The sequence below is a fragment of the Nicotiana tabacum genome, chromosome 15 (genome assembly GCF_000715075.1).
Source record: "Nicotiana tabacum cultivar K326 chromosome 15, ASM71507v2, whole genome shotgun sequence".
Taxonomy (NCBI): Eukaryota; Viridiplantae; Streptophyta; class Magnoliopsida; order Solanales; family Solanaceae; genus Nicotiana; species Nicotiana tabacum.
The window spans coordinates 61,122,646-61,194,734 of NC_134094.1; the positions used below are offsets into that span (position 1 = coordinate 61,122,646).

The window sequence follows — 72,089 nt, forward strand, 5'->3', positions numbered from 1 at the left end:
CCAATCGAAGACTGGGCGAATGATTGGGATGGTCCTGATGACCCTCCCCTGAATGCCGAACTACTAAAAACCACCAAAGTTGCCTGCGGACCGGGCCTTGCTTCTACTCTAACTCTCTATTCTATTCTTCAATTTGCGGGTCTCTGTGGCTTGAGAAAATGCCACCATCTTACCATAGTTCATATCGGAATTTAAGGCAGCTGTAGAGGCCTCATTTATAACTAAGGGGCTAAGGCCCTGTACAAACCGGCGCACTCTAGCTTCCATAGTGGGCAACATGTGAATAGCATACTTGGACAGGCGCGCAATCTCCATATGGTACTCCCACACATTCATACTACCCTGCTTCAGGCTTTCAAACTCAGCGGCACGAGCTGCCTTAGTTTCGGCAGGCAAGAAATGATCCATAAAGGCATCTGTGAACTCACCCCACCTTGCCGGAGGGATTCCCTCCTCAAGGGATTCCTCCCACAACTAAAACCAAGAATAGGCCACCCCTTTCAGGCGGTAAGAGGCCAACTCTACTCCCTCTGTCTTTGTAGCATGCATAACCGGAGAGATTTATGCATCTCATCAATGAATTCCTGGGGGTCCTCCTCGGGATCAGTACCCGTAAACACTGGAGGATCTAACTAAAGAAACTTGTTCACCCTGGAACTAGCAGATTCTCCTGGATGACTGGAAGAAGTAGGCCCAACACTCGATCTCTGGTCCTGAGAAGCCTCTAACTGTGTCAACATTTGTATGGCTCCCCTAATATCAATATCAGACACACCAGAATCAGAAGCTGGAGCTGGAGGTGGAACTGGAATATCAGTTGGAGGAACCGTTGCACCTTTTGTAGGGGTAGGGACATGTGCGGCCTGATCAGTTGTAGTAGAGTCAGGCAGTGTAGTAGCTGGAGGAATATTCTCACTCCTCGGGTGCTCACCCACATCATCAATTATAGGATTAACTGTCACTCCTGGGTAACATTAGCTCTTTGGCTAGTTCTTGCCTTCTTCTTAGGTGCCATATACTGAAAATTAGAGCAACGCAGGAGTTAAAGGAGGAACAATCTTACAACCAGCTTTATCGCACGATCAAGAACATGAAAGAAGGGTATTATTCCTAAATGCCCAAGTAGCATCCTAATTATAGATGTGGTCGACAACACACCGATAATAAGGACTCTACTAGACATGGCTCCGAAACATCCTAGGACACTTTAAAATCTTAGGCTCTGATACCAAGTTTGTCACGCCCCAAAACCGTGGAGCGCGACCGGCGCTCAACCGAGTGAACCCGACCGAGCAAGCCTGTTAGATTTCTTCTACCCAAACTCATTCATGAATAAAGAAAATACATGTTTTCCTTAATTAAACAATAAAGTGGTCGTGTCTGTAGTTACCAATTTCTTACCATAAGTTTCACCATTTTTAAAGTCACAAATGGACAAGTAATACAACCACAACATAGCATAGTTTGTCTTTCCCAGTACCTATACACAACCCACACTATGTCTATGGAGCCTCTATAGATAAATAAGAGTACAATGATAATGCCGGCAACAAGGCCCTGCTATACCTCAACCATTATACATTAAGATCAAAAGATACATGACCCCGGGATGAAGTGGGGCTCACCAAGTTAGCTGGAAAGAAGGTGTACTGCTATCACTGATCAATTTCTCTTGCTGTGGAACCACCTTCATCCATTTAAAGATGCAGCACCCCCAGCAAAAGGGACGTTAGTACCGTCGAATAGTACTAGTATGAAAACTAAACACCAATTTAAGAATTTAGAAATACAAGATAGTTATGATGAACCAGTGTGGCAATAGAATAATATAGATAACTGTCTCAACCATAGCAAGCTTATTAAAAGCTATCAACAACATTTATAAGATTTAAGATGAGATCCTATATAACCATCTTCACACAAAGCGGCCCCGCCGCCTCACCCGATGTATGCAGGTGGAGGTGTACGTACAATACCACAACTCTAATCAAGCGGCCCTGCCGCCTCACCTTAATGTATGCGGGTGGATGTATAACCACAGTACTAAGAACCTACACAAAGAGGCTATGCCGCCTCACCCCAATGTATGCAGGTGGAAATGCATCAACGATACCAATACCAACACAAAGCGGCTATGCTGCCTCACCCCAATGTATGCGGGTGGTGGTGCCACAATAATACCAAAACCATACACAAAGCGGTCGTACCGCCTAACCCCAATGTAAGCGGGTGGAGGTGCAGTCCCACAATATCATAATCCCTACACAAAGCGGTCATGCCGCCTCACCCCAATATAAATACGGGTGGAGGTGTATCACAATCACAATCTCTATACCATAATCCCCACACAAAGAGGTCATGCCGCCTCACCCCAATGTATGTGGGTGGAGGTGTATCACAATCACAATCTCTACACAACTTGGCATAATACCTTTCACATAAATCACGACTAGAAATTATAACATGTGGATACGTAATCCATAGTTTGGGACACATCCTCAATTTATAATGCAATATGATAAGAGAATTTGAAATAGAATTGAACATATGTATTCATCACAAAACTTATCAGAATACTTGATTTATAATCAACATCTCGGAACTTACAAGGATAATGAGAATTCCAACTCTTAAAGAAGAGTTTAGCCAACATACCTCAATTGAGCCTCCTTAAACTCTATAACATTCCGAAATTCTTAGCAACTTCAATCTATTTTAGAAATATAACAAATTGAACCACAATTAGGAAGATGATCATGTTTCTAGCTCATTTGAGCATTTTATCAAACACAAGGTGTGCATAAGGTTTCAAGGTCCCTTTTATGGAGGATTCCATCATCCCACAACCCAATCTTTACCATGCTTAGTTCAACAATCTTCCTACACCCCTTGATATCACATGCATGCAAAATAATCAACTCTCATGCCCAAACATTATCTTGCTAATACCCATGTTCAGATGATTTCGAAATTAGGGTTTAGGGTGTAGAATCTTACCTCTAGGATGAAGACCTACTGAGATTGCCTTTTTAATCTTCCAAAACTTAAGCAAGAATTGAAGAACAAATATTGGAGAACACCTTCTCACTCTAGGGAACCCTCTCTCACTTTAAAATGTCAGATAATAGCTCAAAAATGACCCAAAGAATGTATTTAACGAAATAGGGTCGGGTTTTAAAAACCCAAAAATGGAGCTCCGGAACAAGGTATGTGATCGCATAACCGATATGCAGACCGCATATCGGTCGCATAGTTGGTTACAAAATAGCCAAAAGAACTGTCTGTGTATGCGGTCACTATGCGGTCCGCATAACAGTTATGCGGTCACATAATGCACCGCATAACTGTTATGCGGTCGCATAGTCGACCGCATAATTGCTTCCAATTGGCCCAATTAACTGCCTCACTCTGCGGCCATTATGCGGTCCGCAGAGTGATTCTGCGGTCTCATAATGGACCACAGAAATGCACTTTTCAGCCACAGAAATGCACTTTTCAAACACGTAAAGCTAGTCCAACACCATGAAACATTATTTTCTTTGCAAAATTTACCAGGCTTACCACTTAAGTACTTCAAAATTTTCCGGGGTGTTACAAAAACACAACCCACAATATGTCTATAGAGCCTCTAAATAAACTTGAGAATAATATGGAAATGCCGGTGACCAGGCCCTAGCTATACCTCAAAAAGATACTCAAATGTCGATACAAACATAAGGCCCCGATATAGAATAGGGCTCACCGAATCAGCTAAGAAGAGGGTACACCCATCAAGAACTTGAGCCACCTGCTGCGGAGCCACCTGCATCCATTAAAGATGCAGTATCCCCGACAAAAGGGACTTTAGTACATATGGAATACTACTAGTATGTAAAGCCAAATACCCTCACGTGGAATGGAATACCAACATAAAGGAAAGGAAACAAGGAAGCAGCGAGAAGATCAACAACGATTTAATGCCAAGTCAAAACATAATCAATTTTCCAATGCTCATCTACATTTTTAGTTGGGAGATCTTTAGCTACCGATCACCACCATGCACGTGGCATAGAGTCTGATCACTACTCAATCGGCTAAGCCTTCTCACCACGATGAATATGGATCGACATGGTAACGCAAATCAAATATAATGATAGGAATGACATACCACCATGTTCATGGCTTGGAGTTTGATCACCACTCGATCGACTAATCGTCTCACCCCAATGTATGCGGGTTTACATGGAAACACAATACCACCGTGTGTGTGACATAGTGTCCGATCACCGCTCGATCGGCCAAGCCGTCTCCACAGAATGTCATATGGGCGACATGGGAATAGAACTGAAGCTAGCAATAATCTCATCCCAATTAAGGGGAATAATCTCATCATAGTACTATGGAATTTGTCTCTCAATCATCTCCTACACCGGCACGTGTAGTTTTGGGTGTGGGCCTTTACAACCCACACTTCCTCGGTACCATAACGATACTCCCAAACACTTTTGTATATAAAGGAAATATAAATATATTTATACATATATTCATCTGATAGCCTTTCATATCATCTTTCAGTTCATTGGCACTCTTGGTCATACATGTAAATCTTTGTTCCTGCTATGATAGCCGCATCACGTATTTCACACTTTCATTCCTTTACTTCCAAGGATCATTATCATAAATATCAATATGTAGAACATTCGAGAAATCATAGCTTTAAATTCATGAATAATGAGTGCCTTAAACACATTGAATTTCTTCCGAAAGGGGATCATAATGATTGACAATCGAAACATGAGTTGAAATCATAAATAATTAATACATCATTTATCCTTGGAATACTTTTCCCAAAAGGGGAGCATGATATCTATAGTTTCCACTCATGAGTATATAAGAGCTCAAACCACAATAGAAATACTTACAAAGGAGAGCATGGTGATTTACAATTGAAACACGGATTCAAATCATAAGCATTAGTTACAGCCGTATTTGAACATTCTTCCCATGAAGGGGGATCATAATATGATAGGGGAAATTTGAATATGATTCGAGTACATAAGTATTTAGGTAAATCGACCATCGGAAGCAATCCGGAACAATAGCAATAGGAGTTTGAACAAACCATATTTGGAACTTACGAAGAACTCATGGATTCCGATTCTAGAAAAGAAGTTTAACCGACATACCTTGATTCAGCTCTTTAATGATAATAAAACCTCCCAGTACTCGTACAATTTCAATCTACATCAGCATAATACAATTGGATAAAATATTAGTAAATATTTCCAGGTTTTAGGTTATTTAGGCATTTTATCAAATACCTAGAGTGTATAGCATTCTACTACCTCTAGTAATGGCATTTCTTCATTCAACAATCCCTCCTTCCCATAAACAAGAGATACTACCACATCCTTTGTCTACTAACTGCCTTCTTTAGTATCATTATAATCATCAATGAACTCACATCCACCAAATCTTACTAATTAACTCATTAGAAAATCTCTACAACACCCAATTATTTAGGTAAGCACTTATGTCTTCCAATCACCATCCCATAAGTGCTAATACCTATTTTTGCTCATATATTCACTAACAATCCATGCATGTAGGAGTAAGCCTCTTGAAGAAATACAGGGTAAGACTACGTACGATAGACCCTTGTGGTCCGGCCCTTTCCTGGACCCCGCGTATAGCAGGAGCTTTAGTGCACTGGGCTGTCCTATATTCACTAACAATCCAAGCATGTAGGATTAAGGGTGAAGAATTACCTCTTGTAGTCCAAATCTTGAAAGACAACTTTTGGGGTGTTTTTGAGATTTTGAAAAATTCCTATGGAATCCAAGACAAAGCCCTATTGTATCTAGTGATTGAGAAGTGAAATCATCATAAAAACATACTTAAAACTCACCTTAAGTGTGTATTGGAAGCCTTGGTTGGATGGGTGATGGAGAGAAAAGCCGTAGCCTTGAAATTCATTTATTTTTCTCTCTCTCCGCTAATGTATTTATATATTACAGAGGACCTCGCGGGGGGCGCGCATCACGCGCACAACATGTGCTATCACAGTTCACGCAAAATTTCCTAGTGCAAGTTGAGCGTGCGTTACAGACTAAATGCGATGGTCTAGTCCTTGCCAACTCAATTTTCCTTCTGTGCGCGTTAGCGCCTAAACGCGTTGTTTTTGCAATTTCAACCAACTTTTCAAACTTTATGTTTTTACTTCCTTTTGCGATTTTGACATTCCCAACCACCTCAACTTGAATTATACATACATTATCATATTTCGATCACCTCTATCCCATTGTGTGGGTCCGCACAAATTTTGAGATTGACTCTATTACCCTCTAAAACATACATAAATAGCCCGAGTCAACTATGCAAATTTATAGGGCTTTATAGTTAATGGGCAACTATTGTGGTTGGAAGTTATTGCTATGAGTATCTGAGTTATGCGGTAAATTATGTGATTACATCTTGGGTTATGGTTATGGCTTGATACATCTTGTTTATACTTATACAGTATGTGGATGCAAGATTTGGGTCATTTAATGGATTTCAGATATTGGATATTAGATTCTAAGGTCTATTGGCTAAGATTGAAGTAAGGATCTTCAGTTAGGTTGTGTTTCCAGGCTTATATGGATTGGTGCAATGTGGGATCACCCACGGGTATGTGTATGGGGAGGTTATACGGTGATTTGATTGCTTTGGAACAACTTTTGGCTTGTTCGAGGACGAACGTATGGGGGAGAATGTAACGACCCGACCGGTGATTTTGAGCATTTGCATTTTGTTTGGTGTTTTAAAGTAATGGGTAGCTTCATACAATGCATTATGACTTGCGTGTATGGTCGTTTTTGGTCTTCGAGTTATTCGGAATTGATTTGGAAGAATGATTCTTAAATAGGAAGCTTTAAGTTGGAAGAGTTGACCAAGTTTGACTTTTGTGTATTTGGCCTCAGAGTGGAGTATGGATGGTTCTGTTAGGTCCGGATGGTGATTTTGGACTTTGACGTATGCCCGGATTTGCATTTGGATGTGTCAAAAAGGCTTTGGCGCTAATTGGCGAAAAATGGTACTTTGAAAGTTTGGAAAGTTCATAGGTTCGACCGGGAGTTGGCTTTCATGATATTAGGTTCGGATTGTTGTTCCGGGAGTTGGAATAGGTTTGTTATGTAATTTGGAACTTGTGTGCAAAATTTGAGATCATTCCGAGTTGATTTGATGAGGTTCAGCACGCGTTTTGGAAGTTAAAAGTTCAAAAGTTCATTAAGCTTGATTTGATGTGTGATTCATGGTTTTGATGTTATTATGTGTGATTTGAGGCCTCGAGTAGGTAAGTTGTATGTTTTGGGACTTGTTGGCATGTTCGGTCGTGGTCCTGAGGGGCTCGGGCGAGTTTCAAATTGGTTTCGGATCATTTTGGGCTATGTTGGCTTTGCTGAAGGTTCTGGTTCTGGTGTGTCCGCATCTGCAGAGAGATGGCGACAGATGCGAGCCTACAGATCCAGGTTTAATTATCGAAGAAGCGAAAAGGGAACGAGTTTGGGATCTTCGCAGATGCAGGAATATGGACGCATCTGCTGTTGCGCAGAAGCGATGGTTTGGGGCGCAGAAGCGAGATGGAGCACAGAAGCGGATTCCCGTGCACCTGTGATTGCGTAGAAGCAAAGAATGTCCGCAGGTGCGAGAAGTCGGCTATTTAGTAGTTTCCGCATAAGCAAAATTTGTGTGGCAGAAACGACGTCGTAGAAGCGGCTGGAGGTTCGCAGATGCGGAATGCCTAGGCAGATTGTATATATTTCGAGGGTTTGTTCATTTTATCACATTTTGAGTTGGGGAGCTCAGATTTGAGAGATTTTGGAGAGGATTTTAACTACTGGGATTAGGGTAAGTATTTTCTACTCGGATTTGATTATATTACATGATTCAATCTTCGATTTTGGCATTTGATTGATGATTAAAAGAGGAATTGGGGGGTTTTGTCTAAATTTTTCCAAAGTGAATATTTGAGATTTGAACATCGATTTGGAGTCGGATTTGAGTGAAAATAGTATGGTTGGACTCGTAATTGAATGATTTGTCAGAATTTGTGAGTTTTATAGGCTTCCAAGATGCGGGCTTGGGTTGACGTTTTGGTTGATTTCGAGAATTTGATTAAAGATTCGACCTTTATCACTTGGGTTAGTTTCCTTTGACATTATTTGATATTTTTGAGTTGCTTTTGGCTAGTTTTGAGCAATTCGGAGGTCGATTCACACGGGATGGAATTTCTAGAGTATTGTTTGGCTTGCTCGGTATTGGATTTGGCTTGCTCGAGGTAATAACATATCTAAACTTGGATTTGAGAGTAATTATATACCTGAGAACTGTGCTATTTGAGATGGGTTGGGATGACGAGCGTGTGTGCGTGCACCGAGGTATTCATGATTCGAGTAGTTCGTAGGCTATGATGTGCCTTGTGTTTCTATCATGCTTCTTGATATGTTCGATCAGGTTGCACGACGCAACAATTATATTGATATTGAGGTGACGTGTACGCCAAGCCCCACGTTGGGCAAAGCATTACTGATTTTGAGGCTACGCGTGCACCAGGCCATATTGGCTTATGATTAGCATTTAGGCAGGATCCCCCCCCCCCCCCGAAGTCTGACATGCCAGCAGTGGGCGCAGGCACAGTGCTTGGCACAGTGCTTTATATACATTATTTAGTGATGGGCATTTATGTCAGGCACACATACAGTGCTCAGCATTGATGTGTGTGATGGTGAGGGCCTTGGGCCAGGCATTGTGAGTGTGCTAAGTGTAGTTATTCTTAACGGTTTTACTATGATGATATTGATGATTTGACATGTATATTGACATGTTGGCATAGAGATGTATATTCCTCATACTAGACGGTAATATGATATTTGGTGATTTGACATGTATATTTGACATATAGGCATAGAGATGTATATAGATGTATATTCCTCATGCTTAACGACATATGATAATTGATGACTAGACATGTATATTGATATGTAGGCATAGAGATATACTTTCCTCATGCTAATTGGTAAGCGTAAATTCTTATTTGATGTTGTAGATTGGAAAAAAGAAGTTTTTTTGACAAACTCCTGTTTAGTTGATTTCGGTGGTAAGATTTGGACTTTGGCTATCATACTTGAAAAGTATGTCTATTTTTCCGTAATTGTGAACGAGCTGAGCATATATCTCTTGAGTTAATTACCTTTACTATTCTCATTATATTATTACGAGTTGTTATTGGCTAATGATGTGGGACTCCGACTATTTTTCGAGCTCGAAATTGCTTTCAACCTGAGGTTAGATTTGTTACTTATTGAGTACATGGGGTTGGTTGCACTCATACTACACTTCTTCACCTTGCGTGCAGATCTTGGAGCTGATGTTGTTGTGTATGATGGGTGCTGGCATTGAATATGTACCTGTTTTATGGATATAGTTTCCACTTGTCCTCGGTAGCTTTAGATTTTATAAATCTGTATATGTATATTTCGAACATATGATGTATTTATTTCGTATTAGCTTTGTAAAATCCAAGTCTTAGAAGCTCATGATTTGTATTACCAGTCCTTGGGTTATTGTATAGAGTTTCAGTTATTTCATTTATTGATACCTTATTATTTCAATATAGTTGTATTGATTGTTACCTGGCTTGTCTAGCGGGTTGGATTAGGTGCCATCATGACTGGTTGGATTTTGGGTCGTGATAGTAAGTATCTTGACTAACCTCAGTGAAGTAGTTATAAGGTTTTTAAAGTCAAAAGATACTCACTTTGCATAACCTGTGCAGCTCAATAACATGCGTAATACATAGAAGTATCCAAGAGACAGTCATAGAATCACGGATATCAATAAAGAGGTACACAACTAGGGTAAAGGTTATAAACAAGCTTTGCCAATTAAACAGATCAAGCAAATACCGCTTGCACCAACTCAGCACACAAAAGATACAAGCAACATGTAGTGTATGCTCAAACACTCATACATGAATGTAGAATGTCTGTATATAACAAGGATCCACTTCTATATCAATTTCTATATACCATGTTTAGGAACCTTTACATGAGTCCAACATATCAATGTATGATGATAACTCTCTTTTTTCATTAATCCGACACTCTCCAAGTGTCCAACAACTTATTAGCAAGTCTCATGCATATGTAAAATGCATCAACTAGCATATGTAAATGATATGCGTGGATAAAACATGTAAATACATGAATATGCACATAGAATCACTTGAATGGCCAAGCCTCCACCTTTATGCTCAATAACTGATCACATTGGATTCTCTCAACTGGCATGTATAGATGATATGCATGTATAAAGCATGTAAAAATGCATGAATATGCACAAACGGTCACTTGAATGGCCAATCTTCCAACTTAATGCTCAATAACTCATCACACAAGATCCCACATCACAATCAACCAGAAACTCGTCTGTCACGACCCAAAATCCAAATAGTCGTGATTACACTGAACCCAACCCGCTAGGTAAGCCAATTAGCAACAATAATCCAATTCATTGAGATTTACTGAGAAAATGTAATGATAATATAGCTGAACTTCTATACAAAGAATTCCCAAGGACTGGTAGTATAAATCATGAGCTTCTAAGATTTAGAGTTTTCAAGCTGGAATAAAATAAATACAATATTTATTTGAAATATACATGAACAGATTAATAATTCTAAAGCTACCAAGAACAAGAGGCAGCTATGATCGAAACGCAGGTACATCTTCAATGCTAGCTCCCGCCATACACAGCAATATCAGCATCCAATTCTGCACACAAGGTGCAGAAGTGTAATATGAGTATAACCTACCCCATATACTCAATAAGTAACAAATCTAACCTTAGGTTGAAAGTAGTGACGAGCTGGGACAAAGGTCAGAGTCCAACATCAATAGCCAACAACAACTCATAACAATATAATAAAAGTGGCACAAGAAATAACTCATAGATAAAATGCTCAGCTCATTCACAGTTCCGGAAAATAGGCATGCTTTTCAAGTATAACAGTGAAAACCCAAATCTTTTACTGAAATCACCAAAATGTGAGTAAATATGAAAAATTGTGATTTTCCCAAAAACTTTCAACAACAGGTAAGATGTTTCATTATCAAATGGCATGAGGAAAGTACATCTTTATGCCTACATGTCAATATGTATGTGAATTCATGAATGACGCAATACCATACAGCATGAGGAAAATGCATCTCTATACCTGTATATCAAGTGTGCATATCGAATGCAATGCAACACATTGATAAAACCATATGCATACTCTCAGAGTATCAATTCACTCAGTCCTCCCCGCCACACAATCCCCCCAATCACTCAGTCCTCGCAGTCACTCAGTCCTCCCAATCACTCGGCACTCGCTCTCGGCACTCGCACGCGGCACTCGGCACTCGGCACTCGGCTATCGCACTCAGTAGGTACATGCGCTCAATGTGGGTGTGCAGACTCCGGAGGGGCAGATCCTGCCCAAGCGCGAATATAAGCCAATCATGGCATAAATCAATAAAGCCTGTTGCGGTGTGCAGCCCATCCCATAAACATCCTCACAATCACGCCCTCGACCTCAATCAGTCATCAATCTCTCGGCCTCACAAATCTCATGTCGATCGACCCAAACAATAATAATATGATGTAAGACAAATGATAACAGAGACTGAGATATGATATGCAATGAATGAGTATGACTGAGTATGTAATTGCAATTTAAGCAAATAACTCAACAACAAAAATGACCTCGGTGGGTCCCAACAGGATAAGCATATAGCCTAAACATGATTTCTAACATGGATCACAGCTCAATTACAATAGCAAGTAGAAATATCATGGATAATGACAAGATTAGGTAACTACACGGTACCACAGAAATAACAGAATCATAATTCACATGGTGCACACCCACACACAGTCACCTAGCATGTGCATTATTTCAACACCAAACATATAAGACGTATATTCGGGGTTCATACCCTCAGCACCAAGTTTAGAAGCGTTACTTACCTCGAACAAGCCAAATCCAATACCGAGCAAGCCACACAATACTCTAGAAATGCCATCCCGCAGGCATCAACCTCCGAACGGCTCGAAACTAGCCAAACGCAACGCAAGAACATCAACTAATGCCTAAGAAAATAATTCCAAATGATAAAAATCGAATCTTTAATCAAAAGACCAAAGTCAACCAAAACGTCAAACCCGAGCCCGCACCTCAGAACCCGACAAAACTCACAAAATCCGACAACCCATTCAGTTACGAGTCCAACCATACTAGTTTCACTCAAATCCGACTCCGAATCGATGTTCAAAACTCAAAAATCACTTTATAAAATTTTAGACAAAAACCCCCAATTTCTCTTTTCCAATCATCAAACAAAACCCAAAAACGAGGATAGATTCATAAAATATAATCAAAACCGAGTAGAGAACACTTACCCCAATCCATATTGTGAAAATCTCTTCAAAAATCGTCTCAATCTGAGCTCCATAGCTCTAAATATGCAAAAATGGCTGAAACCTCCAAAATAGAGTACTTTCTAATCACTAGACGAATCAATGAATCGCAATCGCGGACATAACATCGCGATCACAAAGAAGAAAAATGCACTGCCCAGAATTACCCTAAGCGATTGCGGAACAACCTTCGCTATCGCAAAGAACAAACAACACTGCCTCCAACAATACGCTACGCGATCGCGAAAATACCCGTGCGAATGCGAAGCACACAGGCGACCAAGCTTCAGGATGCATCCCATCTTACGCGAACGCGTTGAAGAAATTCCAGATCCCAGTTTCTCATCTCTGCTCTACGCAATCGCGGTGCCCATCATATGAACGCGAACAGTAATACACACAGCCCTACGCGAATGCAACCATCCAATCGCGACCGCGATGAAGAAAAAGCCCCAGCTCCAGATTTCCTCTACGTGATCGCATGCCCATTTTCGCGATCGCGAAGGACAATTGATGCACCAGAAAACCAGCAGCAACCAGCAATGAAAACATGAAGAAAATTTTTCTGAAATCAATCCAAAACACGCCTGATCCCCTCGGGATCCCGTCCGAACATACCAACAAGTCCCATAGCCTAACACCGACCTATTCGAGGCTGAAAATCACGCATAACAACATCGAAATGACGAATCATACCTCAAATCAAACTTAATAAACTTTTGAACTTTCAACATCTAAAACTCGTGTCGAACCGTATCGAATCAACTCGGAATGAACTCAATTTTTGCACACAAGTCCCAAATGACATAATGACATAACGAAGATATTCCAATTCCTAGAACCACGATCCGAATCTGATATCCTCAAAGTCAACTCTCGGTCAAACTTATGAACATTTCAAACCTTCAAATTTCCAACTTTCGCCAATTAGTGCAGAAACCTTCTAAAAATATCCAAATGCAAATTCTGGCATACGCTCAAGTCCAAAATCATCATACGGCCCTAACAAAACCATCAAAACTCTGATCCGGGGTCAAATATACAAAAGTCAAGCTTGGTCAACTCTTCCAACTTTAAAGCTTCAATCATGAAATTCATTCTTCCAAATCAATTCTGAATAACCTGAAAACCAAAACCGACGATTCACACAAGTCATAATACATTTTACGATGTTGCTCAAGACTTCAAATAGCTGAACGGAATGCAAATGCTCAAAACGATCAGGCGGGTCATTACATTCTCCCCCACTTAAACATACGTTCGTCCTCGAATGTGCCAAGGGTCATTCCAAAGCCATCAAATTGCCGTGTAACCTTACAATGCACATACCCAGGGGTGATTCCACGTCACCCCAATCCATGTAATCCTAACAACACATCATTGAAAATGATTTTTCTCAACAAAAAAAAAAGAAAAAAACCCAAAAAAAATCCTTCTTGGTTCGTTTTGGATATAGGGTCTCCACTCCCTAGTTGATTTTATTTTAGACATAGGGTCTTCACTCCTTAGTTTATTTTTCCAACATAGGGTCTACACTCCCTAGTTGATTTTTATTTTAGACGTAAGGTCTCCACTCCCTAGTTGATTTTTATTTTAGACATAGGTTCTCCACTCCCTAGTCTTCTTTTCCAACATAGGGTCTCCATTCCCTACTTGATTTTTATTTTAGACATAGGGTCTCCACTCCTTAGTCTTCTTTTCCAACATAGGGTCTCCACTCCCTAGTTGATTTTATTTTTAGACATAGGGTCTCCACTCCCTAGTCTCCTTTCCAACATAGGGTATCCACTCCCTAGTTGATTTGATCTTAAATGCAGGGTACACCACTCCCTGATATCTTTGCCAATATAGGGTATACCATTCCCTGGCCACATTTTCCCAACATAAGGTACACCAATCCTTAGTTGAGATATCCTTTTGACAATAAAGGAACACCATTCAAAAAAAAAAAGAAATCATCATGATCTTTTCGAGGTACACCATTCCCGACTTTATATTGTTATTAATAAAGAAGTAGTTTAGAGTTTTGTTACAAATAACTCATGAAATTTTCCTAGTGAATATTGGGACAGAAAAATTTCGTTCGTTTGTTTGTTTTGGTGTCTGAGCAGGTTTTACCTCGGAGTCACAGGGTTGGAGATGATCAAAAGAAGGAGTCAATCCAGAATAAAGAAAAGAAAAGAAAAAATAAGTGAATCCAAAATGCAGAAACAGATGAAAGATGTGAACTACTCAAGACATGGCTGAAGTCACGAGCACTGCATTCCCCGTTTTTATCTGAAGAAGCCATAGAAGAATGAACTAGCACCTGCAGCTAGCAAGCATCAAGGTTCAAATCAAAAGTCTGCATGAAGAACCATTCAAGACTCAAGATCAAGCTTCAGAAAACCTATAGATAGGAATCTTGTAACTCATAGCTGATAGGGTTGTTTAGTTCCTTTAAGTTTTGATTTTGATATAATAACACGACCACGGACCGGAGCCTCGACGGAACCTCACTCGACTACTCAACCCATCACTCCATCACTCTCCTTAAACTACACGCGACCTGATTCCCTTATGACCCGGGATATGTAGGCTGTCCAAAACCAGGACTCGGTTGCACCCTTTCCTTTGTTTATTTTCCCTTTTGAATAAAGATTTGGTCAAAAATTAGTCACACGGTTCAATTTGTCTTTGCCTGAAAACTCTTCATGTTCCCAAGCAAAGAGGGGCAGCTGTGATCACCTAATTTTTTACCATACTTGTGATTTTTCAACACTTTTTAGTATGTAAATAATTTTAAATTTAATCTACATATTTTAACATTTATTTCATTTTTAGTAGGTTTTATTTAAGAAAATTAAAAATCACTAAAAAAAATTATATGTTCTTGATTTTTAAAAATATTTAGCTAATATTTTTATTTTACACTCTTAAAAGAAAATAAAAAATATTAATTAAAGCAAAAGTCAATGAGTCATTACCATGTGGCAAGAGTCTTCCTTATCCTTTATAACAAACTCACATGCTCTCCCTCAAAACTCACATGCCACCAATTAATCTCTATACCTACACCTATATATCTTCCACTCACTCACACAATTTAGGGACCCACACGAGAAAAAGAAGAATGGAAAACACAGAGGTGAGGGAGGACCGAAAAATAGATCTGGACAAAAATGAAAAGAGCCCCTTTCTCTTGGTGAAAATTTAGCTGAAGGCAGCCATAGCTCCCTGCCCATTCTCCTCCATTAGAAGCTCTCGTTTTCACCTCCAAAACACCACCTAAACATCACCACAAACACCTTGAAAATCCAGTTGAAACGCAGCTCTAAAATACCCCCAAAAATGCAGCAAAATCGCCCTTCCTCTTCAGCCACCAAACAGCTAAAAATCAGTGCTTAAACGCAGCTAAAATCCACCCAGAAACAGCCCCAAAAACGCTGTCAAAACCAGCCCCCTTTTCGTCCCAAACGACCCCAAAACAGTTGCCGAATCAGCCCCAAAAAAGCTCCAAATTCAGCTGAAAAATAGCTCGAAAACAGCCGTCTTTCCTCACAAAACAACAATATTTTTTATCGGGTTCGAGTCGAATTTTCCGATGAGCTTTACCCGGCGAGTTTTGAGGTTCCCGCGGGGTGGCCTTCAGATCCGGTTGTCATTCAATTTGTTCTGGCCAAAATTCTAATTCTGGGTTTGCCTCATTAATACAAAGGTTCATCTCCCTTTTCGAATTTGTTCTTCTCGCTAATGTTCTGGATCATGTTTGTATTGATTTAATTTGTGTGATATGGATGACTTTTGTTTCTTAGTTTTCTGTGTTTGAACAGTACGCTTTTGAGTACGTTTCCTCTTAGTTCATTCCTTTAATTTTCTTAGCAAATCATATGGTTAATCTCATTAATAATCCAATTTTTCTTATCTATTTTGAGTAGTTTCCTTAGTAAGCAATTTGTCTTGTGAAGTGATGATATGGGAACTTTAAGTTACAAGAATTTTCTTCAATGAAATAATGGGCTCTCCAGTTCATTTTGCCTTGGTTTTGAATTTAATCCTTTATCTTAGTGACTAATTTGTAAAGCTAGAAATTAAGAGTTAGAATGAATGTTAGCTTGGTTGAAGCTTATCACCGTAATTGGGCCTTGATTGTTATTGCCTCGTAAAAGCAATGGGCCAAACGTAATTTCTACTAATAGGCCCAAAATGTGGAATGATTTCAAGATAGAATGTTAGTAATTTATTTAGTCGTAGATATCTTTAATAGTTTAGCAATACAATTGATCTTGTTAGTAATTCACAAAATCTTTAAAGTTATTATCGTAATTATGTACACGTTCGCGTGACATAATTATAATTCCCGAAATAAATCAAGGTATGCGTTCGCGCGATTTTGGTCCGACAATCTTAATAATAATAAAGTATTATTAATTATGTACACGTACGCGTGACATGATTCTGGACACACCAAACAAAAGAGTACACGTACGCGTGACTCGTTTTCAAGATAACTCCATAATCACGAATAATCAAACAATTAAAAGCGGTAAAAAAGGATAAAACGCACATAGGTTCTAAAATACGTAATTAAACAAATTAATTAAGCCAGGTATGATTGTAAAGTGACCGTGCTAAAATCACAAAATCCGGGAGTGCCTTACACCTTCTCCCGGGTTAACAAAATTTCTTACCCAGTCTTCTATGTTCGCGGACCATAAATAGAGTCAATTTCCTCGATTTGGGATTTAAAATAAACCGGTGACTTGGGACACCATAAATTATCCCAAGTGGCAGCTCTGAAATTAAATAAAAAATCTCATTTCGATTAATGTCACTTTAATTGGAAAAACCCCTTATCCCCTCGGAAAAAAGGAGGTGTGACAATCATAACTGAAGATCATTACTTTAACCTTAGTCCGTAAGCCTTAGAACCTAATTTCCAACATCCAAAATTCCTTACAAGACCCGAATCTCGCATCTACACACTGTATGAGTCCGAACAGGATGTATCAAACCATAACCATAACCCAAGATGCAATCACATGATATACCACACAACTCGCTTACTCGTATCAATAATTCCCGATCACAGTAACTGCTTAAAACAAACCTGATACCGGTAGTAAACCTAATATCAAATAAAACCTCGTTCAAAATATTTGTACACTGTCGATGATGAAAGAAACATGCAAAAACTCATAACCACTCATCATATCAACAAGCCATGGAGCTCCCCCTCCTTCGATAAGAACTATAGCCAATTTCTAAGTCGATCAATGACACTATCCTTCCAAATGTACCACAACCAAATCCGATAGCACCCATTCTAGGTCCTACGACCACATCTCATCAAATACAACCACTTTACTAACATGCCACACCGATACAACCTCAAGCCATAAGCCGTGCAATCCGTGCACCATTACGCAACAATTCAAATGCACCTAAAAATGGAAAATGACACCAAGTACACAAGTGCATGACCAATACCATGGAGAAGCAAATAACACAATACACCACAACCCAAAAAGGACCATAACCAAGGCATAGTCAACCATTCCACACCCCAATCACCAGATCGCTTGAATTTCGCTATAAGGCCCAAATAAAACCGCACCATGTGTGCATATAACCAACGAATCACAACCCCTCGTAGCTTGGAAGAGTAACACATAGAACATATCAGATACGAATAAAATCAATTCTAACTGAATGGCACATCCCTCAATAATAGCAGTACAGAGTAAACAAATCTGATCCTATGCAGAACACACATCCTCCTCGGGCCTACCAATGGGCCCCCAAACCAACTTCGGTCATCCCCAAATGGATAAATAGCCCTCCAAAAGTCCAAAATTATCTAACAATAATATGTACCGCTATCTAGCTAACTTTGGCCACATCTTCACAGTTCGCAACCACGAAACAATCTGCTTCTGGGAACTCCTAGTCTCCAATCCATAGAATACACGAATCACCATATCCGATCCCAACTCCACCGCCCGAATGTCTAACACATCTCTCATACACGATCATTCCACGAGGAACACTTATATACTTCTTCTATTCCAAATAGCAAAATATGAACATCAACAGTCGATCAACCAGGCGAGTATCGCAATACCAATGAAGCATCCGTAAGTCAAAACACAGTGCCCCTTCTGAAATGCGCACCCTCTCAGGCATTACCAAGTAGTGATATCATCCATCTAGTCATCTGAAATTGTCCATGTTGCCTAATAATTCATGACCTCCCCTTCAAAACTAAACTGTGGCCTTGCACATGCAATTCTCAATCCCACACAACACACCGCATCTATCATGCCATCATATGAAAAGCATGCGAATCTCATAATCAACTCTGAGTCACCAGCAGTATACATACCCAATCAGTCAGAAACTTTCCATTTGATTCCATCCAGGAGAAAATCACAATACGCAACATGCTCCGCATGCCGGTAGGAAATATCCATCTCAAATCATGGTAGAAACCATTGAGAACTCTTCAAAACCCATTTTCACATAATCAAGCTATCAGAACAGAATCTCTCTAACTCAAACAAGCCATAAGTACCCAAAGAATCGATCATATCCATTACTGTGCTGATCTAACCTACTACCAAGCTGTCCTATTTTCTCCGAGTTCCTTCTGAATTACCCTCAACTTGACACTTCTCCTTGCAAGAACACCACAATCCTTACCCAAAGCTCACTACAATAGATCCTAGATTAAAACCACACCGCCCTAAGGCTCATAAGCCACTGTATTCCCTCTTAAGCACCCCAAAAGTACCATAACCGAAACTCTCACTCTAAAGAGACCTTCTGTGAATCTAAAGGTGTTTACTTCTCGATATAATCCAATGTAAATCTCAGATTCTAGCCATATACAAATCCAAAAAATTCTCAATTACTACATATAAATCTTGAATCCATTAGAACCTTCTCGAGAGTCATCCACTATGCTCAAATCTCAATTGCACCGACCAAACGGGCCGAACGACCTGTTCTCTATTAGCACAACAACACCCAAAGAAGTAACCCTGCCTTAACATAACTGAGCAATTCCTACTCCATGCGCACTACATCCTTCACGAATAATAACTCAATCATTCCATGATTCTCATATGCCCATAAAGTATAATACACCATGCATCCAAAAAATTCCTTGCTTAAGCCATCCTCAAAACCAGCCATTGCAAGTCATAACCGATCCAGAAGTATGCCTCAGACCGAAACCAATACAACATGTAACCATGCAATCAAATCATCGATAGAAGACTCCCCCACTTCGATCAAAGTCATAGATCAAAACACTCGATAACTCACAATGCCCATACTCTATTACTGCCATAATATCGTAGTGAGATTTAACTAAATCCTTCGTAAGCTCTTAAAGCACAAACCATATAGTACCTCAAATCATCTGCTAAGTTCTCATTCATCCTCGTGACAGTCAGGTCAACTTTCTCAACCAATCCAAACTCAAATCGCAATACCTATAACCCACTGGTAGTAAAGAAACCCTCCTCATAACATCATAAGGATCAGACATCCGTAGATTACCCCGTAGGTTATAACCCACCTACTTAGCCTCAAACTGACATCTCTCTATACCCTTTCACAGCCACAACTACTACGCTATCACTTAATCTTCCTGAGTCAGAAATCATCAATAAGACATGAGAATCTAATTCGTCCCACAATTAAACAACATGAAAGATCCTTGAACACACTCATAACTCGAGACTACACGTCATATCAAGATAGAAATCAAGCACCCAATAGTCCTTTTTTACATCTCAAGCAAACTCTTCTCGCCATATTCAAACCATCTGAACACAACCCACAGTCACATCATACTTATTATTTAGTCATCCAACCACTCATCGGGCCACAAATTTGTGGGATACCACTGGATATAGAAGTCCAAAAGCACATGCTTACACAACTGAAACTACCGAGCCTAAGTTGTGGTCCAAACCCAGCCTCAAGTCCTTCAGACTGACCCATCACCAAAACACAAAAAACATATCTCGCACCTCATACATGGAACTCCACAAGCCGTCGATGTAGAGCTAATACCGAGAGCTCACATGCGCATACGAGTGAGTGGAAGGAATTCAAATAGATAGGCTTCAAGCTAAATCAATACCGCATGATAAGGAAAGAAAGATGGGAAGTTTATCCTAAAAGCCCTATAGCCTCTCGCAGATAGGTATGGTCGTAATCATACCGATTATCAAGACTCTACTAGAAACTTGCTCATGACTTGTAGAACCTATGAACCTAGAGCTCTGATACCAACTTGTCACGACCCAAAATTCAACTAGTCATAATGGCACCCAACCCAGACCGCTAGGTAAGCCAATTAGCAATAATAATCCAATTCATTAGGATTTGCTGACAAATTGTAATGATAATATAGTTGAACTTCTATACAAAGAATTCCCAAGGACTGGTAGTACAAATCAAGAGTTTCTAAGATTTAGAGTTTTCAATCTGTAATGAAATAAATACATCATCTGTTTGAAATATACATGAACAAATTAATAATTCTAAAGCTACCAAGAAGAAGATGCAGCTATGACAGAATACAGGTATATCTTCAATGCTAGCTCCTGCCATACACAACAACATCAGCATCCAAATCTGCACGCAAGGTGCAGAAGTGTAGTATGAGTACAACCGACCCCATGTACTCAATAAGTAACAAACCTAACCTTATGTTGAAAAAAGTGACTGTTACACCCCATATTTTTTGTACGTGAAAGTGCGCCATAAATAAATTGATAAAAGCTCGAAAATGAGATGTTACATCCCATATTTTTTGTACGTTAAAGTTTCATCGTAAGTTAATCGACGTAAGCTCGGAAATGAGATTATTTTAGGATTATAAGTATTATGCTATTTCAAACAAGGGATAAGTAAATTCATGAAGGTGAGAGGGAAAGAAAATCGATGAAAATGAGTTTTGTTGAAATTTGAAAATTTGGGATAAAATACGGTCCGAGCTATAATACCCGATATTTATGGACTAGTGCCATACAAGGTACCACATGACCATAATAGTAAGGTATACAAAGTGTGTTAAAGATGAGTAGTATTTTAAGTAATTTGAGATAATTCTTAATTATGTGGATAATTGGGTAATTATTGGATTAGTGGGGAATTAACTAGTTAATTAAGAAAATGAGTGGATAAGTTTAAGAATCCCCAACGTGGCAGCAACATATGATCATTTAAGTGACTCTTAAGTCAGATTGAAAGGTTGCAAAATTGGAGGAATTATTGGTGGCCAAGTCATACATAAGTGGGGCCCACAACCCACAAAATTATAAGAGATCTTCCTGAGTTAGTATGTGAGATGTTGATGTCTCTATAACGTGAGAGATGAAGGCTTCAGCAAATTAAAACAAAAAGTTTGCATCTTAATAATGTAATGTTCTTGAAACAAAATTCAAAACAAGATCTCTTAGCATCTTAGCAACGTGAGGTATTGAAATTTTAAGGGAGTACGGTGCAATCTTTCTCAAGAATATCATACGGATTCTTCCCTACTCCGATCTTGCCGATTACATGTTGTCGTAATTGACGTGTATTAGAGGAATTGTCAAGAGAACCGGCTCAGGTATGTTAAGGCTAATCCCTTCCTTCATTTTGGCATGATCTCATAATTACATGTGTTTGATAACGAGGCATAAAGAGAAGTTCATACTCCCGAATTTATATACATTATCCTAGTCTCATAAATTATAGTATTCTCCTTATCGGGACTTCATATTCAATTACATATTGTCTTCTACCAGTCAAGAGAGCAGAGAGCCTATATATATAGTATTACAAAGCCTGATCATATGATAAGTTATATACCGAGCCTGCTATGGCCGAGCGCCTATGAGCGAACCCAGCATGGCCGAGATACACAACCTAGTATGGCCGAGCGCCTATGTGCGAGCCTACTACGGCAGATCAGTTATATATACCGAGCCTTATAAGGCCGGACAGCTATTTTACTTACTATATTGAGAGAGTTGAGTCAGTATCAGCAGGTGAGCATATCTTCAGATTATCTTTGACTCGCAGTTACTTTCAGTTATTATATTATCAATTCAGTTTCAGCTTTCAGTATATTGCCTTACATACTCGGTACATTATTTCGTACAGACGTCCCTTTTCAGGGGGCGTTGCATTTCATGCGTGCAGGTTCAGACAGACAGACGGGTAGGCCTCCTCATTAGGTGTTGCCCGAATTCAGCTTGATCGGTAAGCTCCATGCCCTTCGAAGTTACCGGGTCTAGAGCTTTATGTACATCTTGTGTATATATGTATATATGATATGAGTAGGTCAGGGCCTTGTTCCGATCACAGTATATCCATCAGTAGACGCTTGTAGACATATCCTGTCAGTTAGTGCAGTATTTTGGGCTTGTGGGCCTTTTATGTATATTTTGTTGGTTTACCATCTATAGTAGTTATAACGGACTTGTCGGCCTAGCATGATATTTATATTTATTCAGCATTCACAATTGTCTTGCAATGTGGCCCATGGCGAAAGTATGACATTATATGTTTAGAGTCCCTTAGTCGCAAGTTGGTACGCAAGGAAAGGTGAGGCACCGGGTGCCGGTCTCGCCCCCAGGTTCGGGATGTGACAAAAAGTGGTATCAGAGCAGTTCTGTCCTAGGGAGTCTACAAGCCATGTCTAGTAGAGTCTTGTTTATGGTGTTTTGTGCACAACACTTATAAGCAGGAGGCTACAGGGCATTTAGGACTGTCACTCTTTCTTCTTACTCTAGATCGTGTAGTAGAGCTCAGTTGTAAGAACTCAATTTCCTAAACTCTATCTTATTCGTAATACAACGATACCTACATCCAGAATGTCACGCCCCAACCTCAGGGAGCGCGACCGGTGCTCAACCGAGTGAACTCGGTCGAGCAAGCCTATTAAACCTTTCCTACCCGACTCATTCATAACCCAAATAGGAATCGTATCACCATTTGTAAAACCGGGGAGAGATCAGTTATATAAATATATAAACGTTGCTAGTTCATTTTCCTTATATACATTATGTCATAGTTGAGTTTCCAAAATACAACTCAATCCAACATACATACATGACCCACATAAACGTCTACGGAGCCTCTAAGAGTACAAAAGAGCAATATGACAATGCCGGCAACAAGGCCCGACTATACCTCAAAATATGAAAACTTATACAAATGAAGGACAAAATACCCTTGGGAAAAATTGGGCTCACCAAGACTGTTGTGAGGAGGAAAAGAGAGCACCACTATCTGCGATCGGCACTATCTGCGATGGAACCACCTACATCCATTCAAAGATGTAGCGCCCCCGGCAAAAAGGACGTTAGTACTGTCGAATAGTACTAGTATGTAAGGCAAACACCAATCTTAGTAGAATGAACAGTGAAACAAAGAGAAGGCAGTCATAATAATCAATAGGAAATTCATAGAAATACAAAGAAAATACCAAGTAAGGGTCACATAGTTTCCAATTCATTCTTTCCATCTTATTAGATTAATAATCTTTAGTGCCAAAGCGACAACTCACAATGCCACCATGTTTTTACACAGAGTCCGGTCTCGGCCCGACCGGCTAAGCCATCTCAAGTGAGACATATCCATATCCACAATGTAATTCAATAATTCCAATACAAATGCCACCATGTGTACAGCATGGCGTCCGATCTCGGCCCGATCGGCTAAGCCATCTCACTTGAGACATAACCTCTTTCAACTGTCCACTCAATTCACATTTCTTTCCCATCTTCATTACATGGCACAAACAGCCTCATTTATTAAGTAGTTCTTGGCACTTGGGAACATTTTACAATTCAAGTCTTTCCATTTTTATTTGTTCAAATAACATCATCATTCATTTCAATAAGTACCATCACATAAAGCATTTCACACATAAGGGAAAGAGCTTGGAAAATCATAATTACGTTCTCAAATAGAATGATGACATGGTAACCATCTAAAATGATTAGAGAACATGAATCTTTCAATCCAACACAATAAGGCAAACAATTCTAGTATGATCAAGTTGGAACTTACACCAATTATTCGGACACCAGGAGTTCGATTCTAAGAAGAAAAGAGTTAGACATACATACCTCAATTGCGATTCTTTACACTCTACAATTATCCGGAACCCTTAGCAACCTTAATCTATTTTAGCAATATACAACTTGAACCCAAAATTAGGAAAACGTTCATAGTTCTAGTTCACTTTTTATCTTCCTCACACTCTTTATCACATGCATGCAAGATGAACAACCTTCATACCCATGGACCATCTTATTAATACCCCATTATAGATATGTTTGAAATTAAGAGCTGGGGTGATGAAGTCTTACCTTTTTGGATGAAGAATTTGGTGCTCTACTTGAATATTTCCAAGCTTTGAGTGATGGTTGAAGATTAATTGATGGGAATTAGGCCCTCCCTCTAGAACCCTCTTTCTCTCACACTAGAAATATCAGAAATGAGCTTCAAAGTAGGCTAAATGGGTGTTTTAACGGAATGGGGGTCAGGTTTTAAATTAAGAAAAATGGTGCCCCGACACAGGTCTGCGGTCGCATATGCGACCGCATAATGGTTATGCGGTCCGCAAAGTGACCGCAGAAATGGCCCTCAGGGGCCTAAACTTTCGGCTCAGGTATGCGACCAGTATGCGGTCCACATACTTATTATGTGGTCGCATAATGCACCGTAGAACTCCCTCCGCAGAAACCCAAGAGGAATTATGTGACCGATATGCGGTTCACATATCGATTATGCGGTCGCATAATCGATTGCAAAACTGACCTCAAGTTTGCCAAACTTACGGCTTCACTCTCCAGCCATTATGCGGTCCGCAAAGTGATTATTTTCCACTCAGTCCGTAGGGTACTGTTCAATCCAAAAAGTTAGAACTGCGGCTCGCAAGCTCACCGTGAAGAATTTCTACTATAATAACACAGGAACCTATGTTGGCACCACGAAACCCCGAGTTTTGGTTAAAATTTTTGCGGGTCCTTACATAGAAAGACGGTTGGTAGGAGAGATAGTTGTGGAAGAATTGAGTCAGAGGAACTCGATTTTGTATCATGCTTATGATGAGTAAATGTAAAGTTTTCAGCCGAACATGTGTGTAAGCTTTTTGATAAGGAGCCTTAAGGTAAGAATATCCACTCTTATGGTAAAAAAAAAAAGCAATGAGAGATTTAGAAGATAGGTACAAGTTTGAACAAGTAAAAGAAGCAAGATGAAGAAGGGTACAGGGCGCCCAGTTAATGAAGATTATCAGTATTTACAATTCAAGCAGAGAAATATAAGCATTTTGAGTTAACTTCAATTGTAACAGAGGTATGTATAATTGGCCACACCCATCTCAATTATGCCCTATGGGGGCTAACAGGTGTAGTTTAAGAAAAGGATGGGACATCAGGATCCGGCTGGAATTAGAGTAATCCAAAATGGTGAATGGATTGTTTGTGTTAGTTGACATTTCCGAAAGATATTACAAATGTGCTAATAGATCTCCTTGTGAGACACCCAGATGGTGCACTCTAGAATATTACAATTAGATGTGAATACTAGCATGATCAAAAAAATTCAGAAGATAGGCACTGAAAGCCTGGAAGGGATAAATATTACCTTGGTGTGGCTCCCGTCCCAAGTAGAGCGAGAACGTTGAGCAAACCGAAGAGCCGATGAATGAAGCAAGGGGAGCTAAAAGCAAAAGAATGTCTTGTTGAAGTTTTTACAAGAAAGGGATAGGCAAAAATATTAGCAGGGAAATGATAAGAGAGATAAAGAAGCATTATGAGTAAGATGTGATACATGGATGACAACGGTAGATCAAAATGATGACGGTATTACAAGGTCCATAGTCAGGTGAAGGAAGAGACGAGAGGAAGTGATCTTATAACAACAGTCTCACAACAACGTTGTATGCACTCCATAAGAAAGTGGCACCTACCGCGGCTAATGGACGGGAAGTAAAAATTAGAAGTGATATTCAATATTATATGAGTTGTATGGAATTCAAATATGTATAGGCACTAAGATAAGTTAAGTATGCATGCAACAAGTGGCAGAACAACTAGGAAAAGCAATTGCTTGCATTTAAAGAAAGTTGAGAAGGAACGAAAAGAATTATTCGATTAATGATCCAGAGTTAGTTACGTTATGAACACACTTAAGAGTTTGGAGTATTATCCATGCAGCATATATGTTGACATTCATACAGTCGTAGAAGACTCCGGTATAAGTTAAAAGAACGAATTGAGCCTAGGGCATAGACAAAGGATTGAATTGTTAGAAGATTGTATCATGGATATTCCATAGCGCCCATGAAAGGATAAAGTAATAACTAATACCATGAGCCGTAGATCGTAAGATAGCTTAAGCCTACATGAAGGTTGATCAGAAGGAAGAGGAAACTAAAGAGTTTAATCAACTAAGTAAATCAGGAGTCTGATTATTGGACCCAGAGAATTATAAAAATCATGATTGAGAACATAGAGGAATCAATCTTAATATTAGAGGTGCAAGAGAGATAGCACAATAACCATATTCTATAACGGCCCTACGATAAAGCCAATTAGAAAAGTACCAACCTCATAAGAAGTCAGTATGAAGCTCCTACTGGATTGCGTATGCACCAGAGGTGCAAGTATTATAATAGAGTTTCAAGTTGTGGATGTAAATCATACCTATGTGGAAGTGGGGTTATGAAAGAGATAGAAGATACGATGGGAGATTTTAAGGTAAGCAAGGTATAGAGGAACAACGTACGAGATACTCAGGTGCAGAAGGTTGTGAATAATCCATACTTCAGATAGAGGTCTAGAAGCGTTGGGATTCGGTATCCCGAAATGATAGCTGTGTCATTAGTGGCATATCTTCCAGCCTATGGTTTCTAGGCACCGAGAAATCTATTCAAGAGAGTAAAAAGGAGTTGGAGATGTTACGATGTCACGCTTGATGTTCCAGAATAACACAAGGAAATCTATGGTGCAAGAAAGTTGAAGGAAGGCTGCGAGTAGTATAAATGGATATGTATGGGTCGCAAGCTAAAGTATGATAGAGCGACGAGGTTTTAGGAAGACAAGAGTAAGGACAAAAAAGGGTGAGTGAGAAGGTAACGAGAAACGGATGAGTCCTCGGGATTAAGCCCATGAAAACAAGATAGTTGATGGCTTCTCTAAGTTATAGAAAGCTCGGTATAGCTTGAATGAACTCAAAGGAATCTAAGACTAGTAGCATTTGGAAGAGATGGAATGATGCCCTGATAGTAGAATAAATGTGTAATTATGATAGATAAAGGATGACGGTTGAGCCTTCGATTGAGTAATGATTTGAAGAGGATTTCATGGATTGTACGGAATTAAAATACCCACGTAAGGTGAATCATATTGAGATGCTATAAAATACGATTATTGAAGTATAGTATCGCCCCTAAGTGGATCAGGAAAATCACTTCAAATATTCCTCGATGCAACATAAGCCCTAGTGGCAATGTATTACGTAAGAAGTTTCAAGTTATCAGTGGTATATTGTAGATCAATATTGAGGCGAATCATAATGGATGGACAAAAGTCACAAAGTATGAGCTGAGATTAGGTCATCATTCTTAAGATGAACAGTAATAAGGAAGCAATAAAGGACTTAGCTTTATGCATATAGGATAAGCAATGAGAGTAACCTGGAGTTTGGTCGTAGACCTCAGTAACAATAAATCAAAGTAAGAGTTATGGTATAGTATGGCCTATTTAGATGTAGTAAAGCTAATGACGCCCAAAGGGACAGCTTGACATAATTTTGTATATGTTCACAAAGTGAGGCCTAGAGATTGGCTAAGAGCTGTAGGAAAGTCGTGGTATGACAAAGAGGACTAAAGGAGGGAATGCCTTGGCCTTTGGATTTATTCAAAGAACAATTGCCTAAATGGCAAGGAGAATATTAAAGTATTCGCAAGAGCTATGGGTTATGAGAATGATAAGTACATCAGTCAACATTCGAGGACGAATGTTCCAAAGGGGGGAATAATGTTACACCCCATATTTTTTGTACTTGAAAGTACGCCATAAATATATTGATGAAAGCTCCAAAATGAGATGATACATCCCGTATTTGTTTGTACGTTAAAGCTTCATCGTAAGTTAATCGACGTAAGCTCGGGAATGAGATTATTTTGGGATTATAAGTATTATGTTATTTCAAACAAGGGATAAGTAAATTCGTGAAGGTGAGAGGGTAAGCAAATCGAAAAAAATAATTTTCATTGAAATTTGACAATTTGGGATAAAATACGGTCCGAGCTATAACACCCGGCATTTATGGACTAGTACCATACAAGGTACCACATGACCATAATAGTAAGGTATACAAATTGTGTTAAAAGTGAGTAGTATGTTAAAGTAATTTGAGATAATTCTTAATTATGTGAATAATATGGTAATTATTGGATTAGTGGAGAATTAACTAGTTAATTAAGAAAATGAGTGGATAAGCTTAAGAAGCCCCAACGTGGCAGCAACATATGATCATTTAAGTGACTCTTAAGTCAGATTGAAAGGTGGCAAAATTGGAGGAATTATTGGTGGACAAGTCATGCATAAGTGGGGCCCACAACCCACAAAATTATAAGAGATTGGGAGTTCCCAGAAGCGGATTATTTCGTGGTTGCGAATTGTGAAGATGTGGGAAAAGTTAGCTAGATGGTGGTACATGTTATCATTAGATCATTGTGGACTTTTGGAGGGCTATTTATCTATTTGGGTATGATCGGAGTTGGTTTGGGGGCCCATTGGTAGGCCCAAGGAGGATGTGTATTCTACACCGGGTCAGATTTGTTTACTCCGTACTGCTATTATTGAGGGATGTGCCATTCAGTTAGAATTGATTTTATTCTTACCTGATATGTTCTATGTGTTACTCTTCCATGCTACGAGGGGTTGTGATTCGTTGGTTATATGCACACATGGTGCGGTTCTGTTTTGGCCTTATAGCAAAATTCGAGCGAGATGTTGATTGGGGTGTGGAATGGTTGATTGCGCCTTGGTTATAGTCTTTTCCGAATTGTGATGTATTTTTTTATTTTCTTCTCCATGGTATTGGTCATGCACTTATGTACTTGGTGTCGAATTACTTATGGTTGTTGAATTTGAGCATTGGGGCTCGAGGTATGTCATTCGGATCGGTGTTTGGATGGGTCACGTATTGCAGCTGGGTTATGGTGGGATATGATCCTTTGTGATAGATTCATGTGTTTTGGTTCTACCATGTGTGATGGGGTTTTAGCATTGCGTTATGGTGGTACTTACTGAGCCTGCGGAATGTTTCTCTCATTTGAGTCATTTTCCATTTTTAGGTGCATTTGAATTGTTGCGTAATGGTGCACGGATTGCACGGCTTTTGGCTTGAGGTTGTATCGGTGTGGCATGTCAGTGGAGTGGCTGTATTTTATGAGATGAGGTTGTTGGACCTAGAATAGGTGCTATCAGATTTGGTTGCGGTACATTTGGAAGGATAGTGTCACTGATCGACTTAGAAATTGGCTATAGTTCTTGTCGAAGGAGGGGGAGCTCCATGACTGATCTTCCTAAGTTAGTAAGTGAGATGTTGATGTCTCTATAACGTGAGAGATGAAGGATTCAGCAAATTAAAATAAAAAGTTTGCATCTTAATAACGTAATGTTCTTGAAACAAAATTCAAAACAACATCTCTTAGCATCTTAGCAACGTGAGGTGTTGAAATTTTAAGGGAGTATGGTGCAATCCTTCTCCAACGAGATTTCTTAGCACCTTAGCAACGTGAGATTTTGCGATTTTAAGGGAGTACGGTGCAACCTTTTCCAAGAATATCATACGGATTTTTCCCTACTCCAGGTATGTTAAGGCTAAGCCCTTCCTACATTTTGGCATGATCTCGTAATTACATGTGTTTGATAACGAGGCATAAAGAGAAGTTCATACTCCCGAATTTATATACATTATCCTAGTCTCATAAACTACAGTATTCTCCTTATCGGGACTTCATATTTAATTGAGTATTATCTTCTTCCAGTCAAGAGAGAAGATAGCCTATATATATTATTACAGTATTTTCATTACCATTGAGCTATAATCGATGGGCAGGACCCTATTGGGTAACCTCTGATCAGATGGTAAGCTATATACCGAGCGTACTGTGGCCGAGCGCCTATGAGCGAGCCCAGCATAGCCGAGATATAGAGCCTAGTATGGTCGAGTGCCTATGAGCGAGCCTACTATGGCAGAGGAGTTATATATATACCGAGCTTTATAAGGTCGGACAACTATTTTACTTACTATATTGAGAGAGTTGAGTCAGTATCAATAGGTGAGCATAACTTCAGATTATCTTTGACTCCCAGTTACTTTCAGTTATTATATTATCAGTTCAGTTTCAGCTTTTAGTATATTGCCTTACATACTCGGTACATTATTTTTTACTGACATCCCTTTTCTGGGGGCGCTGCATTTCATGCGTGCAGGTTCAGACAGGCAGATGGGTAGACCTCCTCATTAGGTATTGCCTGAGTTCAGCTTGATCGGTAAGCTCCATGCCCTTCGGTGTTGCCGGGTCTAAATCTTTATGTCCATCTTGTGTATATATATATATATATGTATATATGATATGAGTAGGTCGGGGTCCTGTTCCGATCACAGTATATCCATCAATAGAGGCTTGTAGACATATCCTGTCAGTTAGTGTAGTATTTTGGACTTGTAGGCTGTTTATGTATATTGTGTTGGTTTACCAGCTATAGTACTTATGACGGCCTTGTTGGCCCAGTATGATACTGTTGTTTAGTCAGCATTCACAATTGTCTTGCAATGTGGAACATGGCCAAAGTATGACATTATATGTTTAGAGTCCCTTAGTCGCAAGTTGGTACGCAAGGATAGGTGAGGCACCTGGTGCCGGTCTCACCCCCCAGATTCGGGGCGTGACAGTGATGAGCTGGGACAAAGGTCAGAGTCCAACACCAATAGCCAACAACAGCTCATAACAATATAATAAAAGTGGTACAAGAAATAACTCAGAGATAAAATACTCAACTCGTTCACGGTTCTAGAAATAGGCATGCTTTTCAAGTATAATAGTGAAAACTTAAATCTTTTACTCAAATCACCAAAATGTGAGTAAATCTTAAAAATTGTAATTTTTTCCAAAAACATTCAACATGTAAGATGTTTCATTATCAAATGGAATGAGGAAATTACATCTCTATGCCTACATGTCAATGTGTATGTGAAGTCATGAGTGATGCAATACCGTACAGCATGAGGAAAATGCATCTCTATGCATGTATGTCAAGTGTACATGTCGAATGCAATGCAACACAGTGATAAAACCATATGCATACTCTCAGAGTATCAATTCACTCAGTCCTCCTCGTCACTAAATCCTCCCAATCACCCAGTCCTCACAATCACTCAGTCCTCACAGTCACTCAGTCCTCCATATCACTTGGCACTCGCTCTCGGCACTCGCACTCAGTAGGTACCTGCGCTCACTGTGGGTGTGCAGACTCCGGAGGGGCAGATCCTACCCAAGCTCTAATATAATCCAATCATGGCATAAATTAATAAATCCTATTGCGGCATGCAGCCCGATTCCATAAACATCCTCACAACCATGCCCTCGGCCTCACTTAGTCATCAATATCTCCAGTCTTTCGGTCTCACAAATCTCATGCCAATCGGCGCAAACAATGATAATATGATGTAAGACAAATGATAACAGAGACTGATATATGACATGCAATGAATAAGTATGATTGAGTATGTAATTGCAATTTAAGCAAATAACTCAACAGCAGAAATGACCTCAGTGGGTCCCAACAGGATAAGCATATAGCCTTAACATGGTTTCTAACATGGATCACAATTGTATTACACTAGCACGTAGAAATCTCATGGATAAACACAAGATTAGGATACTACACAGTACCACAGAAATAACCGAGCCATAATTCACATGATGCACGCCCACATGCCCGTCACCTAGCATGTGCGTCACCTCAACACCAAACATATAACACGTATATTCGGGGTTAATACCCTCAGCACCAAGATTAGAAGTTTTACTTAACTCGAACAAGCCAAATCAGACACCGAGCAAGCCACACAATACTCTAGAAATGCCATCCCGCACGCATCAACCTCCGAACGGCTCAATAATAGCCAAACGCAACTCAAGAACATCAACTAATGCCTAAAAATAATTCCAAATGATAAAGGTCGAATCTTTAATCAAAAGCTCAAAGTCAACCAAAAAGTCAAACACGGGCCCGCACCTCGGAACCCAAAAAACTCACAAAATCTGACAACCCATTTAACTACGAGTCCAACCATACTAGTTTCACTAAAATCCAACTCCGAATCGATGTTCAAAACTCAAAAATTCACTTTATGAAATTTTAGACAAAAACCTCCAATTTTGCTTTTGCAATCATCAACCAAATGCCAAAAACGAGGATAGATTCATGAAATATAATCAAAACTGAGTAGAGAACACTTACCCTAATCCATATGGTGAAAACCGCTTCAAAGATCGTCTTAATCCGAGCTCCATAGCTCCAAATATGCAAAAATGGCTGACACCTCCAAAATATAGTACTTTATAATCACTGGACGAATCAATAAATCGCGATCATGGACATACCATCACGATCGTGAAGAAGAAAAATGCACTGCCCAGAACAACCCTATGCGATCGCGGAACAACCTTCGCTATCGCAAAGAACAAACAACACTGCCTCCAACAATACGCTACGCGATCGCTAGAATACCCATGCGAACACGAAGCACTCAGGCCGCCAAGCTTCGGGAATGCGTCCCATCTTATGCGAACGCGTAGAAGAAATTCCAGCTCCCAGTTTCTCATCTCTGCTTTACGCGATTGCGGTGCCCATTATGCGAACATGAATAGTAACCCACACAGCCTTACGCGAACGCAGCCATCCAATCACGGCCTCGATGAAGAAAAAGCCCCAGCTCCAGATTTCCTCTATGTGATCGCATGCCCATCTTCGCAATCACAACAGACAATCGAGGCACCAGAAAACCAGCAGCAACCAGCAATGTAAACATGAAGAAAAATGGTCTGAAATCAATCCGGAACACGCCCGAGCCCCTCTGGCCCCCGTCCGAACATACCAACAAGTCTCATAGCCTAACACGGACCTATTCCAGGCCCCCAAGAATGCATAACAACATCAAAATGATGAATCGCACCTCAAATCAAACTTAATAAACTTTTGAACTTTCAACTTCTAAACCTCGTGCCGAACCTTATCGAATCAACTCGGAATAAACTCAAATATTGCATACAAGTCACAAGTAACATAACGAAGCTATTCCAATTCCCGGAACCACAATACGAATTTGATATCCTCAAAGTCAACTCTCGGTCAAATTTATGTACATTCCAAACCTTCAAACTTCCAACTTTCGCCAATTAGTGTCGAAACCTTCTAAAAATATCCAAATGCAAATTCGGGCATACGCCTGAGTCCAAAATCACCATCTGGACCTAACGAAACCATCAAAACTCTGATCTGGGGTCAAATATACAAAAGTCAAGCTCGGTCAACTCTTCCAACTTTAAAGCTTCAACCATGATTTTCATTCTTCCAAATCAATTCCGAATAATCTGAAAATCAAAACCGACGATTCACACAAGTCATAATACATCATAGGATGCTACTAGACTTCAAATAGTTGAACGGAATCCAAATGCTCAAAATGACCAGGCGGGTCATTACATTCTCCCCCACTTAAACATATGTCCGTCTTCGAACGTGCCAAGGGTCATTCCAAAGCCATCAAATCGTCGTGTAGCCTTACCATGCACATACCTCAGGGTGATCCCACGTTACCCCAATCCATGTAATCCTGACAACACATCATAACTGAAGATCATTACTTTAACTTTAGTTTGTAAGCCTTAGAACCCAATTTCTAACATCCGAAATTCTTTACAAGACCCGAATCTTGCATCTACACATTGTATGAGTCCGAAAAGGCTGTAACAAGCCATAACCATAATACAAGATGTAATCACATGATATACAACACAACTCGCATACTCGTATCAATAATTCCCGATCACAGTAACTGCTCAAAAAAACCCGATACTGGTAGTAAAACTCATATCAAATAAAACCTAGTTCAAAACCTTTGTACACTACCGATGATGAAAGAAACATGCAGAAACTCATAACCACTCATCAGATCAATGACATCATATGAAAAGCATATGAATCTCATAATCAACTCTGAGTAACCAGCATTATACATACCAGATCAGTCAGAAACTTTCCACTTGATCCCATCCAGGAGAAAATCACAATACGCAACATGCTCATCACGTCGGTAGGAAATATCCATCTCAAACCGTGGTAGAAACCATAGAGAACTCTTCAAAACTCATTTGCACATAACCAAGCCATCAGAACTAAATCTCTCTAACTCAACCAAGCCACGCAGGTCGCCAAACCCAAGAGTATTATAACAAAACACGTCTAGAGACTCACCACATCCTACCAAGTTGTCCTATTTTCTCTGAGTTCCTTTCGAATTACCCTCAAGTTGACACTTCTCCTTTTCATAACACTACAATCCTTACCCAAAGCTCACCACAAGAGATCCTAGCATAAAACCACATCGCCGTAAAGCCCATAAGCCATTGTATTCCCTCTTTTGCACCCCAAAAGTACCACAACAGAGAGTCCCACTCTAAAGAGACCTTTCGTGAATCTAAAGTCATTTCCTTCACCTTCCTGATACTGAAATGTAGAATCCATAATGATATAGAAATACCGCGAGTCTCGATACCATCCAATGTAAATCTCAGATTCTAGCCATATACAAATCCTCATAACCGATCCATAAGTATGCTTCAGACCGAAACCAATACAACACATAACCACGCAATCAAATAGCCGATAGCAGACTCCCCCACTTAGAACAAAGACATAGATCAAAACACTTGATAATTCACAATGCCCATATCTATTACTGCCATAATACCTGTTACGTCCCGCATTTTCGTACCATAAAGTTTCATCGTAAGTTAATCGACGTAAGTTCGGGAATGAGATTATTTTGGGATCATAAGTAGTACGCTACTTCAAACAAGTGATAAGTAAATTCATGAAGGTAAGAGGGTAAGCGAATCGAAGGAAGTGAGTTTCGTCGAAGTTTGACATTTTTTGATAAATACGGTCCAAGATATAATGCTCGTTATTTATGGATTAGTACCATACAAGGTACCACATGACCATGATAGTGAGGTGTATAAGGTATGCTAAAATTGAGTAGTATTTTAAGTTACTTAAGATAATTCTTAATTATGTGGATAATTGGATTACTTAATGATTTTGGTGGGAAGATTAGCTAAGAAATTAAAGTCCTTGGGATAAAGATTAAGGACACTTTAACGTGGCAGCCTTGTCTTAGGGAAATGGTGAATATTAAGTTCACATAAAAGGTGTCAATATTTGGAAAAGTCTTTGGCCAAGTAACCCTTATCAAGTGGGGCCCACACCACTATAATAAGGAACCTTTCAAATTCCTTCATTCATTTGAGGAAAGAGATCATATGGATCTGCCATGGCAAACATAAATTTCTTTGAACATTAGTTTGATTTTTACATGAAAATTTCCTTAAGTTTCAAATGGAGAAAGGCTTCAAAAATGGGTAAATGATGAGATCTTCAACAATAATAACGGATCTATTTCAGCAAATTCATACGATATTATGTAATAGCAGCATAAGATGCAATTCTAAGAGAATACAGTACAATCTTTCTCAAGAATATTATATGAATATCTCCTACTTCGATCCGTCGTTACGTGATTTGTCGCAATTGACGTGTGTTATAGGGATTGTCAAGATAATCGACGCAGGTATGTTAAGGCTAAACCTTTCCTTCATTTTTGCATGATCTCATAATTACATATGTTTGATAACGAGGCATAAAGAGAAGTTCATACTCCAGAATTTATATACATTATCCTAGTCTCCTAAGTTACAGTATTCTCCCTTATCGGGACTTCATATTCAATTGAGTATTGTCTTCTTCTAGTCAAGAGAGCAGAGAGTCTATATATACAGTATTATAGTATTTTCACTACCATCGAGCTATAATCGATAGGCAGGCCCCTATTGGACAACCTTTGATCAGATGGTAAGTTATATACCGAGCCTGCTGTGGTCAAGCACCTATGAGCGAGCCCAGTTGGCCAAGATACAGAGCCTAGTATGGCCGAGCGCCTATGAGAGAGCCTACTACGGCAGAGCAGTTATATATATACCGAGCCTTATAGGGCTGGACAACTATTTTACTTACTATATTGAGAGAGTTGAATCAGTATCAGCAGGTAAGCATATCTTCATATTATCTTTGACTCCCAGTTACTTTCAGTTATTATATTATCAGTTAATTTTCAGCTTTCAGTTATTCTATTGCCTTACATACTCGGTACATTATTTCATACTAACGTCCCTTTTGCCGGGGTCGCTGCATTTCATGTGTGCAGGTTCAGACAGATAAACGGGTAGACCTCCTCAGTAGGTGTTGCTCGAGTTCAGCTTGATCGGTAAGCTCCACATCCTTCAGAGTTTTCGGGTCTAGCATTTTATGCACATCTTGTGTATATATGTATATATATGTTATGGATAGGTCGAGGCCTTGTTCCGATCACAGTACATCCATCAGTAGAGGCTTGTAGACATATCATGTCAGTTAGTGCAGTATGTTGGGCTTGTAAGCCTTGTATGTATATTTTGTTGGTTTGCTAGTTGTAGTAGTTATGACAGCCTTGTCATCCCAGCTTGATATTTATGTTTAGTCAACATTCGCAAATTGTCTTGCAATGTGGCCCATGGCCAAAGTATGACATTATACGTTCAGAGTCCCTTAGTCGCAAGTTGGTATGCAAGGATAGGTGAGGCACCGGGTGCCGGTCTCGCCCCCCAAGTTCGGGGCGTGACAAAAGTGGTGTCAGAGCAGTTCTATCCTAGGGAGTCTACAAGCCGTGTCTAGTAGAGTCTTGTTTATGGGTGTGTTGTGCACCACACTTATAAGCAGGAGGCTACAGGAAAATTAGGATTGTCACTCTTTCTTCTTACTCTAGATCGTGTGGTAGAGCTCACTTGTAAGAATTCAGACTCCTAAATTCTATTTTATTTGTAATAAGATGATACCTACATCCAAAAAGATGGTTGGTAAGAGATATAGTTGTGGAAGTGCTGAGTCAGAGGAACTCGATTTGTGTATGATACTTACGATGAGTAAATGTGAGGTCTTTAGCAGACCATGTGTGTACTGAAAGGTGTAAGTTTCTTGATAAGGAGCCTTAAGGCAAGAATATCTATCCACCCCTATGGTGAAAGGCAATGAGAGATTCAGACGATAAATACAAATTTTAACAAGTAAAAGAAGCAAGATGAAGAAGGGTATGAGGTACCCCGTTAGTGAAGATGATCATTATCTACAAGTCAGGAAGAGAAATGTAAGCATTTTGAATTACCTTCAACAGTAACAGAGGTATGTACAATTGGTCACACCCATCTCACTTATGCCCAATGGGAGCTAACAAGATATAGTTTAAGAGAAGGACGAGATATCAGGATTTAGATGGAGTTAGAGTAACCCAAAATGGTGGGTGTATTGGTTATGTTAGTTAACATTTCCGAAGGATATTACAAATGTGCTAATAGATCTCCTTGTGAGACACCCAGATGGTGCACTGTAAAATAGTACAGGAAGATATGAGTACTACAAACACAGGCACTGGAATCTTAGAAGGGATAAGTATTACCTTATTATGGCTCTCGTCCCTAGTAAAGTGAGAATGTTAGGCAACCCGAAGATCCAGGGGATGGAGCAAGGGGAGCTAAAAGCAAAAGAATGTCTTGTTGGAGTATTCAAAATAAAGTGATAGACAAAGATGTTAGCAGGGAAATAAGAAAAGAGTTAATGAAGCATTATGAGTAAAATGTGGTACATGGATGACAACGGTAAACCAAAAAAATGACAGTATTACAGAGCCTATAGACAAGGGAAGGAAAAGACAAAAGGTGACAGGCCTTGAGACAATAAAGGAGTATAGGCCATAAAGTCATATCCTCATTTCGAGAAATAAGTTCGTGACTCTAACGCGACTACCAGAAGGAAACGTTAGACCCTAAAATAATAGAAATCAGTATGGTCTGGTGAACAAGATAAACTAAATATGAATTAGGGACTGAGTGATTTGATAATGGTTGGCAACATGAGAATTTCAGATTTCATTCCGGCGATAATAGAATGGACAACAGAAGAAGATTCATGAGAAATTCAAAGAATGGTCATTCAGGAAAACGCTTCCCTAAAGCAAGCAATGTAAGCAAAGTTAAGCTTAAGGGACTGTATGTGCCAGTTACACTAAGTGTCACCCTCGCGAGCAAGGAATGTTTTTATCCTTGGTACAAAAGGATTACCGCAAGGCGAGTAAGGGTGCCAAAGATGAAAAGGTAAAACATCTATAGGTAGATCGTCGTGGCTTCAACTCTTAGTACTCCCCTAAAGGAGGGAATATGGAGTGATGTGGCATTAAGTCGGAATTAAGTGGTTCTAGTAATTATGGAATGGTAAAGGAAGAATGCGATAAAAATAAGAAAGGGATGAGATTGAACTTACTCAAATCCTACAGATATGTTACGATTCTAGAATATTATGCAAGCACGACGTCAAGGAAAGGAAATAAGGGTTCCTGCCCGGGATGTTATTGATAGATAAGGAGCCAGCGCGAAAGGTAAGTTAAGACAAAGGAAATAACCCAAGAAAGATTACGTGTAATATTGATACGAGAATGTGCCAACGAGTAGTTAGTAGTTAATTCAGGAAGATCCTAGTTATGGCTAGACAAGAGGTTGTAGACAAATTAGCAGATTGTGCAAGATAAACATAGTAAAAGCCAATATAGTAAATTCAGCCTCGCAGTTATGACATTGTAATACTTGAGATATATTTATATAGGAGTTGAGGAAGTTAAAGGTACCATATGAGTATTAGGGGAATAAAAGAGAATTCCATTGGGAAGACAGTCAAAATATTAGTTCAGAAGCAACCCTACAAGCACAAGGGCGTGGAGATAAGTAACTACCGATAATTATAGGCGAGGAAGAACATCAAAACTTCTGTCGAGTATATGATGTAATAAGCTCACAGCTTTACAAGAGTCAGAAGGTCCTCCCTAAGTACTACAATGAAAGACTAGCTGAGGAAATAAGGAAGAAGGCTTCAACCTAAACATGGTAACTCGAAGGAGAAATGGTCATGTAAAAACAGTCTCACTACAACATTGTATGCACTCCACAAGAAAGTGTCACCTACCGTGGCTAATGAAAGGGAAGTAAAATCAAAAGTAATATTCGAGAACATATGAGTTGCACGAAAACTCCGGCATGCGTGGGAACTAAGATAAGCTAGGTATGCACGCAATAAGGGGGAAGAAAAACCAGGAAAAATAATGGCTTACGTTTAAAGAAAGCTGAGAATAGACGAAAAGAATTATTCAATTAATGATCCAGAGTTAGTTACGTTATGAACGCACTTAAGAGTTCAGAGTTTTATACATGCAGCATATATGTTGTCAATCATACAGTCGTAGAAGATTCCGGTATAAGTTAAAAGAAAGATTTAAGCTCAGTTCATAGACAAAGGATTGAATTGTTAAAAGATTGTATCATAAATATTCCATAGCACCCATGAAAGGTTCCTTATAATAGTGGTGTGGGCCCCATTTGATAAGGGTTACTTGGCCAAAGACTTTTCCAAATATTGACACCTTTTATGTGAACTTAATAGTCACCATTTCCCTAAGGCAAGGCTGCCACGTTAAAGTGTCCTAAATCTTTATCCCAAGGACTTTAATTTCTTAGCTAATCTTCCCACCAAAATCATTAAGTAATCCAATTGTCCACATAATTAAGAATTATCTCAAATTACTTAAAATATTACTCACTTTTAGCATACCTTATACACCTCACTATCATGGTCATGTGGTACCTTGTATGGCACTAATCCATAAATAACCGGGTATTATATCTTGGACCGTATTTATCCAAAAATGTCAAACTTCGACGAAACTCACTTCCTTCGATTCGCTTACCCTCTCACCTTCACGAATTTACTTATCACTTGTTTGAAGTAGCGTACTACTTATAATCCCAAAATAATCTCATTCCCGAACTTACGTCAATTAACTTACGACAAAACTTTAATGTATGAAAATGCGGGATGTAACATCACGCCCCGAACCTGGGGGGCGAGACCATACCGCAGTGAGATTCAACTATATCCTTTATAAGCTCTTATAACACAAACCATATAGTACCTCAAATCATCTGCTAAGCTCTCATTTATCCTCCTGACAGTCAGGTCAACTTTCTCAACCAATCCAAACTCAAATCACAATACCTATAACCCACTAGTAGAAAAGAAACCCTCCTCACAACATCATAAGGATCACACATACGTAGCTTACCCCGCAGGTTATAACCCATATGTTTAGCCTCAAACTGACATCTCTCTATACCCTTTCACAGCCACAACTACTACACAATCACTTAATCTTCCTGAGTCTGAACTCATCAATAAGACATGAGAATCTAAATCATCCCATAATTAAACAACATGAAAGATCCTTTAACACACTTATAACTCGAGACTACACGTCACATTCAAACCATCTGAACACAGCCCACAGTCACATCATACTCATCATTTAGTCATCCAACCACTCATCGAGCCACAAATTCCACTCATAGGGACACCACTGTACATAGAAGTCCAAAAGTATATGCTTACACAACTGAAACTACTGAGCCTAAGCTGCGGTCCAAACCCAGCCTCAAGTCCTTCAAACTAGCCCATCACCAAAACACAGAAAACATATCTCGCACCTCATCCATGGAATTCCACAAGCCATAGATGTACAACTGATACCAAGCACTCACATGTGCATACGAGTGAGTGGAAGGAATTCAAAGAGATAGGCTTTGTCACGCCCCGAACCTAGGAGCGAGACAAGCACCCCGTGCCTCACCTAACCTGGCGTACCAAATTGCGACTAAGGGACTCTGAACACATAATGTCATACTTTGGCCATGGGGCCACCTTGCAAGACAATTTGCGAAGCAAAATATAAAACTGAATGGAAACTAGCACTAACTAAATATCAATATAAAGCTAGGCCGATAAGGCCGTCATAGCTATTACAGCTGACAAACCACCAATTTATACAAACCCAACATACTGCACTAACCAACAGGATATGCCTACAAGCCTCTACTGATAGATGTACTGTGATCGGAACAGGGCCCCGACCTACTCATAACATATATACAGATATACATAAGATGTACACAAAACTCTAGTCCTGGCAACTCCGAAAGACGTGGAGCTTACCGATCAGGCGGAACTCGGGAAATATCTACTGAGGAGGTCTACCCGTCTGTCTGTCTGAACCTGCACGCATGAAATGCAGCGCCCCCAAAAAAGGGACGTCAGTACGAAATAATGTACCGAGTATGTAAGGCAATAAAATAACTGAAATCTGAAACTGAACTGATAATATGATAACTGAAATTAACTGGGAGTCAAAGATGATCTGGAGATATACTTACCTGCTGATACTGACTCAACTCCTTCAATATAGTAAGTAAAATAATTGTACGGCCTTATAAGGCTCGGTATATATAACTGCTCTGCCATAGTAGGCTCGCTTATAGGCGCTCGGCCATACTAGGCTATGTATCTCGACCATGCTGGGCTCGCTCATAGGCGCTCGGCCACAGTAGGCTCGGTATATAACTTTCCATCTGATCAGAGGTTGCCCAATAGGGGCCTGCCCATCGATTATAGCTCGATGGTAATGAAAATACTGTAATACTGTATATATAGGCTTGCTGCTCTCTTGACTGAAAGAAGACAATACTAAAATTGAATATAGAGTCTCGATAAGGAATAATATTGTAACTTATGAGACTAGAATAGTGTGAATAAATTCATGAATATGAACTTCTCTTTTGTCTCATTACTAACACATGTAGCTACGAGATCATGCCAAAATGAAGGAAGGCTTAGCCTTAACATACCTTATCACAATCTTTTCAATCACCAAGTTGAACTCACCTCTTCGCACCTTAATCTACAAGAATGATAATAATACTATCGTTAAGTTACGAAAGGTACAACTATCGCACAACGAACGACAAACCTATTTTGTATTAAAACGGGCAGCATCTCCCCTATAATATGCCCTTCCTCCAACTTCAAGATAACACCAACAATACAAGGACAGAACAATAACAACATATATACATCATTTTCCAGCCCTATATACACCATCAAATACTACAAAACAGCCCAACACACCCCAATCTCTTCGTACACAAAACGACCACCGTAGTAGTGTCAAACGACCCGAAAATGTTATGACGAACGACCAGCCAACCACCCTACATTTATATGGTGTTTATAAACCCCCTTCCTCCTCCAAAACTCCACAAAATAGTAATAAAACACGCAGCCCAACAGCAACACAAAACAGTCCACAAAACAGTCCGCTACAAGTGAATAACTCGAACTCACGGCTTCCGATCACCATCCCGTGAGTTCTTACAAGTATAGAACGACTTACCATGAATTTACAGAAGAAAAAATGGATGAAAGAGAGCAGTAAAATCACCTTATTTGTTGGATAACTCAGCTCCTATCTTGGTTCTTCAAACTCTAAGTTTTACCTCCAATTGGAACTTGAAAGGGAGAGAAAATCAACTAGGGTTTGTGGGAAATTTTTGGGAGGATTCTTTGCAGAGCTTATGTCTGGTTATTATGCTCTATTTTAAGTCTAATATATGAAGAAAATAGGCCCTTAAAAGGCCTCTTTGGACGACCCGAAATGGCCCATTTTTGGGCTTTCATTTAAGCAAGTAGGTGACACACCTACTTGTCACCTAGCAGCTTGCGCAGTATCGCAAAAATGCACATATCTCTCTACTCCGATGTCGTATTGACAAATGGTCTAATGCTTTGGAAAATAGACTCATAGATCTTTAATTTGATGGGTGGAACACACCATAACTCTAAGTATATTGGGAGATAATTGCAGTTACATTTGACCCAAAGTTTCAGTAAAACTTATGAATGTAACTTGTGATGACTTTCATCGACTTTTGTTCCACAACTCGCTTGACTTAAAAACATAACACACGGATGTAATACGACTAATATAAATCATAACATAATCTCTTTATCATGTTAATCACCCTAGTCTCACCCCAAAGGTACATGTTATAACATTCCCAACTTGTCGACTTTCGATGAAACATTGTTTTATTTAATTGCTTTAGCTTCTGAACTGTCCAACCCTCTTTGTACTTGTTGTTCATGATCTTCAATATTTGTAACCTCAGAGGTAACATGATTAACTTACTTTATATACTTTTAAATATTATCTCATTTTTTTGTCCTACATTAGTTTGCTTACGACGCATTTTTACATACGAAAATATAGGGTGTAACATCACTCCCCCTTGGGAACATTCATCCTCGAATGTTTACTCTTGGAGACTTTGGAAACTTTTTCCTGAGTATCCTTCGTACACTAGGTTAAAACCAACCTGCACGTAGCCAGAAACATACTATGCATGCCACACATGGCCAATCTTTATAAATAGCAGCAATTTGCCTCACCGACCGTAAATCATAAATATTGAAAGTGAAAAATAAAAGCTTACCTGATGACCTGCTAGCCTACATAGAGCTATGTTGTAGCGTCCCATCTCGAACCATATCTTCATTTTGAAATAGGTGGGGGTATTTAGACTTCATTTCTTCCTCTGATTCCCACGTCATCTCTTGTACATTCTTGCTCCTCCATAAAACCTTTACGGAAGCTACCTCCTTATTTCGTAGATTGCGGATTTGTCGGTCTAGGATGGCAACTGGAATTTCCTCGTATGACAAGTCCTCTGTAATCTGTACATCATCCGTGGGCACCACTCGGGTAGGATCGCCAATGCACTTCCGTAGCATAGATACGTGAAAAACCGGATGGACAAACTCCAATTCTGAGGGCAACTCTAACTCATAAGCTAGTTGGCCCACTCTCCGAATGATCTTATAAGGCCCAATATACCGTGGGCTAAGCTTTCCTTTCTTGCCAAACCTCATCACGCCCTTCATAGGTGATACCTTTAAGAATACCCAGTCATTAATCCTGAACTCTAAGTCTCGTCGCCGCACGTCAAAATATGACTTCTGACGACTCTGAGCTGTCAACAGTCGCTCCCGGATAACCTTTACTTTCTCTACGGCCTGCTGAACCAGGTCTGGCCCATGTAACCCAGATTCTCCAACATCAAACCATCCTATAGGAGATCTGCACTTACGCCCATACAAAGCCTCGTACGGAGCCATCTGGATACTGGAGTGGTAACTGTTATTATATGCAAACTCGATAAGAGGTAGATGTTCATCCCAACTTCTTTTAAAATCCAACACACATACTCGTAACATATCCTCGAGCGTCTGAATTGTGCGCTCGGCTTGTCCATCAGTCTGTGGATGAAAAGCTGTGCTGAGATTCACCTGAGTCCCTAGACCTCTCTGAAATGACCTCCAAAAATGTGCTGTAAACTGAGCCCCACGGTCAGATATAATAGAAACTGGTACTCCGTGTAGCCGCACTATCTCCTTAATATATAACTTTGCATAATCTTCTGCTGTATATGTAGATCTGACCGGTAGGAAGTGAGCTGATTTCGTGAGCCTATCGACTATCACCCATATGGAATCGAACTTACGATTAGAACGAGGTAAACCCATGATAAAGTCCATGTTTATCGCCTCCCATTTCCATGTCGGGATCTCTATAGTCTGCATTAGCCCTCCGGGCTTCTGGTGTTCTACCTTCACTTGCTGGCAACTAGTACATTGGGCGACAAACTCAGCAATGTTCTTCTTCATATCATTCCACCAGTACATATCCTTAATGTCATGATACATCTTCGTCGATCCAGGGTGGATGGAATACCATGAATAATGTGCCTCTGACATAATCCTGTCTCGTAGCCCTGCTACATCTGGAACACACAAACGACCCTTGTATCTGAGAACCCCATCTCCCTTGAGCTCTAACAATGGCTTCTTCTGCTGCGGAACTCGCTCTCTCAACTCGACCAACTCTGGGTCCTCGTACTGCCTTTCCTTGACTTCAGCTATGAGGGATGATTTTGCAGTGTTTTGGATTACAACTCCACCATCCTCAGAATCTACTAACCGAACCCCCAACGAAGCCAATTGATGAATATCTCTAGCTAATTGTCTTTTCTCGGGCTCTACATGTGCTAAGCTACCCATAGATCGGCGACTTAAGGCATCTGCTACAACATTAGCTTTCCCTGGATGGTAGAGAATGTTAACATCGTAATCTTTCAATAACTCAAGCCATCGCCTCTGTCGCAAATTCAACTCTTTCTGCTTGAAAATATATTGTAGGCTTTTATGATCAGTAAATATATCAACATGAACACCATATAAATAATGCCGCCATATCTTAAGTGCATGGACAACCGCAGCTAACTCGAGGTCGTGGGTCGGATAATTCCTCTCGTGCTTCCTCAACTGCCTTGAAGCATATGCAATTACCTTCCCATGTTGCATCAGGACACATCCTAACCCGACACCTGATGCATCACAATACACGGCATAACCCTCTAGACCCTCTGGAAGTGTTAGAATTGGAGCTGAGGTCAACTTGTTCTTAAGCTCTTGGAAACTCCGCTCACAAGCCTCTGTCCATTGAAACTTAGTTTCTTTCTGTGTCAACTTCGTCAATGGTGCCGAAAGGGAAGAAAAACCCTCTACGAACCTCCGATAGTATCCTGCTAAGCCTAAAAAGCTACGAACCTCTGTCGGAGTGGTAGGTCTAGGCCAAGATTTCACGGCCTCAATCTTCTGAGTGTCCACCTTTATCCCTTCATCTGATACAATATGCCCCAAGAATGCTACAGACTTCAACCAGAACTCACATTTAGAAAACTTAGCATACAACTAACGATCACGGAGGGTTTGGAGTACCGCTCGCAGGTGGTCCGCATGCTCATCCTCTGAACGGGAATAAACCAGAATATCATCAATAAATACTATCACGAACAGATCTAAAAATGGCCGGAATAGGCTATTCATCAAGTCCATAAATACAGCGGGTGCATTAGTCAACCCGAAGGACATGACAAGGAACTCGAAGTGGCCATATCGGGTCCTGAAGGCTGTCTTCGGAATATCTTTTTCCCGAACTCTGACCTGGTGGTACCCCGACCTCAAATCAATCTTGGAAAAGCATCTAGCTCCCTGCAACTGATCAAACAAGTCATCGATCCTTGGAAGTGGATACTTATTCTTAATAGTTACCTTGTTCAACTGCCTATAATCGATACACATCCTCAGCGAGCCGTCTTTCTTCCGCACAAATAGTACCGGTGCACCCCAAGGTGAGGTACTGGGCCTAATGTAACCTTTCTCCAGCAAATCTTTTAACTGCTCCTTCAACTCCTTCAATTCGGCAGGTGCCATTCTATACGGAGGGACGGATATTGGTTGAGTTCCTGGAAGCAAATCGATGCTAAAATCAATCTCTCGCTCTGGAGGAATACCTGGAAGCTCATCTGGAAACACATCTGCATACTCTTTGACTATGGGAATAGACTGAAGTGTAGGTATCTCAGCATCTGCATCTCTAACTCGCACAATATGATAAATGCACCCTTTTGCGATCATTTTCCTCGCCTTCAGATAGGAAATAAACCTACCTCTGGGTGTTGGTGTATTACCTACCCATTCAAGGACTGGCTCACCCGGAAAATGAAATTTGGCTACCTTTGCTCGGCAATCAACTGTGGCATAGCAAGCTGCCAACCAGTCCATGCCCATGATAGCATCAAAGTCCATCATCTCTAGCTCAACTAGGTCAGCTGAGGTCTGACGACTACAAATTGTCACCGTACAACCTCGGTAAACCCGTCTAGCAATAATCGATTCTCCGACCGGTGTAGATACCGCAAAAGGATCACTTAGTATTTCAGGCACTATACCAAACTTCCTCGCGACAAATGGGGTAATATACGATAAAGTAGATCCCGGGTCTATCAAAGCATAAGCATCGTGAGAGCAAATGGTTAATATACCTGTCACAACGTCTGGTGAAGACTCCTGGTCCTGTCGACCCGCTAAAGCATAGATACGGTTCTGATTACCACTTGAACTGGAACCTCTACCTCTGCCTCGACCTCTACCAGCCGAAGACTGAGACTCACGCCTTGAAGGATGCACGGACATAGACGATCCTGTTGCTGAACTCGCTGGTTGTGCCATTCCCCCAGAATCTCTATTTGGGCAATCTCGCATCATATGCCCCGGACGCCCACATGTATAACAAGCATCAGAACCTGCTCGGCATTGACCCAAGTGTCCTCTACCACAGATGTCACACCGCGGAGGAAATGACCATGTCTGCGCAGAACCTCGTTGTCGCTGCAAACCCGACGCCCGTGAGCTCTCACCTGGTCCTGACTGAGTATAGCGGTCATACCCGTAACCCTGTAACTGAGGTGGCGGAGGCCTAGGTGGCCGTCCGAAGTACTGGGTCCTATAACTACCCTGAGATTGCTCCCGAGACCTGGGAAATCTCCATCCTCTTACGTTGCCCTTGCTCAGCCCTCTCTGTACCCTGCTGCCGACGCCTACCCCTTTCTATATTCTGGGCGAATGCCTGAATCCGGGAGATATCCATACTATCCTGCAATGCAGCGGTGGCACATGCCTCGGTTAACTCTGGGGCTAACCCTGCTATAAACCTGTAAATCCTGTCCCGCATAGTAGAAACTATGGATGGTGCATATCTGGCCAATGAGTCAAAACGGAGACTATACTCTCGAACACTCATATTACCCTGCTTGAGGGCTAGAAACTGATCGACTCGAGCCTGTCGGATCTCCCGCGGTAAGTACTGGTCAAGGAAAGCATCTGAAAAATTCTCCCAAATAGCTGGAGGTGTATCACGTCCCCTGGACCTCTCCCATCCCTCATACCAAAGGATGGCTATATCTCGGAGTCGAAAAGCTGCTAGCTCAACTGCCTCTTTCTCCGTGGCATGCATAACACGAAAGATCCTGTGAAGCTGATCTATGAAATCCTGCGGGTCCTCCCTCTGATCTGTCCCCGTGAACTCTGGGGGACTCAAAGCAATAAACTCTCGGACCCTTGAACTCCCAGACCCCTCAGAAGTTCCTGCACTAGCTGATGCCCTAGCATGTTGCTGGGTAGCTACCAACTGTGTCAACAAATGCACCGCACTCCTTAAGTCCTGATCTGATGGAAGTGGAGGGGGAACTGGATGTGCGGTTTCCCTAGGAATCTCCGTAGTTGGTGGAGGAGCCGGTAATGGCTGAGTAGGGGTCTCCCCTTGAGCCTCAGACTGGGCCCCATCTACTGGGGGTACCCTGCTGGTCCCCTCACCTGCTGCTGTATCTCTCCTCTGGCTAGCCGTAGTCTTCCTAGTCACCGTCATCTGTGCATGCAAACACCAACACATAAGTTTAATTCAAATTTCCTATAACTCAGTTCTATAGCACGATTTAGATTTCAAAGAAGGGTAACTAACTCCTAAATGCCCTGTAGTGCCCTGCTTATATAATGTGGTGCACAACACATCTATAAACAAGACCCTACTAGACACGGCTTGTAGACTCCCTAGGACAGAACTGCTCTGATACCAAGTTTGTCACGCCCCGAACCTAGGAGCGAGACAAGCACCCCGTGCCTCACCTAACCTGGCGTACCAAATTGCGACTAAGGGACTCTGAACACATAATGTCATACTTTGGCCATGGGGCCACCTTGCAAGACAATTTGCGAAGCAAAATATAAAACTGAATGGAAACTAGCACTAACTAAATATCAATATAAAGCTAGGCCGACAAGGCCGTCATAGCTACTACAGCTGACAAACCACCAATTTATACAAACCCAACATACTGCACTAACCAACAGGATATGCCTACAAGCCTCTACTGATAGATGTACTGTGATCGGAACAGGGCCCCGACCTACCCATAACATATATACAGATATACATAAGATGTACACAAAACTCTAGTCCTGGCAACTCCGAAAGACGTGGAGCTTACCGATCAGGCGGAACTCGGGAAACACCTACTGAGGAGGTCTACCCGTCTGTCTGTCTGAACCTGCACGCATGAAATGCAGCGCCCCCAAAAAGGGACGTCAGTACGAAATAATGTACCGAGTATGTAAGGCAATAAAATAACTGAAATCTGAAACTGAACTGATAATATGATAACTGAAATTAACTGGGAGTCAAAGATGATCTGGAGATATACTTACCTGCTGATACTGACTCAACTCCTTCAATATAGTAAGTAAAATAATTGTACGGCCTTATAAGGCTCGGTATATATAACTGCTCTGCCATAGTAGGCTCGCTTATAGGCGCTCGGCCATACTAGGCTATGTATCTCGACCATGCTGGGCTCGCTCATAGGCGCTCGGCCACAGTAGGCTCGGTATATAACTTTCCATCTGATCAGAGGTTGCCCAATAGGGGCCTGCCCATCGATTATAGCTCGATGGTAATGAAAATACTGTAATACTGTATATATAGGCTTGCTGCTCTCTTGACTGAAAGAAGACAATACTAAAATTGAATATAGAGTCTCGATAAGGAATAATATTGTAACTTATGAGACTAGAATAGTGTGAATAAATTCATGAATATGAACTTCTCTTTTTGTCTCATTACTAACACATGTAGCTACGAGATCATGCCAAAATGAAGGAAGGCTTAGCCTTAACATACCTTATCACAATCTTTTCAATCACCAAGTTGAACTCACCTCTTCGCACCTTAATCTACAAGAATGATAATAATACTATCGTTAAGTTACGAAAGGTACAACTATCGCACAACGAACGACAAACCTATTTTGTATTAAAACGGGCAGCATCTCCCCTATAATATGCCCTTCCTCCAACTTCAAGATAACACCAACAATACAAGGACAGAACAATAACAACATATATACATCATTTTCCAGCCCTATATACACCATCAAATACTACAAAACAGCCCAACACACCCCAATCTCTTCGTACACAAAACGACCACCGTAGTAGTGTCAAACGACCCGAAAATGTTATGACGAACGACCAGCCAACCACCCTACATTTATATGGTGTTTATAAACCCCCTTCCTCCTCCAAAACTCCACAAAATAGTAATAAAACACGCAGCCCAACAGCAACACAAAACAGTCCACAAAACAGTCCGCTACAAGTGAATAACTCGAACTCACGGCTTCCGATCACCATCCCGTGAGTTCTTACAAGTATAGAACGACTTACCATGAATTTACAGAAGAAAAAATGGATGAAAGAGAGCAGTAAAATCACCTTATTTGTTGGATAACTCAGCTCCTATCTTGGTTCTTCAAACTCTAAGTTTTACCTCCAATTGGAACTTGAAAGGGAGAGAAAATCAATTAGGGTTTGTGGGAAATTTTTGGGAGGATTCTTTGCAGAGCTTATGTCTGGTTATTATGCTCTATTTTAAGTCTAATATATGAAGAAAATAGGCCCTTAAAAGGCCTCTTTGGACGACCCGAAATGGCCCATTTTTGGGCTTTCATTTAAGCAAGTAGGTGACACACCTACTTGTCACCTAGCAGCTTGCGCAGTATCGCAAAAATGCACATATCTCTCTACTCCGATATCGTATTGACAAATGGTTTAATGCTTTGGAAAATAGACTCATAGATCTTTAATTTGATGTGTGGAACACACCATAACTCTAAGTATATTGGGAGAAAATTGCAGTTACATTTGACCCAAAGTTTCAGTAAAACTTATGAATGTAACTTGTGATGACTTTCATCGACTTTTGTTCCACAACTCGCTTGACTTAAAAACATAACACACGGATGTAATACGACTAATATAAATCATAACATAATCTCTTTATCATGTTAATCACCCTAGTCTCACCCCAAAGGTACATGTTATAACATTCCCAACTTGTCGACTTTCGATGAAACATTGTTTTATTTAATTGCTTTAGCTTCTGAACTGTCCAACCCTCTTTGTACTTGTTGTTCATGATCTTCAATATTTGTAACCTCAGAGGTAACATGATTAACTTACTTTATATACTTTTAAATATTATCTCATTTTTTTGTCCTACATTAGTTTGCTTACGACGCATTTTTACATACGAAAATATAGGGTGTAACAGGCTTCAAGCTGAATCAATGTCGCACGATAAGGAATGAAAGATGAGAAGTTTATCCTAAAACCCTTGTAGCCTCTCGAAGATAGGTATGGACGTAATCATACCGATCTGCAAGACTCTACTAGACACTTGCTCATGAATCATAGAACCTATGAACCTAAAGCTCTGGTACCAACTTGTCACGACCCAAAATCCAACTAGTCATGATGGCACCAAACCCAACCTGCTATGTAAGCCAATTTGAAACAATAATCCTATTCATTGGGATTTACTAAGAAATTGTAATGATAATATAGTTGTACTTCTATACAAAGAATTCCCAAGGACTGGTAGTACAAATCATGAGCTTCTAAAATTTAGAGTTTTTAAGCTGGAATGAAATAAATACATCATATATTCAAAATATACATGAACAGATTAGTAATTCTAAAGCTACCAAGAACAAGAGGCAACTATGATCGGGTCGCAGGTACATCTTCAATGCCAGCTCCCACCATACACAACAACATCAGCATCCAAATCTGCATGCAAGGTGCAGAAGTATAGTATGAGTACAATCGACCCTATGTACTCAATAAGTAGCAAACCTAACTTTAGGTTGAAAGTAGTGATGAGCTGGGACAAAGGTCAGAGGCCAACACCAATAGCCAATAACAGCTCATAAAAATATAATAAAAGTGGTACAAGAAATAACTCAAAGATAAAATGCTCAGCTCGTTCACTGTTTCGAAAATAGGTATGATTTTCAAATATAACAGTGAAAACTCAAATCTTTTACTGAAATCACCAAAATGTGAGTAAATCTTAAAAATTGTGATTTTTCCCAAAAATATTCACGGTAAGATGTTTCATTATCAAATGGCATGAGGAAAGTACATCTTTATGCCTACATGTCAATGTGTATGTGAAGTTATGAATGACACAATACCATACACCATGAGGAAAATACATCTTTATGCATGTATATCAAGTGTGCATGTCGAATGCAATGCAACACAGTGATAAAACTATATGCATACTCTCAGAGTATCAATTAACTCAGTCCTCCCTGTCACTCAATCCTCCCAATCACTCAGTCCTCACAGTCACACAGTCTTCACAGTCACTTAGTCCTCCCAATCACTCGGCACTCACTCTCGGCACTCACACTCGACACTCGCACTTAGTAGGTACTTGCGCTCACTGTGGGTGTGCAGACTCCAGAGGGGCAGATCCAGCCCAAGCGCTAATATAAGCTAATCATGGCATAAATCAATAAAGTCTATTGCGGCATGCATCTCGATCCCATAAACATCCTCCCAATCAGGCCCTCGGCCTCACTCAGTCATCAATATCTCCAGTCTCTCGGCCTCACAAATCGCATGCCAATCGGCCCAAATAATGATAATATGATGTGAGACAAATGATAACAGAGACTGAGATATGATATGCAATGAATGAGTATGACTGAGTATGTTATTGCAATTTAAGCAAATAACTCAACAGCAGAAATGACCTCAGTGGGTCCCAACAGGATAAGAATATAGCCTAAATATGGTTACTAACATGGATCACAGGTCAATTACACTAGCACGTAGAAATCTCATGGATAAAGACACGATTAGGCAACTACATAGTACCACAGAAACAACCGCACACGTTGCATGCCCACACGCCTATCACCTAGCATGTGCATCACCTCAACACCAAACATATAACACGTATATTCGGGATTCATACCCTCAACACCAAGATTAGAAGTGTTACTTACCTTGAACAAGCCAAATCCAATATCGAGCGAGCCACACAATACTCTAGAAATGTCATCCCACACGCATCAACCTCCGAACGGCTCAAAACTAGCCAAACACAACTCAAGAACATCAACTAATGCCTAAAAAAATATAATTCCAAACGATAAAGGTCGAATCTTTAATCAAAAGCCCAAAGTCAACCAAAAAGTCAAACCCAGGCCCGCACCTCGGAACTCGACAAAACTCACAAAATCTGACAACCCATTAAATTACGAGTCTAACCATACTAGTTTCACTCAAATCCGACTCTGAATCAATGTTCAAAACCCAAAAATTCACTTTATGAAATTTTAGACAAAAACCCCACAATTTTTCTTTTGCAATCATCAACCAAATGCCAAAAACGAGGATAGATTCATGAAATATAATCAAAACCGAGTAGAGAACACTTACCCCAATCCATATAGTGAAAATCGCTTCAAAATCCATCTCAATCCGAGCTCCATAGCTCCAAATATGCAAAAATGGCTGACACCTCCGAAATAGAGTAATTTATAATCACTGGACGAATCAATAAATCGCGATCATGGACATACCATCGCGATCGCGAAGAAGAAAAATGCACTGCCCAGAACTACCCTATGCGATCGCGGAACAACCTTCGCTATCTCAAAGAACAAATAACACTGCCTCCAACAATACGCTACGCGATCGCTAGAATACCCATGCGAACGCAAAGCACACAGGCCACCAAGCTTCGGGAACGCGTCCCATCTTATGCGAACGCGTTGAAGAAATTCCAGCTCCCAGTTTCTCATCTCTGCTTTACGCGATCGCGGTGCCCATTATGCGAACATGAACAGTAACCCACACAGCCTTACGCGAACGCAGCCATCCAATCACGGCCTCGATGAAGAAAAAGCCCCAGCTCCAGATTTCCTCTACGCGATCGCATGCCCATCTTCGCGATCGCAACGGACAATCGAGGCACCAGTAAACCAGCAGCAACCAGCAATGGAAACATGAAGAAAAATGGTCCGAAATCATTCTGAAATACGCCCGAGCCCCTCAGGACCTCGTCCGAAAATACCAACAAGTCTCACAGCCTAACACGGACCTATTTGAGGCCTCAAATCATGCATAACAACATCGAATTGACGAATCGCACCTCAAATCAAACTTAATGAACTTTTGAACTTTCAACTTCCAAAACTCGTGTCGAACCTTACTGAATCAACTCATAATGAACTCAAATTTTGCACACAAGTCCCAAATGACATAACGAAGCTATTCTAATTCCCGGAACCATAATCCGAATCTGATAAACATTCCAAACCTTCAAATTTCTAACTTTCGCCTATTACTGCCGAAACTTTCTAGAAATATCCAAATGCAAATCTGGACATACGCCCGAGTTCAAAATCACCATACGGAACTAACGGAAGCATCAAAACTCCCATCCGGGGTCAAATACATAAAAGTCAAGCTCGTTTAACTCTTCCAACTTTAAAGCTTCAATCATGAAATTCATTCTTCCAAATCAATTCCGAATAACCTGAAAACCAAAATCGACGATTCAGACAAGTCATAATACATCATACGATGCAACTCAAGACTTCAAATAGCTAAACGGAATGCAAATGCTCAAAATGACCACAAGGTGCAGAAGTGTAGAAGTGTAGTATGAGTACAACTAACTACATATACTCAATAAGTAACAAACCTAACTTTAGATTGAAAGTAGTGACGAGCTGGGACGAAAGTCAGGGTCCAACACCAACAGCCAACAACAGCTCATAACAATATAATAAAAGTGGTACAAGAAATAACCCAGAGATAAAATGTTCAGGTTGTTCACAGTTCCGGAAATAGGCATGCTTTTCAAGTATAACAGTGAAAACTCAAATCTTTTACTGAAATCACCAAAATGTGAGTAAATCTTAAAAACTATGATTTTTCCAAAAACATTTCAACAACAGGTAAGATGTTTCATTATCAAATGGCATGAGGAAAGTACATCTCTATGCCTACATGTCAATGTGTATGTGAAGTCATGGCTGACGCAATGTCGTACAGCATGAGGAAAATGCATCTCTATGCGTATATGTCAAGTGTGCATATCGAATGCTGCAACACAGTGATAAAACCATATGCATACTCTTAGAGTATCAATTTACTCAGTCCTTCCCGTCACTCAATCCTCCCAATTACTCAGTCCTCACAGTCACTCAGTCATCCCAATCACTCGGCACTTGCACTTGACACTCGCACTCAGTAGGTACCTACGATCACTGTGGGTGTGCAGACTTCGAACGGGCAGATCCTGCCCAAGCGCTAATATAAGCCAATCATGGCATAAATCAATAAAGTATGTTGCGGCGTGTAGCTCAATCCCATTAACATCCTCACAATCAGGCCCTCGGTCTTACTGAGTCATCAATCTCTCCAGTCTCTCGGCCTCACAAATCTCATGTCAATCGGCCCAAACAATGATAATATGATATGAGACAAATGATAACAGTGACTGAGATATGATATGCAATGAATGAGTATGACTGAGTATGTTATTGCAATTTAAGCAAATAACTCCACAGCAGAAATGACCTCAGTAGGTCCCAACAGGATAAGCATATAGCCTAAACGTGGTTTCTAACATGGATCACAGCTCAATCTAGCACGTAGACAAGATTAGATAACTACATAGTACCACAGAAACAACCGAGTGATAATTCACATGGTGCACGCTCTTACGCCCGTCACCTAGCATGTGCGTTACCTCAACACCAAACATATAACACGTAATTTTGGGGTTCATACCCTCAGCACCATGTTTAGAAGTGTTACTTACCTCGAACAAGCCAAATCCAATACCGAGCAAGCCACACAATACTCTAGAAATGCCATCCCGCACGCATCAACCTATGAACGGCTCGAAACTAGCTAAAAGCAACTCAAGAATATCAACTAATGCCTAATAAATAATTCCAAATCATAAAGGGCGAATCTTTAATCAAAAGCCCAAAGTCAATCAAAAAGTCAAACTCAGGCTCGTACCTCGAAATCCCACAACACTCACAAAATCCGACAACCCATTCAATTACGAGTCCAACCATACTAGTTTCACTCAAATCCGACTCCGAATCGATGTTCAAAACTCAAAAATTCACTTTATGAAATTTTATACAAAAACCCTCAATTTCTCTTTTGTAATCATCAACTAAATGCCAAAAACGAGGATAGATTCATGAAAAATAATCAAAACTGAGTAGAGAAAATTTACCCCAATCCATATGGTGAAAATCGCTTAAGAAATCATCTCAATCCGAGCTCCATAGCTCCAATTATGCAAAAATGGTTGAAACCTCCAAAATGAAGTACTTTATAATCACTGGACGAATCAATGAATCGTGATCGCGGACATACCATCACGACGGCGAAGAAGAAAAATGCACTACCTAGAATTACCTTATGCGATCGCGGAACAATTTTCGCTATCGCAAAGAACCAATAACACTGCCTCCAACAATACGCTATGCAATCGCTAAAATACCCATGTGAACGCGAAGCAAACAGGCGACTAAGCTTCGCGAACGCATCCCATCTTACGCGAACGCGTTGAAGAAATTCCGGCTCCTAGTTTCTCATCTCTGCTCGATGCGATCGCTGCCAATCATGAGAACGTGAATAGTAACCATCACAGCCCTATGCGAATACAGCATTCAATCGCGACCGCGATGAAGAAAATGCCCCGGCTCCAGATTTCTTCTACACGATCGCATGCCCATCTTCACTATCGCGAAGTACAATCAAGGCACCATAAAACCAACAACAACCAGCAATGAAAACATGAAGAAAAAGGGTCTAAAATCAATCAGAAACACACCTAAGCCCCTCGGGACCCCGTCCGAACATACCAACAAGTCCCATAGCCTAACACGGACCTATTCGAGGCCTCAAATCATGCATAACAACATTGAAATGACGAATCGCACCTCAAATCAAGCTTAATGAACTTTTGAGCTTTCAAATTCCAAAACTCATGCAGAACCTTATCGAATCAACTCGGAATGAACTCAAATTTTGCACACAAGTTCCAAATGACATAACGAGGCTATGCCAATTCCTGGAACCACAATCCGAATCAGATATCCTCAAAGTCAACTCTCAGTCAAACTTATGAACATTCCAAACCTTCAAATTTCCAACTTTCGTCAATTTGTGCCAAAACCTTTTAGAAATATCCAAATGCAAATACGGGCATACGCCCGAGTCCAAAATCACCATTCGGACCTAAAGGAACCATCAAAACTCCGATCCGGAGTCAAATACACAATAGTCAATCTCGGTCAACTCTTTCAACTTTAAACCTTCAATCATGAAATTCATTCTTCCAAATCAATTCCGAATAACCTGAAAACCAAAACCGACGATTCACACAAGTCATAATACATTATATGATACTGCTTAAGACTTCAAATAGCTAAACGAAATGCAAATGCTCAAAACGACCGGGCGGGTCGTTATATCGTCGGTTTCTCACAACCCATGTATACGCCATCAAGAGAGAAACATGATAGGGAGACCCTAGGGGATGGACCCATATCCACACATGTCACAGTCGGAATCTCATTCCATAATAATATCATATCACAATAATCGAATAGCAAAGACCTCGTACCAAATCAACACAATATCACAATATCCGCCCGGCAGAAACCTTGTGCCATAGTCTCAGTCCATATCCGAGACTCATATACAGGAATGTATGCATATAAATAAGAAATAAACATATATGTACATAGACCGAGAAATGCCCATGCATGGGTGTATGCATGTGTACAAAGGATGATCCCTAGGTAAGATGTAAGCCTATATGTACGTATGACCAAAGACCCAACATGAAATTCCTCATTCAAATAATCATCAAGCCCAAATAAGCATCAAAATCTATATCATAGTCTTAAACGTAGGAAAGAAAACTCAAGTGGTCGTACAAAAATTTAAGACATAACACAAGAATAACACGTACGAGTGTGTCTTCATAATATTCATGTGACTACGTTCAAAGCAAGTATAACAATGATCTCAAGAATTGTTCATCATGCTCAAAATAAGGTACCATTATCCTCAACATTAACCATAGCATGGTTTATTGTGCTCACATAGTCAATCAATTGAGTAAAACATAAAACAAGCAGAACACACAACCAAACATTGCATAAAGTAGTCTAAAATCTACCCCGAGCATGAATACCCATGGAACATATGTATACACTCATCACCTTATATATATGTCACCCCTGCATATAACAAACAATATCAACTATTAAGAAAAATTTTGTCAACTAAATCTAGGCAGACACTTACCTCATACAACTAGTCTTCAACCTCAAATTGCGTAAAATCTCGTTCTAAACCTCCAATGATGCAAATCGAAGCCAAACATCATCCGAGGAAGTCAAACAATGTTATAGGAAGTGACCCCAACCCATTAAGATTTGATCTTTAAAGAATTTCCAAAATGTCAACTCGGGGTCGTGTGCCCGAAATTTGGAACAAATACCAAATTTCGATAACCCATAACATGTCGAGTCCAAGTAAGTGGTTAGAATCCAAAATCGAGTCCAAATCAATACTCACATTCCCAAATGTACTCTCTTAAAGTGTAGACAAAACCCCCAAAATGTCATCTCAAAATTCCATATTTTGGGTGTTAATAATTCATGTATATTCCTAAAATGATACCAAAAATGAGTAGAAATAACTTACCCCAACGTCTTGTATGAAAATCTCCAAGCAAAATTGCCCATCTCCAAGTGTAGGGTTCAAAATATGAGAGAATAAGCAGAAAATCCTGAAACCACATAATAACCTAGCTGTCGATGTCACATTTGCAACTAGAGGCTCGAAAATGCGGCCCTCGCAAAAGCGACCTCAGGCTCGCAAATGTGAACATGCCAGACCAAGACATGTCTCAATTGCGACCAAATACATCGCAAATGTGAAATCTCACCAACTCTCAATCGCAAAAGCGACACCAAACCTTCAAAAATGCGAAGACATACTCAAAAGCACACTGTCGCAAATGCGACCCATATACTAGCAATTGTGAGGTCCTCCCAACACGACCAGTTCGCAAATGCGACAACCTCCTTCGCAAATTCAATAGTTGCAATTGCAACCATCCATCGCAGTTGCAACGCACCAGAACCACTAAAACCCAACTTAGTAGCAACAACTCAAAACCAATCTGAACTCACTCGAGCCACATAGGAACTCATCCAACCATATCAAAGGGTCCAAATACATTATCCAAACTTATCCAAATTCTCAAGAAACCACAAAGGTCATTAAAACCATGAATCGAAGTTCAAAATCCTTCTCCTAACTTTCAAGTCATCAAACTACGCTAGACGCGTCTGAATCCCACTTACACATTATGAATCACAACCAAACTTCACATACAATTTCCAATCAACCAAATGAAGCTATCCAAGGTCTAGGAACACCAACTAGACCCCAATAATACCAACTTCAAACCCCAATCAAACTTATAAACTCTCCAAACATTCAAATTGCCATCTTTTGGCAAATAGACCCAAAACCTTCTAGGAGTATCCAAATTCAAATCTGAATGTACGCCCAAGTCCAAAATCACCATATGAACCTATTGGAACCATCCAATCCCTATTTCCATGTCATTTACTCAAAAGTCAAACCTTGGTTAACTTCCAATTTAAAGTTTACAAATTGAGAATCACTCTATCAAATCAATCTTGAACTTTACGAGCATCAAAACCAACCATACACGCAAGTTGTAACACATCGTATGAAGCTACTCAAGGCCTCAGACCACCGATCAAAATGCTAAATCGCAAAATGACTAGTGGGGTCATTCTACGAACGGTCTCTACTCGCCTGTCCTCCCCTCTAGCTGATTGGGTGCGTGGGCAACATCAGGTGTAGGCACTATAGGCTGCAAACTCTGTTGTGCTGTAATTCTAACATGTCTAGGGCAATCCTTACTGGTATGTCCGAACTCCCCACACTCAAAACAACAAAAATCTAAAAAAGGTAATTGACTTTGTGCCTATTTTAGAAGACCTGAATACTCTCTAGAAGCACCATGAATAGGAGGAGCACGATACGAACTTATGTTAGGAGTGCACTGAAAGATGACTGATCTGAAGCACCACGAATGGGCTGAGGCACTGAATAATCTAGCCTGCTGAGCGAACCCTTCCCATGATAATGCTTGCCTCCATACAAGGCATAACTGAATCCACTAGTACCACGAGGCCTCTTGGCCCTCTCGCTCATCTCCAATTTGGCTGTTATCTCAAAAACCTGATGAAATGTAGTCGTATCTCTGCCTCTCTAGCCATGTAAACCTTGATGCCATATGTAAGCCCCTCAATGAATCTCCTCACCTTCTCAGTCTCAGTGGGAACCAGAAACTCTACATATTGAGATAACTCGGTAAACTCAATCTCATACTCTGTGACTGACATGCGGCCCTGATGAAGATGCTCAAACCAGCCCTGCAACTCATCCCTCATTGTGAGTGGGATGTACTAGTTCAAGAAAAGTCAAGAAAACTAATTCCAAGTGAGAGAAGATGAAATTACGGTCTTGCCTCGCTCATAAGCCTGCCACCACCTCTTGACTGGCCTTATCAACTGAAAAGTAGTGAAGTTAACTCTGTTAGACTCCACCATACCCAGATTCCGCAGAATCTCATGGCACCAATCCAAGAAGTCATAAGGATCAGTTGTGGGATCGCCATCAAAATAGGAGCCAACCTTGTGAAGCACTTCATCCTCTTCTGCTCCTTAGCAGACATAGCAGGCTTCACCACTGGTCTAATTGTAGCCACCTAATATGGTGTTCCAACTGGTACGATACATGGTGTCTGCAATCCAAGAACCACCTACTCTAGAGTACGAGTGGATGGATTTTGAGCTCCTCCCTAGCCTGAGAAGTAGTTGGATCGACAAAGAACACACTTGCCTGTAACATGCCCTTGATTAAACTCAACATATGGGCCAGGGTCTCCTGAAGCAGCGGTTAGCAATAAAACCATCTGGGATCTAAGCAGGCCTTGCTTGAGGCTCTTAAAATGGTACTTAATCCTCATTTGGAGCTATTTGGGGCTCAACTGATATCGCCCTAGCACGCCCGCAGGTAGAAGCATTTGCTCCACCTCTAGTTGGTGCAACTATCTAAGCTTTGTCCTAAGCTCTAGCCCTGCCCCGGCCATGGCCCCTAGATCTCCGGGGCCTACAGGACTGGCTCTTACTTGCTGATTGATGCACGAGTCCCACCATCTCTGAGAGAATAGAAATATCAGGTACAGATTCTAGGATAGACCAAAATCACACAATAGAGAATGAAAGAAAGGGAAGTTTCCTAAATATCTTATAGCCTCTTGGATACAAGTACAGACATCTCTGTACTGATCAACAAGACTTTACTAGACCAGCTCATGACTCGTGAGACCTATGTAACCTAGGCTCTGATACCAAGTTGTCATGACCCAAAATTCACCATACGCCGTGAGGGCTTCTAACTCCACTGCTAGGCAAGCAAACACATTAAAACACTTAGAGAATCGGATTCATGTCTTATAACAGTGATGAAATAAAAATAAAAACAAAAAAGATCTTAATTGTCACAACCCAAACCGGAGGGCCACAACGAGCACCCAGGCATCCGGGCATTACTTATTGGGCACCACCACAACATACATCAATAACCATACTAACATTCATAAGTAGGTCGGAAGTTCGTCATGAGACAATCCTGAATATAACATGAAGAATATTCGATAAGGGACGACCCCAAATAATATACATGAGATATATGGGCCTACAAGGCCGAACAAAATATCCATACACATGAGATATATTTACAAGCCTCTAAGAAGGACATAAACATCATAAGGTCAGTACAGGGCCCCGCCATACCCATACACATATGTACATAATTATATTGACTCAAAAAGGTAACTCCGGAGCAAGTGGAGTGCAACAATACCTTTTGCTGAACTGGTACCCTACTGGAAGGACCGGCAACCTATCTATCGGGACCTGTGGGTATGAAATACAGCATCCCCGAGAAAAAAGGACGTCAGTACGAATAAATTACCAAGTATGTAAGGTAGATAACAACATAAGGAAAAGACATCAATGTAATAGAGGAATAAGAAACTCAACATTGGCTCTGTATTGCCACTGTGGGCCATGATATGCATGAATACAGTATATACACACATAAAGATCCATCACAAATATATATATATATATATATATATATATATATATATATATATATATATATATATACACGCACATATAGCATCATCAATCCTATGTGGACATCATCATCATCATCATCGTCATAATATCCACCTGATCAGGGGTGCGTTTATAACGTCATCGTACCATACATATGCGTATATAATGCCATCAAGCCACTATGGGCATCAATAGTATATATGTGTGTGTGTGTGTGTATATACACACGTGCAAGAGCCATACAGAGACATCATGAACTTATCAGTGTGACATAAGGTCGTTACACCTTCGAACAACGTTATGAGACTGGCATCGTTATTGTTACATGACTCTATAGAACTTATAAATTATAAGAATAGACTTTCTAGAGACAATACGATTTGATCATGAATCAATATGGAGGTTTCTAGCTACTTAGAGCATTTCATTTATGTTTCGTTCATATAGATCATGCCATGAGAGGAAGATTAAGCCTTAACATACCTTTGAAATCTTCTTTCCAATTGACAACTAAGCTCAATGAGTAAAATGACATTATCATCATCATATAAGTGTTGTAGCTCTCATAATTTGACAATAATATTCTACAAGAAAATGGACATCACCTACCATGTTTATACTACATCCCATAAGTTACTAAAAGTCACCAAACAGTCCAAACATCGACAATACAATTCACAATAATCTTTTCGATTACTTCAACAACTATTTTGAGCAGCAAGCTCGATTTACGATTAACAAAATATAATTTGAATCCAATTCCTTTTCCATGAATCTTATTAAAACATCTATAACATCATTATTATAGTCCACACGCCTAAAATAATCATCTATAACATCATTTTCAGCCCAAAACATCATAAAAATAATCTTAAAAACCAGTCCACACGCCTAGCACCTTAACCTTTATCGTCAATCTCTTGTTTTTCATGTTTTCTTCTTTAATCAACTTAATTAACACATAGATAAGCTTAACAACATCATACATAAAATAATCAAATTATTTCTTACAATTTCCAGCCACAACAAACCATATATATAGCATCGACACAGCCCACAAAAAAAGATAATAATTCCTTATGTCATGTCAATTACTATCTTGTAGGTTTTCACTCAAATAATTCAACCAACACATGATTAACCTTAAGCACAACCAAGAATGTGAGTTACTTACCTTAGTCAGTAGATACAATTTGAAATATCCAGCTGGTGTAGCTCACAATAACCCTCAATCACACCACAACACTTTAGGAGTGATATTCTCTTCTTGAATCAACCTATGGTGTTCAAGTTGGGTAAACACTTGTATTTCTCCTTAAAACTCTTATGAATTGTTAAGAGAGCTTCGGAGAGTATTAGGGTCAAGTTTAATCTAAAATGACCAAAGAAATCCCCCCAAATATCTTTTAAAAGGAGCTAGGTCGGTGGCCGTTTCAAGTGGGTCCCAACGGGGCTGCCTGCGCAGTCTTTCAAAAATACGAATATGTCTCTATTCCGATGTTGTATTGAAAAACGGTTTAAAGCGTTGGGAGCTAGACTCGTAGAATTTCAATTTGGTAAGTGGTTCACCCCGTAACTCTAAGTATGTTGGGAGAAAATCTCAGTGACATTAGACCCAAATATCAGTTAATTTATGAACGTAACTTGCGACAACTTTTGCCGACTTTTGTTTTACAACTCACTTGACTTCAAAACACAACGTATGACGATTAAACAATTCAAACACCTTAAAACGTAAACTCCTTATCATGTTAAGCACTCCTAATTTACCCCAAAAGTACGGGTTATAACATTTTTGACTCGTTTAGCCTCCAACTCTCATGATACTTCCTTAACACCTGTTTTACTCATCATTATCTTTGTAAAGGTCTTTAAACTCTCCGGATTATATTGATTCACTTAAGATGCATTCCAACATGAAAGTACGGGGTGTAATATTAATTCACACAAATGATATCATAAATGACAATCTCTAATAATAACATCCCCCGAGACCCTGTGTCACTACGTACATGAGCATCTAAGAATCATACAACTCAAAGTCTAAACCATAAGTAAAATACTGTTGGAATTAAATAACATTACAAATAAGAAGGAAAGACTTTAAGGGACTATGATCGCTCGTGCAACACTACCTCGAGTCTCCTGATGCTCAGCTACTTAAATCCCGTCTGATCTTTGCTGGTACCAAGTCAGGATCTGCACATTAAGTGAATAAGTATAGTATGAGTATAACCGACCTCATGTACTTATTAAGTATCAAGTACAACCCCAAACAAGAGTAGCGTGAATTCGACAACTGATACTCACTTATATAAACCTGTGTGGTTCAAATCATATACAACAATAGAAAAGGTAGCTAGGAACAACGAATGTCCATCCTAGCATACACAGCAGAAAGATAATAAGCACGATCTCAGTTTATTGAATCAAATCAAGTGTTCTTGTATTGAATCCACATAAGAGAGACTATATGTATGAGGCTATCCTAATCCAAAACCTCAAATATGCATATAGAGATTATATGTATTAAATGGCATCTATATGAATGCTCCTATGCGAATATAGGATGTATATGCATTTATCAAGACTCATTCTCTTATCACAAACCGATAAAAATCCATGTACCCCGATACAATTCGTGTATCTCATGTTAATAGCTCCCATGCATGTATAAGATGCATATCAGATAACATATGTAATCGATATACATAAATATGATATGTAATTATGCAAGAGTCCCAACCCGATACAAATCCATGTACCTAGCACAAGTATATGCATCTCGCCACAAGTCTCATATATTATCATAACCCGACACTAGTCCAAGTGCCAGACATAAGTCAATTTGTCACATATCATATCCCGGTACAAGTCCAAGTACCCAACACAAGTCCATGTCTTTCACCATATCATGGTATAAGTCCAAGTCCATGTACCCGATACAAGTCCACGTGTCGAACATAGGTCCATTCTAACACAAGTCCATGTGCCCACGCTCACAGGATCTAAGATAACATGGGTGATCACCTGGCTCTAGAGGGACGGATCCATATCCAAGCGTGTAAAAATGGCTTTATGGCTCAATCAAGTATCATATATACGCTCATAGTACTTGTGGTGCTTACCTCCAAAATCTCTATCGAGTACCAATAATCCATCATATGCCCATATGCATGTGGGAGAATATATATGCAACAGACCAATATGTAGATAAAAAATATGTGAATATGTTCATGAATGTAGAGTGTGACTAAATCTAACCATGTGACTCAACATGGCGAATATAGTTCATCATGCCCAATCTAATGAATAATTAAGCCTAGGCATGTTTCTAACATGAATAAGATTAGCCACATAGTCACAGAATCAAATAAACAAGTGTAAGACTGCCATTAATCAAAAGCTCAACGTAACAAAGTAATTCGTCAAAAGCTCAATGTAGCAAAGTAATTCGTCATGCCAACATCAACAAGTCATAAGCCTAGGCATGGAATTCTAATCATGATTAAATGTAGCTACGCATGCATAAAGTTATCTAAGACATGTGCAAAGAAATCACATAATCCAAACAAGGCATCAAAGTGGCCCAAGAATACCCCAACATGGTTAAAACCGAGCGTGCCCATATACACTCACCACCCTGCATATACGGCGCTCCCAAATTATTTAACAAATAGCACATAAGGCACCTATGGAAAAATTCCCTTTTATAAGATTAGACAAGGGACTTACCTCTTTCTGGGCTAGCTTTAACCTTTAAATACCGCTTTCCCTTTAGAAATTACCTTTGAACGGCTCCAATCTAGCCAAATAATACTTGACAAGGTTAAATAATGCTCTAGGAAGCAATCTTAAATCTAAAGGATTCAATCTATGATGAATTTAGAAAAGTCAACTCCAACTCTCAAGGTCCCAAAAGTTTCATCTAAAATCAAGTTACCCATTCCTTAAGGAACTCATATATGAAATCTCATCCCAAAACGACTTCGAATCGACCTCTAAATCCAAAAATTTTATCCTCTTAAGTTTTAGGGCTAAAACCCCACCAAATCTCCAATCAAAATATGGATTAATTCACTAATAACAGAGATTAATCATGTTAAAATACAAAAATTGAGGTTATATACTGATCTCACATGGAAACGAGAAGAGCGCCGCGAAAATCACCTAAAATCAAGCTCTAAAACTCCCGAAATTCCATTTTTAGTGAATGAAACGAAGTCTAGTTTTTAACCACCTAGGGCCATCGCACCTGCTCCCCAACCCCCCACCCCACCCCACCCCCTTCTACCTTGAACCTATAACTTTTTCATGCCTGCGGAGTTATATTTTGCACCTGCAGGGTCGCAGGTGCGGACCCCTTTCCACACCCCTATTGCACCAGCACCAGCAATTATTTCTGACACTAAAATGGGCATAACTCTCTCATACGTCCTAGGAAGTAGATGATTCTTATTGCTATGGTAGCATAATCATGATACGGATATAATGGTTCAATTAAAATATAATTAATAGCTCATTTCTTAATGTGGTGTCATTTATGCTTAACAAACAACGTCAAAACATCAAATACAGGTGCAACACAACCCAAACCCATCCAAAACTCATTGAAATCCAACCAAAAGTTGCGGACAAGTCCAAAATCATCATAAAAGACTGTTAGAACTCTTAAATCATGAATCCAAGCTCTTTAAATCCACCATGTGACCGTGGTCATCTCAAATTCTTAAACTTAACTAATATACAACTCAAGCGACTAAATATAACGACCCGACCGGTCATTTTAAAAATTAGCATTCGGTTCAGTGTCTTAAGGTCTCGACCAATTTTGTATTGTTTACCATGACTTGGATGTGTGGTTGGGTTCGGTTTTCGAATGATTCGGGATTGATTTGGAAGAATGATGCTTGTTTTAGAAGCTTAAGTGGCAAGAGTTGACCGGAGTTTTACTTTTGTATAGATGACTCCGGAATGGTATTTTGATGATTCCAATAGCTTCATATGGTGATTATGGCATTAGGCGTTTGTCCGAATTTGGATTTGGAGGTCCGTAGGTTGACTTGATGCATTTTGGCGAAAGTTAGAAAGTTGAAAGTTTGGAAGGCTGAGAGGCTTGACCGGGAGTTGACTTTATTGATATCGGGTTCGGATTTTAATTCTGGAAGTTGCTATAGCTCCGTTGTGTAATTTGGGACTTGCATGTAAAATTTGTCGTCATTCTGAGTTAATTTAATATGATTCGGCACGAGTTGTAGAAGTTGAAAATTCATAAGTTTATTAAGTTCGATTTGAGGTACGATTCATAGTTTTGATGTTGTTTAATATGATTTGAGGCTTCGAGCAGGTCCGCTTTATGTTTTGGGACTTATTGGGATGTTCGGATGGGGTCCTGAGGGGCTCAGGTGAGTTTCGGATAGGTTTGGGTTGTGTTGCGCTCATTTTTTATGTTTCGACGTCGTTTCTTCAAGCATAAATGGACCACATTAAGAAAATGAGCTCCAATTTCTGTTTTGTTTCAAGCATTATATCTGTATCGTAATTACGGAGCCATAGCAAAAAGAATTGTCAAATTTGGACATCGTCTGAGGAAGTTATGCTCATTTTAGTGTCGGGGAAGAGAGCTAGTGTTGGTGCTTCACAGATGCGAAGTTGGGTCCGCATCTGCGACCACGCAGGTGCGAAAAATGGTTCACAAAAGCGGAAATGACAGCTGGAAATGCACAGGTGCGGCCTTTTGGGCGTAAAAGTGGAAATGCCTGTGTATAAAAAAATCAGACTGCGTTCTTTTGGTATTTTGAGCATATCTTGAGTTTTAAAGCTCCGATTGAGGTAATTTTTGCGGCGTTCTTCTCGTATTTTCATGGGGGTCAGTATATAATCATAATTTATGTATTTTAACATGATTTCAGTAGTTCATTTGTGAATTAATTCATGTTTTGATTGGAGAATTAGGGGGTTTTATCAAAATCTTTTTTGAAGAGAATAATTGGGTTTTGAACATCGATTCGGAGTCAGAATTGGATAAAATTAGTATGGTTGGACTCGTAATTGAATGAGTGTTTGGATTTTGTAAATTTTTTGGGGTTCCGAGGTGCGGACTTGGGGTTGATATTTTGGATTGACTTTTAGTTTTCATTAAAGATCGAAACTTTATTATCCGGAATTATTTCCTATGGTTTTTATTTATGATATTAAATTATTTTGGCTAGATTTGAGCCGTCCGGAGATTGTTTCACACGAGAAGGTCATTTTAGAGTATCGGTTTAGCTTCTTTGAGGTAAGTATCTTGCCTAACTTTGTGTGAGGGAACTACCCTTTAGGATTCGAGTCGTTTGTGCTATTTGTGTCATGTGAAAGCCATGTACGCGAGGTGACGAGTATGTACTCGAGCTTATATGTGGAAATTGACCGGTTTAGACTCTTAGGCTTCTTTTATTTATTCATTTGAAATTGTTAGCACATGTTGTATCTTTTATTCGTCATATCTATTATCACATGCTTTATTTGAAGTTGTCGTTACAAGTCACATTCTTTACTTGTCGAGTTTGCTCTTATATGTTTTATATGAAGTTGTTATCACTTTTATCATTATGTAATTTCTCTTATTGTGGAGTTATTCTTAGTTGAAGTTGTTGTACATGATATCCCTTTTGTTGTCGGGTTATTCTCATGCATTTAGACGTAGTACTAGTTCGTGACATCTCTTTCATTGTTAGCCTAATTCATACACTAGGAGTCGAAGTTTGTCATTTCATGGAAATACTTTCACTATTGAATTTATCCTTAAACAATTAATTGGAATTGAGATTATTGAAATCCATTAATCGATTTTAATTGAAGTTGTGTAAAAAGGGGGTGTCATTCCTTGTTGAGATACTTTTCCAGTCATGTTGTTGTTATTGAGATTTTATACACACTATATTTGAGTTGTGGGCTATTTGTTGTGAAAATATTGATATTGTTGGATCTTTGGAAAGGTTGTGGCATATGGACACTTGTGTTACAAGTTGATACGCTGTGTTGCTGTGATGTTAGCATTTGTGAATTGTTGTGTGGTTTTGGTTGTTGATATGCGGAGTATATGTAAGGCCCCATAAAATTTTTACCTAAAATCCGGGGTTTCGTGGTGCCGAAGTGGACTTGCATATTGACGATTGTAGAGATTCTTCACGGCGAGCTTGCTCACCGCAGTACGGACTTTTGGGTTGTACAGTGCATTGGGGAGTTGAAGAAAATTTTTGGAAGTGCAGGGTGTTTTTGCGGTCCACTCTGCGATTGAAAAACTGGTCTACGAACCACAGATCTACCACAGACTAAGGCAGAAAAATTGGGAAAATTTCCAGACCATTATGCAGTCCATTATGTGGCCGCATCATCATTTTGCGGGCCGCATAACCCATCGCAGACCCCGCATGAAAATTTTTGGAGGGAAGTTCTGCGGCATATTATGCGATCACATAACAAGTCTGTGGACTGCATAACAGGTCTGCAGATCGTAGACTAGTCGTAGAGTAGGGCAGACTTTCCCAGTTCCAGAGGGCCATTATGCGGCCCATTTTACGGACCGTAGAAGCATTATGTGGTCACATATACGGACCGCAGAAGCATTATGCGGTCGCATATGCGATCGCAGATCTGTGTCGGGGCTTTATTTTTTAAATTTTATAACCCGACCCCCATTTCGTTTATCTAGCCTAAGGGTTCATTTTTGGGGGATACCTTATCATTTTAAAGAGAGGAGAGAGCTATTCTAAAGAGAGGAAAGGGAGGGGTAAATATTTCACTATTCTACCTTGATCGAACCTTGGGATTTCATCGAAATGAACTTGTTAGGGCTTCAAAGAGGTAAGAATTTCTTTCCCCAATTCTTCAATTTCGGGTTTGGGGTTGATTATGGGTGATAAGGGTAGATTTATCACATGCAAGAGCTAATAGGGCTTGTGGGGAAGTTGTTGAACAATCTTGGGTGATTTTGTTGTTGAATTGGTTGAGGGGAAGGTTGGGGCATAGTTGTAACAGCTCTTGTCATACAAAGTTCTCTAATCGTGCTTGTAATCCTCCCCTCCTCTATAGATTGGCATCGTTAGGAGTGTTGGGACATTATTGTTGTATTACGAAAAGCTCTTTCGAGATATGTTGGCTAAACTTCTCTCTTAGAATTGAATTCTCACGATGTTCTTGTAAGTCCCGAGTTATCCATTATGAATTGACTTTTATGAATAAGTTTGGTGTCAAAAGATGTATTTATATGAAAATGTTCAAAATGTGTTTCGGATTATTCTTATCATGTTATGTTGTTCTTCAGGAGCGTGTTCAAAGTATGAGTATGTATATGTTGTGACTTCAAGTCAAGCCCAAATGAAAGTGATCATATCAAATTGTGTAAGAAATCACATACGCATTAGACCCTAAATTGCTCAAATGTGTGCTTAAAGTATTGAATATAAATGTTTGTTGTTGACAATCCGAGTTAATGTTTGAATGTGGAATAATGAGCATAAATTATGAAGTATGGCCAACGTGCCAAGAATGATATTGCGTTATGGCCAATGGTGCCAACAAAATGAATGACATGTAAGAGAATGTGAAATAAGTGGTAAATCCTTTTTATAATAAATGCCTTGGGAGTATCGTTTAGCCACTGATGAAGGGTAGGTCGAAATAACCTAACCCCAAAACTATACGTGCCGGTGTAGGAGTGATTGAGGGGTAAATCCCCGTGATAATGTGATAAGACTGTTTCCCCTTATATGGGATGATATTGATGTGTTGAGTTGTTTCCCCTTAAATGGGATGAGATTATTGCTAGCGAGATGTGATGTGATGTCGACCCACACGGCATTGTGGTGAGACGGCTTAGCCGGTCGGGTTGCGATCGGACGCCACGCTGCGCATATGGTGGTATTGTGAGTGTATGTCTCGGGGTGAGACGGCTTAACCGGTCGGGCTGAGATCGGACTCCGTGCTAAAACACGGTGGTGTATCGGTCCAAAAGATATCCCAACTTAAAATATTAAAATTTACTTGTCCCTAACTTGACACCTTGTTACTATTTGATTGTCCTATTGATGTCCCATTTCCTTCTCTGTTTAATGTTATTTGTTCAATTGAGAGGGTGCTTAGTTATACATACTAGTACTATTCCATATGTACTAATGTTCCTTTTGTCGGGGATGCTGCATCTTTAATGGAT

The 72,089-nt window shown here is 40.0% G+C and overlaps 1 long non-coding RNA gene across 1 annotated transcript; it reads left to right on the top strand.

Moving 5' to 3' along the window:
• The first annotated feature begins 15,549 nt into the window (after nucleotides 1-15,549).
• On the top strand, nucleotides 15,550-31,535 carry LOC142169450 (uncharacterized). The gene is made up of 3 exons (XR_012699275.1): nucleotides 15,550-16,177; nucleotides 22,641-22,725; nucleotides 30,990-31,535. It is a non-coding gene; the product is annotated as an uncharacterized LOC142169450 (long non-coding RNA).
• The last annotated feature ends 40,554 nt before the right edge of the window (nucleotides 31,536-72,089 follow it).